This window comes from Myxocyprinus asiaticus, chromosome 28 (assembly GCF_019703515.2).
Source record: "Myxocyprinus asiaticus isolate MX2 ecotype Aquarium Trade chromosome 28, UBuf_Myxa_2, whole genome shotgun sequence".
Classification (NCBI taxonomy): Eukaryota; Metazoa; Chordata; class Actinopteri; order Cypriniformes; family Catostomidae; genus Myxocyprinus; species Myxocyprinus asiaticus.
This window is the reverse complement of record NC_059371.1, coordinates 15870293-15942381: the sequence shown is the minus strand read 5'-3', so window position 1 is coordinate 15942381 and position 72089 is coordinate 15870293. Positions and strand designations below refer to the sequence as shown.

The window sequence follows — 72089 nt, the reverse complement described above, 5'->3', positions numbered from 1 at the left end:
TGATCTCCCACGATCAAAATACATCAGCACTGCACTTTATTACTCTTACTCTTATATCTCACACCAGACTGTCATAAATTATATTATTATTATATTATATTCTCTCTTAACAACTGACTATCAACCGACAGCCTGAATGTCAATACAGTACAATACAACCTACTGTACATTCTATATATACTACTATATATACTTTTTTTTAATTATTGAATAATGTGTATCTATATTGTGTGTATTGTATACTGTACAGTGTATGTTATTATTTGTATATTGTTGTGTGTAATTATGTGTATATTAGACTTTAAATTGTGCTGTGTTAATTTGATGTTATTGTAAATTGGTATATGTCTCATCACTGTCACGACTGCTATGTTGATCGGAACTGCACCCAAGAATTTCACACACCATTGCACTTGTGTATATGGCTGTGTGACAATAAAAGTGATTTGATTTTTGATTTGATTTAATGTTATACCTAGAATGTGGAAATCGGCAATGGTTGTCCCTTTATTAAAGGGTGGAGATCCTTCTGATCCAAATAATTATCGTCCTATCTCCAAACTGCCTGTCTTAGCTAAAGTATTTGAATCTTTGGTAAATGATCAATTAAAACAATTCTGATAAAGATATCCTTAATGAGAGTCAGGCTGATCAGTCAGGCTAATACTGTAGGTCAGGCCATAGTACTATTACAGCAGCCATATTAGCCACAAATTATATTATAAATTATTTAGATAGTAAACAGCCTTGTTCAGCTTTATTTGTTGATCTTTCAAAAGCATTTGATTCTGTAGATCATAATTTATTATTACAGAGACTCAGGCATATAGGTCTTAGTGAAGTTGCTCTAAAATGGTTTGAAAACTATCTTTCAGAATGAACCCAATGTGTCTCAGTGGAAAATGATAGCTCATCTATTCTTAAAGTTAACAAAGGTGTTCCACAAGGATCTGTTTTAGCTCCTTTTTTATTCTCCATCTTTATTAATGATTTAGGTCTTGGAATAAATCTAGCTTAATATGTTTGTCTGCTGATGATACAATTATCTATACAGTGGCTCCCTCCTTAAATCAAGCCTTACAGCGATTGCAGAGTGCGTTTCAAAAAATGCAGCAGTCATTATAACATTTGAAACTGCTTTTAAATTTAAAAAAAAAGACTAAATATAAGATTTGTAATCATGTTCGCTCTAAAATAGCGGATTTGGCGATCTTGACATTATAAGGTATATCTATAGAAAGAGTTAGTTCTTATAAATATTTAGGTATATGGCTTGACGAAAGATTAGCTTTCAATGTACATATTGATAACTTGTTGAAAAAGCTTAGGCCAAAATTGGGATTCTTTTATCGTTTTAAAAAATGCTTCCCTTATGGGGCTAGAAAGAAAATAGTAGAGAGTACCTTTCTATCTGTAATGGACTATGGTGATCTATTATATACTGTGCATCAGGAAAGTATTCACAGTGCTTCACTTTTTCCACATTTTGTTATGTTACAGCCTTATTCCAAAATGGATTAAATTCATTATTTTCCTCAAAAATCTACAAACAATACCCCATAATGACATCATGAAAGACGTTTTTTTGAAATCTTTGCAAATTTATTAAAAATGAAAAAAAATAAAAATAATCACATGTACATAAGTATTCACAGCCTTTGCCATGACACTCAAAATTGAGCTCAGGTGCATCCTGTTTCCACTGATCATCCTTGAGATGTTTCTACAACTTGATTGGAGTCCACCTGTGGTACATTAAGTTGATTGGACATGATTTGGAAAGGCACACACCTGTCTATATAAGGTCCCACAGTTAACAGTGCATGTCAGAGCACAAACCAAGCCATGAAGTCCAAGGAATTGTCTGTAGTCCTCCGAGACAGGATTGTATTGAGGCACAGATCTGGGGAAGGGTACAGAAACATTTCTGCAGCATTGAAGGTCCCAATGAGCACAGTGGCCAACATCATCCTTAAATGGAAGAAGTTTGGAACCACCAGGACTCTTCCTAGAGCTGGCCGCCTGGCCAAACTGAGCGATCGGTGGAGAAGGGCCTTAGTCAGGGAGGTGACCAAGAACCCGATGGTCACTCTGACAGAGCTCCAGCATTTCTCTGTGGGGAGAGGAGAACCTTCCAGAAGAACAACCAATTCTGCAGCACTCCACCAATCAGGCCTGTATGGTAGAGTGGCCAGATGGAAGCCACTCCTTAGTAAAAGGCACATGACAGCCCGCCCGGAGTTTGCCAAAAGGCACCTGATGGACTCTCAGACCATGAAAAACAAAGATTGAACTCTTTGGCCTGAATGGCAAGCGACATGCCTGGAGGAAACCAGGCACCACTCATCACCTGGCCAATACCATCCCTACAGTGAAGCATGGTGGTGGCAGCATCATGCTGTGGGGATGTTTTTCAGCGGCAGGAACTGGGAGACTAGTCAGGATTGAGGGAAAGTTGAATGCAGCAATGTACAGAGACATCCTTAATGAAAACCTGCTCCAGAGCGCTCTGGACCTCAGACTGGGGTGAAGGTTCATCTTCCAACAGGACAGCGACCCTAAGCACACAGCCAAGATAATAAAGGAGTGGCTCCGGGACAACTCTATGAATGTCCTTGAGTGGCCCAGCCAGAGCCTAGACTTGAACCTGATTGAACATCTCTGGAGAGATCTGAAAATGGCTGTGCACCGATGCTCCCCATCCAACCTGATGGAGCTTGAGAGGTCCTGCAAAGAAGAATGGGAGAAACTGCCCAAAAATAGGTGTGCCAAGCTTGTAGCATCATACTCAAAAAGACTTGAGGCTGTAATTGGTGCCAAAGGTGCGTCAACAAAGTATTGAGCAAAGGCTGTGAATACTTATGTACATGTGTTTTTTCGTTTTTTATTTTTAATAAATTTGCAAAGATTTCAAACAAACTTCTTTCACATTGTCATTATGGGGTATTGTTTTTAGAATTGAGGAAAATAATGAATTTAATCCATTTTGGAATAAGGCTGTAACATAACAAAATGTGGAAAAAGTGAAGTGCTGTGAATACTTTCCGGATGCACTGTATGCATTCAGCTGCACCAGCTATACGTACGTTACAACTTAGCCTAGTTGTTGCGTAAATGGGCACTAAGTCACAATTTACGCACTACTAAATATTTGAGCATTGCACCATTAAATTTAGGTAAGACGTAAACCTACGTATGAACTAAATATTTACGGAAGCCTCCGACCAGGAGTAACTGATGGAATAAAAAAGCAGACTCATTTAATGACATCAGTGAGCTCATGTTTTGCGTGACAGGCTTCAGTCCTTTCGACATATATGATGATGTTGGCATTTACACTTGTTTATATATGTTTTTATAAAATGACTTTTAAGCGGCTCTTCAGCATGAAACCGATCTAACGGTGCAGTTTTCAGAGTGCGTCGCTCAGTGTCAGTTTCAACACATTCAAAATATATATATATAGGATATTAAAATGAATAAAAGGCTATTTTTCCAGCCTGTTGTATTAGTATTTATTTATCACCCCTTAATTATTTTAGATACAGTTCCTATTTATTGTTATTTACACAGGGCAAATATATTTATCAAATCTAATTTTATTACATAACGTATTTTAATGGGGATTTAATTTATTACAGCTGAAAGTTATGTGAGCAAACAAGGTTTAAACATCAACCGTAATGAGATAAAACTGAAATACACAGCTTTTTAATACTTCTGTGTACAAATTTGAAGGCTGCTTATTGGAGCAATACAGGTAAATGTCATAATATGCGCATTACTTTACGGAAAGCTTATGACCTACTAGTTAAGTCTTGCCTTAAGAACAGGTGGTGCAACCAAATTAAGCACTGACTTAGTTACAAACTAACTAGTAGTTACTAAGCCCTTAGTGTGAACTTTACGTCCTAACTTACGTGAGAACTTATGCACAACTGGTGCAACCCTGTCCTGGACTCTGTTTATCATGCTGCACTATGCTTTGTGGTGCAGAGTCATGTACTCATCATTGTATTTTGTATGAATCATTAGCTTGGTCATCCTTATATCACAGGAGAAAATTGCATATGTTTTTATTTATTGCCAAGGCACTTTTAGGTAAATTACCCTCTTATGTTTCTAATCTTTTAACCTATCATACAAATAGTTACTGCACGAGATCTACAACTCAAATTCAGCTGAAAGTCCCAAGGGTAAATTCTGAATTTGGTAAAACAAATATGCTTGAATGAATTGCAAAATGTAATCAATTTAGATATACTTACCCCATTGAGCACTTTTAAAGGTCTTTTGCAAACTGTTTTAAAGGAAACTTGTAATTGCTTTTATTGATCTGATTGTGTATATATATATATATATATATATATATATATATATATATATATATATATATATATATATATATATATGTGTGTGTGTGTGTGTGTGTGTGTGTGTGTGTGTGTGTGTGTATTTGTAGTATTTGTTATCTTTTGAATTTATTTGTGAAACTTATATGTGCTGCCGTCTAGACCAGGATTCCCTGGAAGAAGAGATTGTATTATCTTGATGGGACCTTCCTGGTTAAATAAAGGATATAAAATAAATAAATAAATTAAAAGATTGGGAGGAGCAAGTTCATTTATTCCGACCAATCACACTGCCAGAGTAAGCGTACATAAACAGCTGCTTACCTCTACGTGGCATCGAGCCTCCTGGCATTTGGCCCCACACATTTGCCCACGAACAGACCTGGGCGAGAGACTCGGATCATCGGATGCTACTTTGCTGCAAAGCATTCACCCTCATCAGAACATCTCTACCATCTAAATAGTCGTATTATTCAACAGAAGCTGCCACAGCAGCTCATTTGTGTTTCCATCATTGACCGCTACCATTTTTAGTGCTATTTTTATTCTTTCTTTCTTTCTAATTTCTATTCACTGAAGCAGATCATAGCGTGAAGCTGCTTCCGCAAACTGGCTGCTTCAGCAGTGTATCCATGTCAAACAACTCCCTACGACTGTTCATATGTTCTCTTATCTAAACTTTCCACCCAGAGTGGTCCGTCGCATGAGCCTGCCTCCGCGAATGGGTGCGGCTCTGGCTTCATGCTACTTGAACTCTATTACAGCTTTAATTGAACGTGAGGGAAACAAAAGATTAACTATTTAATTCAATCATCTTTCCAATGCTACCCAGTGATTCAATCCAGTTCTCCCACACAGGTGATTCCTGTCAGCCTGATTACCTCGCCGTGCAGCTTGTTTAGGGCATGTTCCATTCAGTGATTCTGTTTGAAGTCGTCTTCCAACATGACTATCACAATTGTTCTCCCTTCAAAGTGCCCTTTGGAGTGTGATTTATTCCATTTGGAACACAGGGGCAATTATGCAACGAACTACTTCCTTTCAAACGACCGCTACTCTAATTACAAACATCTTTCCAAATCAGCGCAGACATTTTAGCGCGAGATCGCCATCGCAGCAACATCCGCTCTGATCATGCTACAGCTCATAACAGCTATATACAGCTTCATGCTACAGCTCACAACAGCTATATACAGATGTATACAGACACATCACAACTTGTTCATGAATCATTCAGCAAATGTGTTTCGCCTCCTTGCAGCATTCGAGCTCGCCTCACAGCCCTGATAACCATGAAGCAAGCGCTTCTACAAACTTCTACTCATCTCTAGACTATAGCATGACTTTCTCTATTCCCGCCCAGGACAAGTTTCACGCAGGTAAAAGCCTATTTTTTTTCCATGCAACCTATTCTTTCTGCTAACATCCATCCCTCTATCCCTTCCTATCATGGGCCACTGGAGCGGATTCCCACGTGAGGCTGCCCCCGCTGGAGAACCCCGCTCCAGACCCATTCCCCTCTTCACTTTATCCCCCTCCTTTATACCATTCTAATCTCCCCTACTCCGGAACTGTTCCCTGCACAAGGCTGCCTCCACAAGCGAACCCGGTCCCGAATCCTTTCTCATTCTCACCTCCCGCACAGCCCTGATAACCTTGAAGCAAGCACTTCTACAAACTTCTATTCATCTCTAGACTATAACATGACTTTCTATCCTCCCGCTCAGGACAAACATTCACATTCAATAATAAAAAAATAAGCGGTTGAAAACTCCTTTGAGTGTCTGCATGCATGTATAATTTAGTTTAGACAGTTAGCTGGATTCTTTAGTGTCCGCAAATACTACAAGAGTGTGGCGAAATGGCGCTACCTGAAGCTGTGCAGCGCATTTGCCAGGCAGAGCAGAGTAAAAGCGGGACCGGTCTCACTAATCTGATGAACCTGCTCTGTGCTTGCGGCATGCTGTCCCGAGGTTAACACAGTGCGAGTCGCTTGCCACCCATTTCAATTTGACACAGAATTCTCTATTATAAACCCATCTGATATGAGACACTTTAAGGCTCTGTGCTTAAGCTAGTTGAAACAAGATTAAACAGCCTGTCATATTAAACTACAATGATGAGGTAAACAGGAAAACATTGTTCCATTCACAACGTTAATTACAGGCTTTTCATTCCACAAATCAGCACCCCTATAGAAATACCTGACGGTTTCTGTAGTAACATTAGCTGTAGAAGTAATTATGGTATTTTGCCAGAAATAGTGTATATATTTGTAATAAATGTTAATATTATTAGCCTACAAAAATATTAAATATTGTATATTAGGGCAATAAAAGTCACTTTTATGGAGGTTGTTTTTATTATTTCTACATGTGTTTAGGATATTGTTTTTCATTACAAATTCCATAGAATTTTTTTCTGTAAATCATAATTAAATCTAACCATGGTGATTTTTATTTCTTTATTTTTTTTACCCGTGATTATCGTGATCTTACTAATACCATAATTAAACTCTGGATACTATGCACGAACAATGTTAAATTGTCATAAAGGTAACTACAAAGCAGAATTTAACAAAAAAAAAAAAATCTTTAAAGCTTGGACACTCATGAATTAAGGATGAAGTTATGACTTTTTCTCCTTTGTAAATATGTTCAGTTCTAATGAACTTTAATTGAAAAAGGTGAGTTAAAGGTACACATGACTTGCTCATGTCATCTTGGACTTACAGTGACACCTAGTGTGGATGCAGCATCATTCAAAATCAACAGTTTTCAGTTACAGATACCACTGTAGAAATTCACTATTCACATTCATCCATGATTAATTTAATCCAAGAGTGAAAGTGTCCAAGAACAAGACGGTTACTGAATTTAAACGAGTAGTATTCAGCTGGTCATGTGATTCTAAAATGGCAGCCCCCATGAGGGTGCCCCTGCCCCATGTAGAATAAAACGGCTTTTATAAGGTCACTGATATGACTAGAGTCCTCATATCATGTGAGTGGTCATGATTTTATACATATGTTTCAAAATTATAATTAATTTCTTTAAGAGTAAAACTTTTTTAAAGAGGAAAAAATTACTGAGTGCACCTTTAAATAATTTAGAGTCTGGCAAAAGAAAAAGTTGATTATTTTGGTTAATATTAATATGCAACAGAGTTAACATAGCCCTAGATACATTAGTTGTTAATTACTTTTACTGATTTTTCTGTAGTTAATATGAGTAAATTTTGCTGCCCAACTCAAAATCAATGCTTTATTGTCAAATGTGCATTTGTATGTGACAAAAATTCTGTATTAATATTGTTAAATGCATTTGCAATTAAAAAATAATTTCAGTATTATTATTGGTTTCTGTCCTTTAATTTTTATATTTAATTTTTATGTATAGAATATGTTGCGTTTGTGGGTGTAATTTTGGTAAAAGTCTTGACACCTCACCATAGACCTCACTAATTATCAAAGACTGGTTACGGCCCTGATCACTCCATCATTTTAATTTTACAGTCAAGTCTTCTCTACTTCATTGGATTACAAACTCTTAACAAGCTCGACCATAGAACCTAATTGCTGCATGACTTTAAAAGTGTTCAACAATCTGTCATAATGTTCCGCTCCTCCCAAGTTCAAAGTAACTTGTTGAAATCGATGCCGGCTGATTCGACTTCACATTTTGCTTCATACTCACAATATTTCATGTTTCCAGTAGAATTTATTACAGGTTATCTTTATAAATAAGTAATCACTATTTACCACACTACTGCAAACAGCTCCATATAGTATCTATTAAATCCAATTCTCAGGCACAAACTCCAATGATTTTGTATGTCCTCGTCAAAACGAGTCACCCCGTGCCAATCATTCTGAGTTAATGTAATTACACGCATCACATTGGAAAACAATCTACACACTTCAAACCATACCTTAAGTTAAATAAATATCAGACTATGTGTTCATCTTGGTACTTAGTTTCAGGTGCCTTCTCATTTCATGACAAACCACAACTTTAAATGATGTTGTGCGTATGCACATGCAAGCATGTATCCTGACATTGCTTCACATTTGTTCCAGACATTTAATCTAGCAAACAATTAAGTTTATGGTGTCCGCAGGTGCTACGTTTACCATGTCTCCCATAACAAGCATTTGTACAAGCGTGGGGATCCCCTTTTACGATCCTGGCTTAACTATTCTTCTGTTACCCCCAGCGTCATTTAATGCTAGGCAAATGCTTGTTTTACGTAGTACTGTTTTCATTATCCATAAATGTTATATTATCCGTACACCCATCTCTCAAGGAAACAGCAAGTAGTGATAGCCCTGCTTCCATGATTCCAATGTACACCCACTATCATAGTGCTGGGCTAGGCCGTTATCTCAGCAGAATGCAGATGCCTGCCCAACCTTGAGCCGGTGCTAACCGCAATGATTAGCTGCGGACCAATGCGATCCATGTTCGACCGCTTCAGGCTCCTTCGGCCACATTCACTAATGGCTCTAATACCAACCCTCCGCAGCTTCAGCATTTTACAATGCTTCCGCAGAAGCCCCTTTCATCTGTGCCTCACCACTGTCGTAACAGGCACTGACTTTGCAACTGCAAGTCCCCTTCTCCTCTAACTCATATGTACCACCCGGTACCTCACCGCAAACCCTCTCCTCGGGCAGTGTGCTCAAGCTTGGCGACACCGCAACCTCGGCGCCTCTGTCATAGGCTCAATATATCCCTAAGCAGCACAAATGTGCTGTCCAGGTGCCGCAACTGCGTCGTCTTTTGAGCCATGCAACTAAACCTCCCACTACACTGCAAACAGTGCAAATACGCTGTCCAAGCACTGCAACTGTGGCCCTCTCCTACAGGGTTTGCTGTACGGGCCCATCCCATCAGACCAATTGAATCCGGAGGTGGCTAAATGTCGGGTCCAGGCGGCTTGGATTCATGCCTCCGCCCAGGGCGATCCTGCCCGACCGTGTGGGTGGCCCCGTGTTCAGGCGTAGCAGATCCCTCCAGAGTTCATTTCCATGTGGCCGTAACCGCCACTGTCCTTTCAGTGCTTCAGCCTATTTTCACTGTCCATTCTCTACTCATCCTGCACCTCCCAGTTATATACTCTGCAGCCTGCAGGTTGATAGGCAGATTAGATGAGCAAGCTCCTCCCGAACTTGAGTTTAAGAACTTTTCACAAGTTTGCCTGCCCATAAAATCTTTGAGTAGTAAAGGGTAAAGGTATGTGGCTTGCTGTCCACAAAGGAGGTGTTCGAAGGAAGAGGCTCTAAATTGACCCCCCAAAAAGATGCTTGAATTAAAGGACAGCAAGCACATGGAAAGATCATAAGTGCTCTGCCAGCTTGCGGAGGCGGACTCACGCAAGGGCCTGCTCCAGTTTGAAGTTTTAGACGAAGGACCTTTATGCAGCTACACACGTTGCCTCTCTCCCTGCTATAGAGGTGAAACATAAAGCCTAATTTACTGTATGTAGTTGCAGGCACAGGTATTTTAACAACAGTAGCGGAGACAATGCTACAAATACTTGCATCTTTTGCTTAAACACACTGAAGAAAACAAAAATGAAGCAAAGTGAAACTATCTTCATCTGTCTGATATGTGATTCAGATGGTTCAACTAAGACAGGTCTGTGTCAGGATAAGTTTACATGGCGCCTTTAGACAATAAAATTTCTTTATGTCTAAATTTAGCTTTATTAATCAGCATGTTACAAGCCTTTCATAATAAAGAAACAGATTTTTTTTCTAATTTTGTGAAAATTAATCAGATGTCATGGCATGGGTGGCAAGGAAAGCCTATTTATACTTAAATGAAGCAAACAGTATTTTAATGCTTCACTGTTGTTATGTAAATTGTTTGTTTGTTTGTTTGTTTGTTTGTTTGTTTGTTTGTAGATTCTCAATTTAGCGAAAATATAAAAATGGTCCATTCATCAGATATATATATAAAATTCAGAGTACACCCCTGAACTCCCATACAGTGTTTTTATCTGTCAAAAGGCCTATGTCCCATATATTTTGAATGTAAAAATATTTAAACACAAAAACTGGACTTCTGTCATTCAGCTTCAAAATGAACTGTTGATCTTATCTTTTAATGTTCATATCCAAGAGCCCTCTTCTGATGAAGTCTTGATGAAATATTTTAATCTTTTGGTAGAAGATCCCTCAGACCCCACTACTTTGGCTGTCTCTGGGCCCCGAATGTTCTCATCCCTGCCCAGTTTTGAAGAGACTATTTTGACTGTTTAGGAATTACTTTTTAGGAAAGTCTTTTGCTGCCAACGTGGCAAGTTATAAAAACTATTCAAAAATGTACACTATATGGCCGAAAGTTTGTGGACACCCCCTTCTAATTATCGAATTTGGTTACTCCATTAAATCCAGTAAAGAAAAATCTTAATGTTTCTTTATGTAATGGCTTGGGCTTTGTGTGCTTCCAGATTTGTGGCAACTGTTTGGGGATAGCCCTTTTCTGTTCCAGCATGACAATGCCCCTGTGAACAAAGTGAGGTCCATAAAGAAATGGTTTACTGTGTCTGGCGTGGAAGAAATTGACTGGCCTGCACAAAGCCCAGACCTGAACCCCACTGATCACTTTTGGGGTGAACTGGAACAGCAACTGTTAGTCAGGCCCCATCGACCAACATCAGCTCCTGACCTCACTGATAGCCTTGTGTCTGAATGAGAGCAAATCCCTGCAGCCATGTTATTACATACAGTATAGTGGAAATCCTTCCCAAAAGAGTGGAAGCTGTTATTACAGCAAAGGGGGAAATTGATGCCTAAGGTTTTGAAATCAAATGTTCATCAAGCACATATGGTGTCCACGAACGTTTGGCCATATAGTGTATATTATATAATCCCATAGCCATAAGACACTGTGTAAGCTACATATTATTATCCAGACCTTTGCTGGGAAGGAAATGTAGAGACCGCACCTCTTGGAACATTAATTGAGTACCCCTGTGCTACTAAGTGTTACTACCTGGACCACAAGCACATACTGAATGTAGTGAATGGGGCAAAATAACCAAATTGCATAGATAACTTAAAATAAAAGTGATGTTGTTAAACTAAACAGCATTAATGGGGAGCTTATGTTTTGACCAGTAGATGCAGACAATGAACTGTACGCAGAAACATGAGTAACGAAGCTTGAATTTCAAATGTGTTAAAGCGATGTAATATCGTTCTTCCCTGTCCATCTGTTATTAATGATAGTTTATTTTTGCAATTATGTTTTGTGAAACTAAAGGTGCAGAAATTACACACTTCACCTTTAAAGCAATAATTCACCCGAAAATGATAAATCTCTCATCATTTACTCACCCTCATGCCATTTATATATGACTTTATTTCTTCTGCAGCACACAAACAAAGATATTTTGAAGGATTTTTGATGTGTTTTGATCCAAACAATGTAAATCAGTGGGTGGAGTCCAAAAACTTTCAAGCTCCAAAAAGGACATAAAGATAAGCCATACGACTCGTGTGGTTTAATATCTTCTGAAACCATATGATCTCTTTGTGTGAGAAAGACCTAAATTTAAGTCCTTCTTCACTATAAATCTTGACATCCAGCCCGAAGACAGCATAGGCTTCAAAATGGTTATTCTTTGACGCTGCACTCGGTTGCATGGAATTCAATCCCAGTATCATTGTACATCAATAACATGTTGCATTTAAATTTTCTAGTGTTTACCATAAACCCTTTGGTGACTGTGGTACATTTATTTATTTTTCTCCCCAATTTGAAATGCACAATTCCCAATGCACTCAAAGTCCTCGTGGTGGCATAGTGACTCTTCTCAAAACGGTTGGCGGAGGATGAATCTCAGTTGCCTCCGCATCTGAGACATCAGTCCGCGCATTTTATCACGTGGCTTGTTGAGGGCATTTCCGCGGAGACATAGCACATGTGGAGGCCCACGCTATTCTCCTTGGCATCGACGCACAACTCACCACGCGCCCCACCGAGAGTGAGAACCACACATTATAGCGACCACGAGGAGGTTACCCCATGTGACTCTACCCTCCCTAGCAACCGGGCCAATTTGGTTGCTTAGGAGGCTTGGCTGGAGTCACTCAGCATGCCCTGGATTCGAACTCGTGACTCCAGGGGTGGTAGTCAGCGTCAATACTTGTTGAGCCACCCAGGCCCCACGTGGTACATTTTAAAAGTATATATATATTAAAAAAACTACCATTTTAACTCGTGTCTGCATTCTCAAAAATTGCCCAACTAGGCGTAAACACCGTGAACCTGGCAACACAGTGTCTGGTGTGTGCACAGTGCTGTGCACATGTGTCAAGTGCGAGGAAGTGTAAACAGGTTTCTCTCATGAACGCACCAAGGAGACTGCAGATGTAAATTTTTATAGTGAATAAGCAATAAGGTTTCTCATGCAAAGCAATTGTATCACTTTAGAAGATATGGATTTAACTACTAAAAATCGAATAGATTACTTCTGTGCTGCCTTTATTTCCTTTTTGGAGCTTGAACATTTTTGACCCTATTTGAACCAAGCTTTCATTGTGTGGACAAACACACACATCATTTATCCTTCAAAATCTCATTGTTTCTGTTCCGCAGATAACAGAAAGTCATACCAGTTTGAGATGGCTTGAGTGCGAGTAAATAAGAGAATTATTATGTTTGAGTAAACAATTCCTTTAACATAAAGTACATTTCAAGATGACACAAACAAAAATTTACTGAGTGCACCTTCAAATAAAAAAGTGTCTCTGAAATGATAAGAAAAAAAAAAAAACTTTTTTAAATTAAGAGAGATATCCTAATGCAAAATCATGATATAAATGTCCTGTCCACCCCAAGAGAGGCCTCTGTGACTGCAGAGACACTAAACTGCAGAGCAGCATTTTTTTTTCACCCTTGGATTGCCCTAATTATACAGTGCATTGATTTTACAATGTATCCATGGATTGATTAGCAATGCCTCTCTCTGTACGTACACCCTTCCACCTCTTACAGGAAGTATTGTGCATGCCGGCACTTTCTGATCTTGTGCAATATCTCCCAGGGGTGAGAGTCCTGCCCCTTCTTTCTACTGACCTCTATTCTTTTTCTGCCTCTTTCTCTCCCTCGTTGCCTCTCAGCTCCTGGTCTCTAGGAGTGTCCTCTCAGCAGTGGCAAATGTGGAAGAGAAAGGGAAGACGAAAGTGGCTGATAATGAAAAGGAGAGAAGAATTGTTCTTTATCAGACTCCTCTCTTTTATGAAGTGGAATAAAAGAGGGAGGCAGACAAGTGCGAGGAGATCAATTGCTTGGGGTTGGGAAACAGGAAAGGCAAATGAGATGAAGAATGCATTTAAAAATCAATTACACAGTAAATATGACACAAGTCAGCCATGACGGCCTCAGGGGAGGATGGGAAAATAAGGTTCTTGCCTGTACTCTAGTAAATTCGCTCTCTATGAATAAATTATTCTTTTGATGTGGAGGGCATTAAAAAGACAATACGCAGGGTGCCTGTGTTAACACAATGTAATTCCCTGTTGACACTGTGTTATTAATTTCTTCTATACGTTTTTGCTTACAGTCCTTCTTTGAAAGACTTAAGTACTAAAAATCTTTTAATACAACATATTACCCGAGAGAGTCATACACACACACACTCACAGAGAAAGGCTCAGGCCCTCCATAAAGCTATACCTCAGCTCTTAAATTTGCTTTTTTACACTAAAATATACATTAAATATACATTATACACTAAAATATACAAATACAAACATACATACGTCTGGAAAAGGAGAAAAGTTAAAATGCCTTGAAGAAAATTGTGAGGACTTTGTTGCTATAACAGTGTCATCATAAAAATGGCTGGAAAAATAAATGAATAGCTTTGCACTGTCTTGATATCTTTTTTAAAAGCCGTTTAATCACAAATAGCTTTGAGCTATACTGTATTTTAAGCATTTATTTTGAGAGGAACAGTGCACATGGTAATGAAGGGCATCGATCCTGGTTGCTTTATTAAGGGCACGAGCTTCTGAAGCACTAATAGGACGACGCTTATTCTGTGGAGGTTTAATTAGCCTAGCGCAGAAAATGTGCTTACGGCGCGCGCTGCCACTTGGCCGTCACCTTGCACCCCGCACACATGCTCATTTCACGGGCTGTTGGGACAGAGATCAAGACAGTGAGCCCCTTCTTTATTCAAGGAAACCATTCATTAAAGAGAAGGTGAGTTCGTCCCCTTGTGCCGTTGGCTATAGTCCCTCTATCAGTCCATTCACCCACAAACTAACACTGAAGATGCTTATTCTTCATTACTGCCCATATTGTGAACTGTCACAAGAAGTTGCTGTTTTCCAGTAACAGAAAGTCAAATGTTTTTTTGTTAATTAATGAATTAACTCTTTAGTATATTTTCATATCTTGCTTCATGTCAGCAAGCTTTTGTATTGACCTATTTATATTTCAGAGGCTTTATCTATGTATGTGTCCAGACACTGCTACAGGTTAATGCAAAAATTCGTCCTCATTATTACTAGTGTGACAAATGTCTGATATAATTATAGGAATAAGTAGTTCTTCATCATCAAAATTAGAGAAGATATCTTACAGTTTATTTGGTACGCACACATCTATTAAGCTAGTGTGTTGGTTTCAACCCTCTTCTTGCGCACCGTTTTATTTAGTTGCCCTAACTTTTCTGAAGAATTAAATGCAAATAACATAAATAAATAACATTTACATGTACATTTACTATTAAAGTAAAGACTTGCCAACTCAAATAATTTTGTAAATATTGAAAACTAAAACTATAAATGGCCCTATTTAAAAAGCACCATGCCTTACAGGGATAGTTCACCCAAAAATTCTTTCATCATTTACTCAGTCCCAGATGTGGATGACTTTCTTTATTAAGCAGAACACAGATTATGATTTTTAGAAGATTATTTGTGGTCCATCCAATGTAAGTGAATGGGTGCCAAAATTTTTACACTCCAAAAAGCACATGAAGGCATCATAAAAGTAATCCATATGGCTCCAGTGTTTGAATCCCTATTTTCTGAAGTGATATGATAGGTGCGTGTGAGAAAAAGACCAATATTTAAGCCATTTTTTGCTTGAAATTCTTTTCCCTGCCCTGTAGGGGGTGGTATGCATGATGAATGTGAATCATCAAAAACACTAGAAGAAGTGAAACATGACCTGTTTCTCACCCACACCAATCATATCGCTTCTGAAGATATTCATTTAACCACTGGAGCCTTATGGATTACTTTTATGCTGATTTATGTGATTTCTGTAGCTTAAAAATGTTGGCACTCATTCACTTGCATTTTATGGACCAAAACATTGTATGAAAATTAATCTAAAAATCTTACTTTTTGTTCAGCAGATGAAAGAAAGTCATACACATCTGGGATGGTATAAGGGTGAGTAAATGATGAGAGAATTTTCATTTTTGGGTGAACTATCCCTTTAAGCACAGCGCTATGCAATACATCATACATGCAGAGTCAATGGGCATGGCCATGAAGTTAGGTGCAAAGTGCTAATGGGCTGGGTTAAGGGCAATTTAATTCTGAGGTTCTTCTCCAGTTATTGCACCGCCTGCGTCCTATTATATATTTAATTTCCTGTAATGCAACATCGATTAAAATGGAGACAGTCTGATGTCATTTACACTACCATTAATTTGGCTGTGTAAATGGGCTGTTTGCAATGCATCCGCTGCACTGTTTTTCACCTGCGCTGCTCTGGACTGTGATGGATGTGTTGTATATTGTCTCTAATGTTCATCATGTAGTCCATGAAGAGATTCCTCTTTTAAGCTCTGTGGTAAGAGCAGTTGACTGATTTGGCCCTGTCTATTATAAAAAACTAACGATATAATACTCCTTCTTCCTCCACCAATTTCTCCCATTATCGCAAGAGCTCCAAGGTTCTACCATCCTCCCCAGCCGTCTCTACTGTATTTGGTTTAAGCTGCAGCCTCCAATACAAAAGAAACCTAGCAATTGTCAAATCTACCTGCTATTGGGCGCCCAAGCCTTACTTGCAAAAACAGGGAAGCTACGTATACGTGGTAGTCTGCTCATGAACTATCACTATATGGCCCTCCTCTCGGGTCCGATTGAATAAGCTTCCATTAGATACAGGGTTAGTCGATTAGTGAATCTGTTGTGAAAGAGCATCTGCAGCCGCATTTTAGTGCCCTGGTTTATAATGAATGTCAAAAACATACGCATTATGTCATCTTTTTTCCTAACAATCACCAAGGGTAAGAGTAAGGACTACAACTCTCACTAGTAATCCCCTGCTCTAAATGCTGTTCAATATGAGGGAGATGACGATAACGCTGGTGAACCGGAACATCAACCGTAACTGGCATCTCATGTTGTATAACTGCAGTACACCCTAAATCATTTTCACTAAAAGCAAACACATCAACATAATCATTTAGCATTTTCTTGACTTGAGCTACCTGTTGACTAGACAAAAAAGGACAATCAATCTGGAAATCATGGGGAAGAACAGGGGTCCAACACCTGGCTTAAATTCAGAGCCTCCTGTGAGCATAATGAAATTTGAGATTGACTTAGAATCCCCTGCCACCACCTCAGCTATGTAAGCATGTCAACTGTATGTGTGGGGCCAAACTAATGTCTGAAGTGCCAGCATTTGCAATGGGGACTGCTAAATGACCACCCTGAACTTTAAGAAGGGCTGGAGACACAATAAGACCCTGTTTACACCTGGTATTAAGATGCGTTTTGATGATCCGATCACATGTGGTCAGCACTAAATAAAGGTCTTAATGGGGTTTAAAATGTTTTGTGTTCAGATCACAAACACCACTGTAGGAATGTGGTCAAAAACGCATGTGAACGCATCACATTTTAGGTGTAAGCACTAATCCGTCCTGAATGCGTCCCGGCAGCAGCGAAGTGTCACCCTTACCTGTCAATCAACCGCTGTGCTAAAACAAGAGTTTAAACTTTGCCTCTTATGAGCGATTTAAAAGGAAATATCTGAAAATAAAAAAGCAGATATATACACAAGCATGAGAACTTCACGGATCTTCTTCGGTGTGTTTGATACCAACATGCAGGGACACTTCTGAGAAACACTAACATCTGCAGCTCAGGTTAATACAGGTAAATCCATTTAAATAACGGAACAATTCTGCTCAAAATGTTGCGTTTGTGCTTAGATTAAATTTCAGCTGCATCTGGGAGAAATAGCTTCTGCATCTGGGAGTGCCATTTTTCTGCACTTTCTTTGTCTTTTCTGACATTTTTGTGCTTTAATGTCACGAGATTCATGTATGTTGTCATGAAACAGAGACCCTCCCCTCCAAATTTGATCACAAGTGGCCACAGGAGATGCTTTCTAAACAGTGATGTGTCTCACCTGACCACATATGATTGGATCACCTGAGATACAAGGTGTAAACAGGGTCTAAGGCATCCAGGTAAAACCCCTTCATCCACTTCTAAACCCTCTGCAAAGGCAACATAATTAGAACAGTGAGAGCTCTGAAAATCAGCAGCAGGTGCTAAACTCATAGATCTTGCAGGTACCAGGCCATTACTTTTGCAAAGCCCTAATACCCTAAGCACATTGGCCAGGTGGCGTTACATCAATATGACTATAGTTCACTGCAATCTTTTAGAATATTCATGCCAACCAGGCCTTGGACATTTCAGTTTTGTTACAGGATCAGTTCAGTTTTTAACTACCAAAACACCATGCTGTGGAAGTACAGTATGTTATCCATAATTTGACAAGTTGTAAATAGCCCAAGTATGGTATAGAGAGACCATTTGTTGCCTTTAAAGTCAACCATACATATTCCTTTTAGACAGCATCCCCTTGACATTCAAAATGTTCTTGAAAAAAAATGATCTTTTATGATAGTGACCACAGAGCCTGCATCTAACATAGAAGGAACACATACTTCCCTCATGTGCGCATAAATAACTGGAGTCAACCCCGTTAGTGCACCAAAAGAATCCTGTGAGCTTAACTGTTCCAATCCCATAGTCTGGCTCTTAACTACAGAGGGAGTCAGTTTCCCAGCTGCGCATTGGCAGTAGCAGAAGTCCCCCTGATTGTTTCGGACAAAGATACTTGGTGGGCTTCATCACAATCACTGTTTAACCCCGAACAAAATCTGGCAATATGGCCCATGCCCTGACATTTAAAACAAACAAGTCTAACAGATGGATCGTACCTGGATTCCTGTCTTGACCTATAGTATCCACTAGCCTCCCTTCAGAAGTTTGCAGTTGTGCTACCTGCTGAGCATGTCCTTCTAATCTCTCCTCCTGTTTCCTCATAGCATCCCTAACTCAAGAAGAAGACAGTCAGGGTTGCCAGAACATTCAGCTAAAGCACCTTCTGGTGTTAAACTGCAAGCAGCCCTATCAGGCAGATAATCTTCTTCCCAAAACAAAATAGTTTCCCTCCGCAGTGCTGATCTAGATCTTGTCTAATTAATCCTTGTAATTCTCTTCGAAGTGAAGAATCTCTTACATTTTCTGCAGACTTATTCCTTAATGTCTGTTCTCCACACAAATCTTCACACCCATTACTGTGGTTTACTGTATGTCTCCAGCCATAGATAGCAATGAATGGGAGAATTCTCACAGATCCTCACCTGCCCTTTGTTTCCTATTCAAGAAAATGCTCCTGTGAAGCAGTCAAAGAGTAAAGGTGGCCTTAAGCCTCTTTTGAGGCTTCTAAAATAAGTGCAGGATTTCTGCATATCTCAGGTGTATAATATCTTATCTCTTGTTTAGCTTCCCCCTCCAAGTGTGTAAGAGTAAAAGCTGCCTGTTCTCTTTCTTTGTAATGCCTAAAGTTCACAAAATTCTGCACTTCATCTCTCCAGTCATAATAGGAAATGGTACCTGAATCCCCCGAAAAAATTGTAATGTTGTAATGTTGTAAAAGTTGTAATGTTACTTGTGGTAGACAGCCCAGAGAAGCCGGGCTTACATCTGTAGAAGGTTGTGGAGTTTCCAAAGGAACTGGTGTTGCCTGTTGCAATTGAGCAGATAAAGCTTCAGTCTGTTTTAGTTCATCCATTGCAGCTTTTTCCTTGACCAACCTTTCCCACAATGCAACAAGTTCCTGCTCCATCCTTGGTAATCATTTGTAATAAGTTATTCAACATCAGTTTTTGTACCCCCATTTGTACTGCTACTGTCCTTCGTCTGGTCCCCCGTGGATATCCACCTCTTCGGCCTATTGCATTGTTTAAATCTCACTGGCTTTACCCTAACATACTTTGTACCAGTCTGCCACCATTCAAGAATCCTTTTCTTGATGCCAAACTGTAAAGCCTTTTTAGGCTATACCCCATAAATACCTGAGTCTTCTCTCCTTTATATCACAATTTAATATCAAACAAATAAAGCACCAAAATATAGCACTAAAATATATAGGTCTACATAGCAGCAGATTTGTACTTGAGGGTTCACAACATGCAAATCATGTGCAAATGAGCAATACTTAAAGGTAGAAGACTCTGTCATTCCTGCGGGGCATTAGTTATCACTACCATCTTCAGCTTAAAAGACTGCAGCCGACTATCTGGCATTGTCTATACAGCGCGCGCCACCATTACTCTAGTAACATGTCATGCCATTCATAAAGGCAGAGTAGGATGGGTATATACCGTTATCCCTCTACAAAATACCGTACACATCTGTCAAACCAAAGCTATCACAATACATATTGCCTAAGTTACATGTTAAAAACAAGACCATAAACTGTATAGAAAAGAACATGTTACACAAACAAGATTGGGCCATGGAGCTTTGTGATCTCTTGCCACCAGTAGCATAAAAGTCCCAAAACTGTTTCCATCTTTTTGTGATGTGGAGCAGAGAGCACCAGTTCTGCAGTATCCTTGCAACTCTATTATTATTATTATTATTATTATTATTATTATTATTATTGTCATCCTTTGTCTCACAGTCCATATACTTCCTGAGTAAATAAGTGAAACATGCATTGTTTTACAGAGTTAACATAATTATTTCTTGTGAGTAACATTGGACTGGTCTGCCACAATACTAAGTGCTAAAAATATAAATCCTTTGAAATATTACTTCAAAAAAAATATTTAATACATTAACATAATGAGAAACCAAATTAATGCCATATCAGATCGTGTACACTGTGTAATATAGGGTATTAATTTATGGTTTGTGCTCATCTAATATGATTCATGTTTTATAAAGACTATCTGTACTACTGATTTTTGTAGTGTCTGGTAGTGTGTCTGTTTGGATCTGCCATGTAACATTAAGGGGGCTTTCACACTGGGCACGTTTGCTGCGGTCCGATTCCGAGTGCGATTGTTCTCGGTGCCCCCCGCAGCTTTGGTCTGGTTTCACACTCACTTGATTCTATCGAACCCTGGTCCTTTTTCATTCATCTTACTTCATCACAAACACGCATGGAGAACATAACGCGACTCATCATACTTTTTTGTTTTTTTGGTGCCATTATGCACAGCAGAGTGAACGACAACTGCGTATATGTGCACTTCATGGTGTAACTCATCAGATGTCCAGGGGAAGGCAGCTTGCTGCTGCTCGCAAACAGCGTTTTTTGAGGAGACAGCTGATTGCAAGGAATTCATTTGCATCTTTGTTTACATTGCACGCTTACGCTCATGTCCAAGGTCATCTCCTATTATACCCTATATTTATAACCTATAATAGTATTTATATATAGTATTTATAAGGTGTAAAGATAGATAGATAGATGTCGTCATCGGCTAAAATGCATTCGCAGGTTACTTTACTTCCTGAACGAGTGTGCACCCGAGTCCGAGTTGCTTTCACATTCACGCGAATCGCGCTACAGTTCCATTGCAACCGAACTCAGACAACCTCCTACAGGTAGTCTCGGGTTCGGTACCACGGTGCGCTCCCTGGTCCGCATAACAGCTTCCACATTACCAATTTTTCATGTGAACCGTGCTGTGTTTCGAACTAAACTGCCAGTGTGAAAGCACCGTAAGAGTAAAGGTTTTGACAACACATCAGTCAAGAAACTTGGTTGAATTTAAAATAGCAGACTCATACAGTCAGCCAGGTTAGCTATAAAGCTAATGATCAGGACACTCTACAAATGGGCAATTTTCAGCTGTCGACATTTAACAAGACACTACATATGTTTATAACCGAGAGAAAATGATACAAACCATCACAGTATTCCTCTGATGGTGTCCATTTCTTCAAAAGTTTGCGGCCTTGGAGCTTATATGTATGTGCTTGATTCCATGCTCATGAGAGCTCTGTGACTCTGGTCCTGATAGTAAAAGGAAGCATGATTGTTTGAAGATAGAATGTGCTACGATTGGTCTGAGTAATGTGGCCATTATCTGATTGGCTTGAGTAGGCGATGGGTGGAGTCCAACTATTTGTAGATTTGTGTGCACATCTTGATGCTAGATTGGTTTCAAAATCGACAAATACGTGTAGCAATCTGCAAATGCACAGGACATGATCCACAAATAAATGCACGTGATTCACAAATGAATGCTGGACAGTGTTGTGTTTGTGAGTTAAAAAATATATTTGTAAATAATTTTTTTATTTGCAAATCTCATTTTATTTATTTGTGAATTCATTTCATTTTTGTGAAACTCCTTACATTTATTTGTGGATCTAATTCAATTTATTTGGAACCAACTTTTTATTTGTAAATCTCTTTCCATTTGTAAGTTAATATGAAACAAAAATAACTCCATATTTTCACCACTTCAGTAACATTCAATGCACCCACAGTTTGCATGCCTGCACCCACAGATAGTTCAAACACTTCCACCCACGCTCACTTGCACTATGCGCTGGCACGAACATCGCGCGTTCGTTGCGCTTATCTCTGCACATGGTCACAAAAATAGGGCCCAAATGTGATTCCACGTGTTAGAGGTTCTTATACCTTGCTGTCGGATACATTTACCGCAATACCAAATTTTCAGTTGTCATACCAATACCAGCGAATTGTCTCAGTTCTCTATACCAATTTCTATACCACATCAAAAACTAATATTAACTAATTCGTTAATTAAGTAAACATTGTTCCACATTCTCAAGTCATTATTAAAGATACTGTAAATAAACAGTCAGTAATAAAAATAAAAAATAAACAGATTACAAGTAATACAAGTTTTCAGATAACAAGTCCTAATGCTCAGATCTGATGTTTTGATTATTTATTTATTTATTTTTTGTACCGTTACCTATGTTCACTTTAGACTTAACTGACTGTTTACATTAATATCTCGCCAAGATGGGTATTTTGAATGCCCAGGTATTTTGAATTTGTAGGCATTACCGTATAGCACTCACAGAGCACACATGCTAATAAGCATGTACATAGAAAGAAGCTTTCTGTCAGTCAGAAAGCAACCGGGTACCTGAGTCTACTCAGTACTAACTGATACTGCAGAAAGTTTAGTATTATTACACCTTTTAAATTTTAGTATGCACCATTACTTTTGAAACAGTTACATCTGGGCACCCTAATTATTACATGGCTCTCTGGAATATTTGATCCTGATTCAGTTTTTCCCTAGGATTTTTTTCCAGCAGCGATGCTGTTGTTCTCGCATCCACAAGCACAATGCTGGACCAGTATTTACCTGCTTAGGTGAATGAATAGCTTAAAATTAATTATAGATAATTACCTTAGAATAATTATCGATGGGTTATTCATGTTCGCCTTGTCATGTGTTTGTGTTTATTATTTACTGGGAGCTTTTGATACTTGAAGGGCGCTGAAAAAGTCTAAAAAAAACCTGTTAACTCAATGTTTTTTTAACAAGCACACTAACATTCACACTTTCGAATAAGGGAAAACATCTATTGAAACTGATGAAATCAACTGCATCCAGTTTGAACTTGAAAGCATCATAATCTTTAACCCCTACAAACATGTACCATGGCAACAATAGTTCTGCCAAAATACCACAGTGACTACAATTATTGTTAATAAAATAAAAAAGAAATATATACAGTATACAAAAAAAAAAAAAAACAAGTGGCAACATATTAGTCAAGACATGATAGAAAGATTCCAAAGGCTTTTAACACAGGTGATACCATATGATTTTTAGGTTTTCCAGTTGGCATAGAAACAATAGTTGTACCTATGATATTTTGGCAGAAACTGTGGTTAACATGATAAAAGTTTCATACATTTGTGAGTAATAGTTTCATTAGAACAGATAAGATCAATAAATAAGGGTCACACTGACCATTATTTGTCATACTGATGTCTTTCTATTTATACTGAACTATGAAATATTAACTGCATGACACACAACAGTATGGAGCATTTGTTTGTAAGCAACTTGCTTATCCCACTTTCATAGTCAATACTTGCATATTTTTGCTTATCTTAATAGTTAAATAAATTCTTAGCTATATTTCAGACTTTCTTGAAGAACACCTTTTTGTCATGTTCTCGAACTGGGGGTAAAAGAGACTCATTACACATTGAACTTGCCCACATAACGCATTGTGGGCACTTGTCGCACTTTCTGATACTTAGAATATGGTCTATTCAAAACTGACAAACAAATTAATCAAGGAATTTGTTATCTTTCTGTTTGGCAAGTGTACATGGAAACCGCGGTGTCATGAGGTCAAGTGACTGCGCATCCGCCTCGTTTGATCCCGCGAAGAGAGGGTGTGCCTAACAAATGAAAGATAGTCCTGGCCAGCATAACAATGTGGAACAGTGGACTGAAGAGAACAAGTTTGCTCTTAACAACTTAATTTACTCTTATTCAGGAAATTATTGCAACTTTTTTTAAATACTTCACAACCATACGTATGGCTGAGTGACCCAATTTGCAAGCATTGCGTTGCATCAAGAATATTGATGAATATTAATGATTCATGTGAAATTTAGCAGTGCCGCTCATATTTCAGCAGCGGTGGTGCACCGGGGAAACACTGCTGATTGGTAAATGATGTCTTTCTAAACTAAAGTGTATAATTGATTGTTCTCTAGCTAAAAATATCCTACCCATAAAAATGTTATACCCAGACACCTTGAATTTATGTTATGATCCTGTTTGCATGTCCTGTTTGCATGTCATGTTGCTACATTCAACTGCTGTCTTAACATGTGGACACTGTGCCTTTTATTACTTAGATCAAATGCACACATTGATTATTTGATGACTTCTACCAGGAAATGCCCTGTCCACTCCTGTCTGACTGCAAACAGCTATGTGCTACTTTTGGCTTTTTAGTGACTTCTGAAGCAGCTGATAAGACTGTGACAATAGAATCTGTGTAGCAGTGGATATTTATTTACAAATGAAAAGTCTTTGTGTCATTGTGTGTATGTTGTTCCATCAGTGAGCCTTAGTTTTTTCTTTTAGTTCAACATGTGGGCAGATGTCATCAAACTCATGTTTTGGCTATTTTTCTTTGTCTTAGTCATAATGCCAGTGAGGTCATGTGTTACTGACCCCTTACTGACCTGAAGAAGGAGGTGGAGTTCCTCAATGACAAACTGACCCTGTCTGCAGGTTGTTCTTCCATGTTTTCTCATAGTAGACGATTGTTTATCAATGCGCTTAGTCCAGAATGGATGAAACAGTGGAAACCCTTACTTAAACATGGTTTGCAGTTTTAGTATAAGTTAAAAAGAAACGTGTTTCCCCGAGTTTAGTGATGAATGCACTCAGTGAGAAGTATGTGTCTGTTTGGTGGTGCGAGAGAGAGAGACAGTGCTTGTGTGATGTGTTTCTGCAGACTCCATTGTGCTTACTAAGGTGTAGTCCCAAAATAGACCAGGAGAGAGAGAGAACTCCCTCAACCGACACACATGGTCTGATAAAGACCACCGGGATTTCTGACAAACTGCATACATATATCTTTTTCCCCTCTGGAGACTCCTTCAGCTTGCTTTTGACACAGCTCCCTCATAAACAACTGCATATCAACTTTAAATTGTGTCACCATGGCAACACAGAAACATTGTGGTATGTTTGTGTATAGCAAAACAACAAGCTGAATCACAAATAAATGTATTTACAAACCAGTAAGAGACATTTTAAGCACCTTTTGAAAATAGTCATTTGTTTCAATTCTGATTTCATGTCAGTCTCAGTTTGTCAAATCATTTTTGCTGTTTAATTATATGATTACTTGATCCATAACTACAGTTCTGGTCATACGTTTACCTTCGCCATCTGCAATCTGCAAAGTGTTTATAAATGTTTTTTTTTTGTTTTTTTTTTTATTAGCACTGCCCTGTTGAAGTGATTTGACCAATATTTACATACATATTTCATAAGGAAAAATAATAACAAACTACTCAAATTATCTTGTTCGAAAGTTTACACACCCTTTGTTCTTAAAGGAATGGTTCACCCAAAAAATGTAGTCACCCTCATGACATTCCAAAACTTTCTTCTGTAGAACACATCTTCCACTGACAGAATTCGATACCGTGGCTGTGGCAGTTCATAGTGACTCACTTGCTTAAGCACCAAAATATGTCATAAAAGTAGTCCATGTGATTTTATGCATCATTTTCCAAATCTTCTGAAGGCATAAGATCACTCTGTTTGATGAATAGACCGTAATTTAAGTTATTCACTCTCAAAAAAAGTCTTATAAATGTGTAATCATTCTTATTTATAATAATTAACATCTTACAGGGGGCAAGGTATATGTACAGTTAGCAAAGGGATATATTAAAAAAATTCAGAGCAGAACTGTGTTTGAAAGGTGACTACTCTTTCAAAGGGTATTTGTGTATGTACATGTGTATTTGTATGTGTATGTGTATGTGTGTGTTTGGCTTAGAGGTATATGTTCTAGGTTGCTGGGAATCGATCCATAACTCTAATCCTTCCCTTTCTCCCTCCTTTCTTGAGTTTGATGAGGTTTCTAAGGCCCATTATGGGTTAGTGGTGATTTGCTCCCTCTTCTTTATTTGGTGAAGTGCTAGCTAATATGATTACGGAGCATTCGCTAAGCACCCTGTTTGCCTGTCTCAGCTCTTCATGCACACAACCATTCAATCAGTCTCATGTGACCAGTAAAAGAGAGAGAAGGATGGATGGATGGATGGATGGATGGTTGCACTGAAGGCCTACGACTTTGACACATCTTAGAGTTTGCCTTTTTGTCTTGGCCAAAGAGTGGAGGGCAATAATGAAAGAAAATTACTATTTGTTGATATTAGATGACATCTGTAAACTAAACTTTCTAAAGCCTATGAACCAGGGGGTTTCAAACTTTTTAATACCATTGACCCCCCAAAAAGGATCCGCTTGTGAGGAACCCCCTTCCTAAAATATATAAATAGCTATACTGTATATTTTCATGTTTAAAGACCCTTTTACATTGTGTGAGAAAAATAAGCATATCATAATAAAGACAACATTTTGTTTGTAAAATTAAATAACTGGCTTTTGTTAAAGCTAAAATAAATTATTAAAATATATCTGTATTTAATTTTTACTTTGTATTAAGTTGACTGTGTATCTGTTTTCTACCCACTGTTACAGTAGTACTTCATTTATTGCAACAGTTACAACCCTCAGTGAACAAGCTAAAAGAGACAGTGACAAAGAAAATCCCTAGGCCGATGCAACTCAAAAACAAACTATTCTTGAAAGTATGTGTGCTGTGCCAAGAAGGAGAGATGAACACTTAGAAATAAATCATTTCTGAAACAAGTATCTGATACTAAGTACAAATTTGTTTTAATTTCTTACTGTTAAAAAATATGGCTGTCAATAGAATAAAATAATAATGAATAAAATATTCATGTCAAAGTCAGAAAACGTGCACTTTTTCTCTTTTTTAATTTATTTATATACATATATATTTACTTTTTTTCTCTGAAATTTTCGGCAGACCCCCAGGCACTCCTTTACGGCCCCCTGGGGGACCGCAGTTTGAAAACCCCTGGCCTACCACAGAATCACTGTACTGAACATCAACAAGTTTCACATCCACAGTGTAAAACATGTTGTTCAATCTCCAAACTCTTATGCGTATTGAAACTGCTTTACAGTGTTGCCTTTTTTACTGCATTCATGTTTAAAACTGTTATGTATAGGCTGTAGTCAGTTAGTTAAGTTTGTTGTTAATTTCTTGCTTCAACATAATGTTACTGCTAAATCCTTTGGTGTCCATACAGTATCAATGCTTGCTATGTCACTCCTGTTGTGTAGAGTGAAGGGTAGTTTGTGCACTGGTGCTGTAAATACTATGAAAGTGCGCCACCTAGTGGTCCATGAAGGAAATCAGCTGCTTGATAGCCTACGGACTGAACTACGAAAATAGCTGCTAAACGTAGTTTGGAATAATTTTAATCAGCCATTAATCTCATCGGATATTTCATTCTCTCTCACCCTCATCGATTATAAAGTAAAAAGTTAGGAATAACTTTCTATCGCAATGAGAAAAGGCCTATACAAAATGTATTGCAAAATTATTATAAGGCTATTATTATTCTTGAAGTTATTGTAGAACATAGGCTATTAATGTGAAGTGAAACGATGTAAAGACAGTATTTTATTATTTGTTGATATTTCAAATAACGTTTAGGCCTAACCATTAGTAACCAGACCTTTGTCTGTCAAATCAATAATTTACAATAATTTCTGTTTAAATACCACATTAAATAATTAATTAAATAATAATTAGGTCCTTTAAACGATGCGTGACATAAACGATTAAACAATTATTTAATACACTAGCTTATTTCACGAGAGTTTAATAGAGAGATGCGTTCGTGTTTTTAATTATATATATATATATATATAGCATTCTCTAATATTTCGTCGGACCGCCTTTAGCTTTGATTACGGCGAGCATTCGTCTTGGCATTGTTGCTACGACCTTATGCAACGTCACAACATTTATTTCCGTCCAGATCTGCATTAATTTTTGGCCGAGGTCTTGTATTGACGACGGGAGAGTCGAACAACTCCGTGAAGTCTTCTGGGCCTCGTTTCCCAAAAGCATCTTAATCCTAAATACATCGTAGAATCCATTTTAAGATTCACAGTTTTGCGGCCCGTTTCCCAAAAGCATCGTAATTTAAGTAGTACTTGAAAATGCTCATAGATTAACGAGTGCTCTGGAGTATGCTACTCGTACAGCGCTAAACCCATCGTAAGTACAGATAGCTACTTATGCAGACACCTGCAGGACAATCATGAAATTACACTTGATACAATTTAAATACTTATATATACAGGTGCTGGTCATATAATTAGAATATCATCAAAAAGTTGATTTATTTCACTAATTCCATTCAAAAAGTGAAACTTGTATATTATATTCATTCATTACACACAGACTGATATATTTCAAATGTTTATTTCTTTTAATTTTGATGATTATAACTGACAACTAAGGAAAATCCCAAATTCAGTATCTCAGAAAATTAGAATATTACTTAAGACCAATACAAAGAAAGGATTTTTAGAAATCTTGGCCAACTGAAAAGTATGAACATGAAAAGTATGAGCATGTACAGCACTCAATACTTAGTTGGGGCTCCTTTTGCCTGAATTACTGCAGCAATGCGGCGTGGCATGGAGTCGATCAGTCTGTGGCACTGCTCAGGTGTTATGAGAGCCCAGGTTGCTCTGATAGTGGCCTTCAGCTCTTCTGCATTGTTGGGTCTGGCATATCGCATCTTCCTCTTCACAATACCCCATAGATTTTCTATGGGGTTATGGTCAGGCGAGTTTGCTGGCCAATTAAGAACAGGGATACCATGGTCCTTAAACCAGATACTGGTTGCTTTGGCACTGTGTGCAGGTGCCAAGTCCTGTTGGAAAATGAAATCTGCATCTCCATAAAGTTGGTCAGCAGCAGGAAGCATGAAGTGCTCTAAAACTTCCTGGTATACGGCTGCATTGACCTTGGACCTCAGAAAACACAGTGGACCAACACCAGCAGATGACATGGCACCCCAAACCATCACTGACTGTGGAAACTTTACACTGGACCTCAAGCAACGTGGATTGTGTGCCTCTCCTTTCTTCCTCCAGACTCTGGGACCCTGATTTCCAAAGGAAATGCAAAATTTACTTTCATCAGAGAACATAACTTTGGACCACTCAGCAGCAGTCCAGTCCTTTTGTCTTTAGCTCAGGCGAGACGCTTCAGACGCTGTCTGTTGTTCAAGAGTGGCTTGACACAAGGAATGCGACAGCTGAAACCCATGTCTTGCATACGTCTGTGCGTAGTGGTTCTCCCCCACATTTTTGAATGGGTTTTGTTTCACAATCCTCTCCAGGGTGCGGTTATCCCTATTGCTTGTACACTTTTTCTACCACATCTTTTCCTTCCCTTCGCCTCTTTATTAATGTGCTTGGACACAGAGCTCTTTGAGCAGCCAGACTCTTTTGCAATGACCTTTTGTGTCTTGCCCTCCTTGTGCAACGTGTCAATGGTCGTCTTTTGGACAACTGTCAAGTCAGCAGTCTTCCCCGTGATTGTGTAGCATACAGAACTAGACTGAGAGACCATTTAAAGGCCTTTGCAGGTGTTTTGAGTTAATTAGCTGATTAGAGTGTGGCACCAGGTGTCTTCAATATTGAACCTTTTCACAATATTCTAATTTTCTGAGATACTGAATTTGGGATTTTCCTTAGTTGTCAGTTATAATCATCAAAATTAAAAGAAATAAACATTTGAAATATATCAGTCTGTGTGTAATGAATGAATATAATATACAAGTTTCACTTTTTGAATGGAATTAGTGAAATAAATCAACTTTTTGATGATATTCTAATTATATGACCAGCACCTGTATACACTTTATACTAAAACATAAATATCAGGATACCTAGGCTATGTTTTTTTTTTTTTTTTTTTTTTTTTATTAGTCTAATAATAATAATAATAATAATAATAATAATAATAATAATAACGAAACGCATAAAATACATAGTCTGTATCAATGGATGAATAGATTAATTAGCAAACAAATAAACAAAGTTATTTGTGTGGTGTAGTTGGTTAAACTCGGAGAGAGAAGAAAAAAGTCAATAACTGCATGAAAGTCGTCAGTATATTGGCTTATCATCCTTGTCTCCTCTTCCTATCTGACACCCAAAAGCGCTCTCGCCAGCACTACAAATTACTGTCACTGTTATCAATTTTGGGAGTAAAAAGCATACCTCCCCGTCATTGGTGAATGTCCCTAAAGCGCATCTTCTAAACGTCTCCTTATTTTACCCTCCGTGATAACATAGTGAACATCGTAATATTCAATGAATGCTTGTAATTAGCAGTATCACACACAGGGCCTCCGCTGTCTTCACTAATCCTGGAAGCTTTCACATTGAGGGAAATTTGTGAAAACGAAATATTACACATGCACACCTGATTATGGAAGCAGATTGTGTAAAAGAAATGGATGTTTCTGCACAAAATTATTGTAAAACAATATTTAAATATGTAGTTAATTAGGTCGAATATTTCAGTTTTTTTTTTTTTTATTTTATTTTTTTTTAGCGAGGTAAATTACAAATTATTGTAAAGTTTCGCACAAATATAATAAAGTTACAATGAGGAGCAGCACTATGGTCACATTTCAGCACTGTCACACGGACAGCGACTCTCTTAAGTAGCACTTAAAGCGCGTCCTCGCTCGTTCATGTTAAATGCAGTTTTGGGAAACGCACGTAAAAAATAACGAGCATTCGTAGATTCGCTCGTAGAAAACATTCTTAACCGCTAAGATTAATATTGGGAAACGAGGCCTTGACCAACTGAAGCAACATGAGATCATAACACTGCCTTAAATCCAAACGGCGACTTTTTTTTTTTTTTTTTTTTTTTTTGCCCAGACAGTGTATAAAGAACTTAAACATTACATTTAAGTTTTTGAAAGCGAAAAGCAGACTTGCAGTTTGGTGTGTTTGTTTGAAAAGAGATGAACCAGAAGATGACCTACCCGGGAACACTTATGAGGCATTTATGAAATCTGTGAAATTAAACTTACTTTATATTTTCTTAAAGCGGTGCAATGCACGTTAGTTTCTGCGTTTATTTGAAATACTGTTGGCCGTTCACTCTAAATTATTTACATAATAATAATAATAATAATAATAATACAATTGTAATAATGGTAAATATGTAGTCTAGTCTAGTTGTTAGCCTATTATTATTAAACTAAAATAGCATATAAATTCGATAGACTACGAAAAAAAAAATAGAGAGAGAGAGAGAGAGAGAGAGAGAGAGAGAGAGAGAGAGAGAGAGAGAGAGAGAGAAAATAGAATAGATCTTTCTTAAATTCACGGATAATTCAGGATTATTGGGACACAACCGATTTATCTGCGCTGCAGATTTGTGTTTGTGAAGCACGAGTATGTACTATTTTACGGTGGTAATTTTGCAGTCATGGGCAGAATTGTATGTGTTTCACGTAGCCGAATTATCATTTGAAATGGCTAGTTGTTTGGAAGCTGCTATTCAAGTATTTTGTAGGTCTGTTCTCGAAAACACTGCTCGCTGTTCTTATTTATTTTTTTATTTTTTTTTTATTTTTTTCTGTACTGTAGCTAATCTAAAGGATTTATTAAATTAAATTCATTAAATTAATATTTAGTTTTCAGTACAACTTTTAACTCAAACTATTATGCTGATACTATAATTTGTAGCTAAAATAATTGTACTGAATTAGAAAAAAAAATAAACATATTTTCTGTCATTATCATGAAAATAAAATCTAACTGCCAAAAAAAGATACATTTAAAGGTGTTTCGATAATTTCTCTGCCTCATGAATGATATATGGGTGTGCAGGGTCCAAATCTTAACAAATATTACACAAGTATGGACGTGCATTTTTACAACTTTAGCATAATTTTCCAGGGAAGTGTGTGCATGTGTGCTTGATAAGGAATGTCAACCCTCAGCAGAATTACTAAGGTGAGCAGCCAAGCCAAGGGGTCAGTGACACTTGCGTAACTCCTCTGCTCCTGACTGAAGACTCAACAAACCAAACAAACTCCACCTCTGCCTCGCTCACACCCTCTGTGAAAGCACAGTAACACCACACAGTATGAACTAGTAATGTGGAGATCCTTAAAGTGTAAATCGTAACTGATATACAATATAATGTATCTATAATAAATATACAGTATGCAAACCTACCCTCTCTCTCTCTCTCTCTCTCTCTCTCTCTCTCTCTCTCTCTCTCTCTCTCTCTCTCTCTTTCTATGTCTCTTTTCTCTCTTTTTCTTTCTTAGGTGCATGGATGGGAAATTAAACAGATGGGGGGATATTTAAAGTACTAGTGGGGAAGGAAAACACTCTAATTCCATTCAATGCCAATTTACTTCTCCCTCTGTCAATGAGTTACTATTGTCACTTAAATTCAAGGATGTAGATTTGGCTTGAATATTGGGGGGGTTGCAGGCATTTTGGTCAAGTTGAGTATTCTCCTTATTCAAAACCTTTTTCATTTACAGTATCATGCCAGTGCAATTCCTGATTTCCTTTCTTTGGGAATCTACATCTAAACCATGTTAATTTAGTAATATTTAGTAATACTATATCATCATTTTTAATGCATCTGATAAAGCTAAAGACTTGATCAGAGTCATTATCAGAAGTGTAATGTGTCTAGTCAGTCAGCTGTTACAGAGTTAGTAATGACATCAATCACTGAGAGAGACAGTGAAGAGTAAAGTTGTCCATTACTGAGAGGAGAGTCTAATGTGAAAAGAACAGATCTGGGCATATTTGTTTTTTGTAGACCCTGGAATTGTGCATAAGATTATATCTTTTTCCAGATGAATGCATTTACATTGCTCTCTCTCTCTCTCTCTCTCTCTCTCTCTCTCTCTCGCTCGCTCTCTCTCGCTCTCTCTCTCTCTCTCACACACACACACACACACACACACAAACACACACACAGAGAGAGAGAAAGAAAGAGAGAGAGCAATGTAAATGCATTCATCTGGGAAAAACCTGGCCATGATCTATAGCAACAATATATCACTTACATCAAAGAACATTTTACAGTCATAACTGTTACAACTCCTATAATGACATTTTATTAAAGTTTCAAATTATCTTTAAATATTAGAAGACTGAACTGCCCCCTTTGTTTGTTTGTTTTTGTTTGTTTGTTTGTTTTTTCTCACCCTATCCTATCCTTGGGAGCTCTACAGGTTATGCAAGTTCATGGGTCTTTGGTTCTTGGCTTCCCTATATCACATAACATTTGTTTGCATCCAATGTGTGTTATTTTGCAGTATTAATTCAGGATATTTTTGTCTTCTGACCTAGGCAATACCCTCCATTTGCTAAACAGCTTCAACACTGCCAGTAATCATTTATAGGAATATTCTGAGATTATCACACCAACATAAGTGGTTTCATTCTTCTGGTAATTTTCTCAGGACATCCCTTAGGTAATTTGTTTACAAAGCGTAGCTGCACTGGGATCTCATTTCAAGTCACCATCGGTTAAGTGGGGTTAAGGTCAGGGTTAGTCTTTCACACCCATCTCGATGAAATAGTTCTTTATGGACCTCACTTTGTGCAGAGCACCAATGCCATGCTGAAACAAAGACCTACCGAGATGACACTGAACCATAGAAAATCAATATATTTGCTGTTGTACTCAGTTTTCCTTTGGTGGAACTTAAGAGACTAAAATGAAACAAAAACAGATAGATCATACTTCTAAAACAATCTTTGCAGTTAGCACTAAACAGCAGCACTCCCTGGCATGTTCCAAACCCATATTTGTCTGTCAGGCTGCCAGATGATGAACCTTTTGGATATATTGGCATGGGTAATTTTTGTGCAAGTTTTGTCTATGGATATTTATACACCTGTTAGCAATGCAGATGTCCACACACATACACTGTCTTTATTATTTTTTGTTTTCCCCAACCCCTGAGTAAGCAGTTTGCCTGTGATAGCTAGTCCTTTGACAGCTGGTTATAGACTGCGTGAGTGGGGGGTGGTTGGGTTAAATGGTGTGCATAAGTTGTTTTTTTTTTATGGTGCCGCAGATGGGGAGATATTTCACACCCTACATGATTTAACTGTTCATTACAGCAGGTCACTACGCAGAATTATTATTATTTTTTTATTTTTTTTCCATCTTTGGACAAATATGGAGTAAAATGATGACGGCAGAGAGCTTTAAAACTGAAGAGCATAATACAAAACAAAGAAGGTTCTTGAAACTACTTTTATTACTGGATAAATGAGCATAACAGTTTACCCTACTCGAGAGTTAACTTCATAAATGTCTACCTGTGTATACCGAAACACATCTGTTCTTTGTATGTAACACTATCTCACAAGAAACTGTGGCACAAGACTTTGATTTGATTTGCATAGTGAATCATAACACTGCATGCCTCTGTGTGGTGGTGTGTATTTTGGTATGCTAAAGAGCAAAAGCTGTCCAGCCCTGCAGAGCAACACTGGTGACCTCATAGTCAAAAGCTATTATTGTTGACCTCATTGTTAAAAGCCCTCTTACCTCACTGCTAGAAGACTCAATCTTTCCTCTTAAGATGTCTTGCTTTCTCGAGTCTGTTTTCCTTCTTGTCATTCAGTTGCATGAGATAACTTCAGCTATCTTGTGCACGCTCAGAGAACGGAAACCTCAGTGGGTTCTCACAGCATTTAAGCAATGTTAAACACTTTCTCGGTTGCTAAGTATCTCTCATCTAAAATGCTGTTTTGTTGTCACTACATTATACGTTTTAGAACTTATAATGGTAGGGATGCCAAATCATTTTGGTGAAGATAATAATTTTGAAATCTCATTGCTGAGATTGTAATAATCCTTTATAGACATATCAAACACAGATATTAGAATAATAAAAAAATTACTTCTTGTAATTCATTTCAATAAAATGGCATTCCTTAATGGCATTTAGCAGACACTCTCATCAAGTGCGACTAACAAATAATAATAATAAAAATAAAAATTGGTTACAGTATTGCACTTACAATGGAAGTGAATGGGGCCGATCCATAAACATGAAAATACACATTGTTTCAAAAGTAAAGCCAAAATATGTAAACAGTATGTGTGAACATGATTTTATTGTGATAAAATGACATATCAACCTTATAAATATTAAGTTATATCCAATATTACAACTTCATTGCCATGATGATGAAACAGCAGTAACCCTGTAAGCAATTTTATCACACTAAAATCATTTAGACCAGAGATTTTATCACACTAATGTCAGTTTAACATGTACATGTAAGTATAGCGTTTACGTCTTGTGGCTGTACATTTGAAACAGTGTATATTTGAATGTTTATGGACTGGCCCCATTCACTTCCACTGTAAGTGCCTTACTGTAACTGTGATTTATTTATTTCTTTTTTAATAAACAAGGGATGTCAAAAATATTTTTTTGTTGTAATGAACATTGTGCTACAAATGCTGTCAATTGAGCTTAACGTGTATTGAACACAGAACATTTCTTATTAAGTTTCTCATGTTCAAAAATTTTCTTGGCAGAAATGATTTTTCAGCAACATTTCACAGTATATTTGGACACAGTCACAATTGCAAAACATCTGGGCATTCACAGAATAGATGACAAACCTGTGGTACATTATTTTACATACACTCCTATATTTGCTTTCATTAAATGCAGTATGCAATATTTAACCTACAAAAACTAGACTACATTTGTTTAAATTCCCTTACTTGCGAGTCATAGACAACAACCTTGTCTGGTGCAGTGGTGAATGGTTGATGGTTGTGGTTGGCTATACAGAGTATTTTAGTAGGTCAGGCATATTTAAGAGAGGCCACAAACTTCATATCCATTCAGAATCATATTCACCCCTACGTCCGGTACACACTGGCTTATCTCCTTCAAGTGATTCTGGCTGATTGCATTGAGAAAAATGAAGAAAGAACTGAATTGAAATGAAGGTGTGTGTGTGTGTGTGTGTGTGTGCTTGCGTGCGTGCGTGCGTGTACAGGTTTAGACCAAATGTCCCCACAAGGATAGTAAAACCTGAGATCACCTACCTTGTACACGAGGGAAATGGCTTATTAAACATACCAAACTGTTTTTTTTTTGTTTTTTTTTTTTTTTGAAAATGTAAAAATGCAAAAAGGTTTCTGTGAGGGTTAGGTTTAGGGGTTAGAAATTATCGTTAGATCTGTATAAAATCCATAAAATGCATGGAAGTCTATGGAGAGTCCCCACAATGATATAAAAACAAGTGTGTGTGTTTGTGTGTGTGTGTGCGTGTGCGCGTGTATGTGTATGTTTTTATAGACAAGCAGACCAGGTGAAACAAGGAGCCGTGTTAAATTTCTGTTGAATGAATGTCATATTTGACTCTTCCACACGTATCTTTTTATTAAAAAGTAACTGCCGAAATAACAGTACAATAACGGGCCACAATACCATGCATTTTCAAATATTCAAAACAACAATATTTATACAACGCCCAATACAGATCATTGCAGCGCTCAACATCATATGCACTCAAAGACAGACACTTAAAAGTGGCATTCTTTAGCTTGGCATGTGCCTGCCTACCTGACCTATATCCCAGTGACTTCTGTGCCACCTCTTTGACATAGTGTGTGCATGAGTGCCAGTGACTCACCCAGTCACATTTGCCATACCTGTCTTACACATGATCACCCACAAATGACCTCGTTTCTACCCAGTCCCGCAAACACCAACCCACATTCACAACACTCCTTGCTATCTCGCACTCAGTCTGTGTGCTAGTCAGTTACACATTTCTGATTGTTTAGAAAGGGAGAGGAACTTCCTCTATACATAGACTACACAGTACTGCATTCCTTAATCCTACTGAGCCCTTGAATGAAGCAGCCTTGATGTCGTGCCAAAACACTAACGCATAAACCACCCATTAACACATGAGACTCCTTGATTTCAATTGAAAAACACTGTTTTGTATTCAGTAGTTGACATATTGCTGTTTTATTGATTTTATCAAGCAGTTTCCTAATAAAGTAGAAGTTTTAGTGGAATCAGTAGGCTTGTAAAGATCTCAGTTTGGCAGACGGACAGAAGAAACGGCAGGTTGTTGAGTGGTCTTTTCATTATGACAGGCAGGTAAGTATGGTGCACATATTTGACATTATTTACTACGATAACTTTTACTAAGTTGGTCTGATGATATTGACAGGGGATCCTCTTAATATTGTCTCTTTCAATCTATAGGGTAAATTCAAGTACATTGAGCCACTTTTTTGACATTTATTAAGATGACAGTCCTCAGTCCACTTCTCAGTGGATTTCCAATAGACATGGGAGGTGCTGTTTTCAATACAGTAATTGGAGTGCAATTAGCCTACAGTTCTGCTTGTTTGTGTATTGGGCTTTTTAATGAGGATCAACTTTTCAATCCATATACAAATATTACGGAGCATGTTTAAGGCATTTTGAATATGTGTAAGCAGGTTATATGATTGAGTATGTTTTTTTGTTTGTTTTTCTGGAGGTACCGATGATGTAAGACTTATATATGTATGTTTCATGCTCTCTCCATACATTTTGTATAGCAGAGATGATTTGGATTTGTTTATATGTGCACACACTGGCAGTCCCTGGCCCTGTGGAGGCCAGTTAGAATCCCATTCTGTGCCCCAGCGCTGCAGAAGAGATAGGGAGTGAGGGTGTGAACTGAGACACACAGATAGGGCAATGGCAGACAGGCAGACAGGAGCCAGCCTCTCCGCTCAAACAGATTAGCCTGACTCCAGCTCCACATTCCCCAGCTTGCCTGCACCGTACCAAACCACACACCAGCAATGCCAATGCACCAGCCAAACACACACGTAAGCCCTGAGAGCTCCACATTCGATCACACAGAGACACACACATAGAGGACGATAAAGAGAGAGACTAGTGAGACCAAACTTTAATAATTGTTTCAAATTATAAAAAATAATGAAACATTTTATCAGCTGCCAAATCAGAACATTCGATTTCAGATTAGCTGTTCAATCTAATCACAATGCACAAATTAATGTCACACAATATCTTTACATTTGTGTCAAGGTAAAACACACTAAAGAGAGTCTACGATTTGCCAGACAATCTTAAAGACAAAAAACAAAAGGTCAAACTGAAACCAGTGTGATTTTATAATCTCAAATACAAAGCATGATACTAGTCCAAAAGCCTCAAAATATCTGTGGCTAAACCACTTTATCATGCACAACACCATAACAGTGACACACTACATCATAAACCATGATTAGTGGCTGTATTGTCTTACATTATGATCTGCACTAACCACAGAAAACACAATAAGATAACCACAATTTCATTCTGATCAAGGCCAATATTTCTTTTTATCCACGAATTGTTGGATAAATATGAAATGCATAAACGCCAAAACTAAGAACTTAATTGACGTCAAATATGATAACAGCATTTATTGCATTGATTACAACACCACAATTTAAGATTAAAGGAAAGACAAACAAAAAAGAATGTCAAATATTTAAATAATGCTTTAAAATTGTGCATTGTTTATTTTTCAATGCATAATAAATATATCAAATATAAAAAATAAATAAATAAATAACAAGAATTGTAGCCCATAGTTTTTGTCCCTATTGATGGATTGAGTTTTAAAGAATTAAAGCTATTCCGACAATTTGCGGTTTAAAGACAATCACAGTGTGACACTCATACGCAGAGTAAATTCCTCCACAAACACACAATGTAATACGTCCCAGTGGTGGTGAAATTAAGTAGTCGAGAAGTTCCATATATAGACAATAAATGCCTCAGGGCATTCTTGAGTCATCTCTGCAGACGGTTTCCAAAATGCAAGACTTGCAAGAACGCTCGCCATACAGAAATTATGAAGAACAATAGAACTATGATTTCAAATGCACGCTACAAAATCCCAGTGTAAATAAACCAGATCAAAGCGGCTGTAGCAGTTAATTATGAGCATATGTAGTTTAAAAAATCGTCAGGAGCACCTTATCAAATTTTAAAATCCATGGTAAACAAGTTGCCGCCAAAATACCAAAATTACTTAAGTTACTGTAGGCTACCACAAAACAGCAAAACTGTGGCAATAGCCACCATTAAAAACTGAATTAGAGAGGATGACAGAGTCTGAAAGCTTCTTGCACAAGAGATTACATATTTATTTATTTTTTGTAAACTATAGTATTTTTACTGAAACTATATGGTTGCCATGGTAGATTTTTGAGAGGGTTATTTACATAACCAGAGACTGACCGGAGGGAAGCGCGCGCTGGCATGGAGAGGCTTGATGGACAGCTAATGAGGCTCGCGCGGAGAGGGCCTCACTAGGCACCTCATTCATAAGCGTGCTGTTTCGGCCGTCCCCACGTGAGAGACAAGCATTAAACCGAGCCTTAAGCCCCAGAGTTTGGTAGCCGCTGAAACACTGAGGTTAAGACAAGTCTCGCACTCAGGATGAACCTATTCCAAATCATGAAATGATCAACAGGATATTAATAATAATGCTCGAAGCGTCTCAACAAACGTGCATAAGAGTCGCCCTTCGCAATTAATCTCTCCTCAGACAGGCTACAGTTTATTCGTACAGTTATGTCGTCATTTTATTATTAAACCTCATTGTGATTGTGATGATGGTCCTTCTGCATCAACACTGCAAATCTTGATATTCCATAGTCTCGGTTTAGCATGAATGTAGAGAGTGTCACAGTTAAATTAGTGACCATATAGCGTAATTAAATAATGATATGGTTTAGCATTAATTAAAAATTACCATATTATATAGATGTCATTTTTCAAAATACATTAAGTAATAAAAATGTCTATTTCATACAATATTTTTGAGCTAAATGACGTTATCAAAAGCTTAAGGTTAATGCAAAGGTGACGTGAAAGGTATGAAATGTTAGGTCAATTAGGCCAGTAGTCAATCGGCAATTAATAAAAATAAGTAATTAGTCTGTGGTCGATTCATAACTCAAGTTCCCCCTCCTCCAGTGGTTTCTCGTCTCTAATTGTCAACAGTCCTCCTATGTTTTGACGTCATTCAGTGTCGCATTTTATTGCTAATTCAACTTTATCTCAAAATACTAGCAAACGGATTATTAGTTACAAACGGGTTTGTAAACTTAGACAGTTGTTTATTCAGTTTAAACTGGAAGGCTTTTTTTTCTTTCTTTAAAAAAAAAAAAAATTTAAATGTAGGCTATTTATGTGCTCGATTAAATTCAAGTCATAAATTATCCTTTTTACACTTTGCCATGAGCCACAATTTATTATAGACTCTTATTGATTAATGTTAACATGCTACACGTTTATGACGGGTTATTCTACGTTTTCCCTCACATCTTCTAATTTATAGCTGCGTATGAAACTTTAATACGCACATAAAATAATTATAGCCCTTCATAGCTTATTAAAAGAAAATAGATATAGGCTAAATGGGCCTATAAAATGTTAGCAGGCCATTCAGTGGCAGGGCTTGTTTATCTTTCAAAAGATAGGCTAATTATTTCAGATAACAGTGATCTATTTGACAAAACTATAGAGATTCCTTCCAATTCCAAAGTGTTGTCAGAGGTCTTTTCTCTAAGAGTTTTCTCGCCACCAATAACACACAGACAAACATTACGCACACCTGAAATTCTCGACATTGCAGGTGGCTGTTCATGCAGAACAGAATTTACAGTTCTTCTCTGCATCATTAAGTCCTAACTCTGGTTGTCTGATTAGGGGGGCTCTGTGTGGCAATCTGAGGATGTCTTTCAGAATCCTGTTTAGTGAAACCCAACTAGGATTGGTGCAATTTGATAAATAGATTCTAAAGAAGAAGAAAGAAAGTCATTTTTATTTTATTTTGTATATAGCCTAAATGAGAACAATATAGGCCTATTAATAACCAAATTATAATACTAAATAAGATGGGCTAGATTTAGGTAGCCTACCACACACTTTTTGGCCATTTTTATTTTTTTATTTTGTCTGTGTTGATGTGTCAAACTTTGGATCACATTGATTTTAACTCTATTGAAAAAAAAACATCACTAAACGTTTTCCCAACTCGTCAGTTTCGAGAAGTTTGACCTCTCCGTGGCGATTTACTCTTAGGCAAATTAAGGTTTTGATTAAAAGAAAAGTCTTTTAACCCGTGTATCCATGCTGTGATCAAACAGTCGTGGGCTCTCTCAGTGTAGACATACACTGCAATGAGTTGACAGGTCGCAACATCACTTATTAATCTCATTATCAGCGGCCTGTAGAGCAGATCGATTGGCGACCACCTTTCTGAAATGTAACTGAATCGGACAGTATATGAACTGTCAATATAATTTCTTGGAGCTGGTCAGATTTAGCGGCAAATAGGCCTACCAGAAAAGTGGAACTCATATTCAATAGCCTAAATTATGACATTTAGACTAAGTCGTCTTAATTTTGCATGAGCATCTATTATTGTTATTTTATTGTTTGCCATTGCTAATTTCGCTATTGCGATCTCTATATTAGTTCTTCCAATTAGTTGATTTAAAACGTTAGTTAATAGCTGTTTTTATCCGAAAATAGGAGGGGTGATGATAACTCAAACAATACCGCTAAGATAACAATATTTCCAACTGAGTATAATGAGTGTGATTATTGTTGTATCATCATGCTAAGCTGTGCTCGTATCTCTTATCTCTCTATAGCTTTTATAGAGAACACATCCAGATTTATCGGGCCATAAAATTGAGCTTTACGTTCTCGCACAGACACAGAGATGATTTTACTGCAACATTCTTATTTTACAAGAAAGCACAATCAGAATTCAAGCCATTATTAACACAAACCCGTGTGTTTAGTAGGCTACTGCAGTTCTGTGATTGTATCTGGAAATTATTTTGTGGAATTTTTCATTCGGATTTTCGTTTTTTACAGCATTGGAACAAGACATGCCTTTTCTATTGCATATACACAGAATAACAAAATAAAAAATAAATTTAAAAAAAGTTCAAACCAAGTTTCTTAAAAGATAACTTTCATCTTTAAATAACTAAACTAAATAAATTAATTAAAAATCGTTTAAAATACAGTGGACTCAGCAAATATAGATCTTACAGGTAGAAGCACACCCCTCCTCCGCAAGCCACACACACACGACCTGACTTATCCCTCTCATTCTTCTCCTCCTCCATGGGTCCTACCTTTGGAGTGCGTCACGTGGTTCTGCTCTTACAAATAACTCGCAGTAAAGTAGAGAACAAATCAGAGACCAGTTATATTAGGCATTATCTGCCGCAGCAGCTATCTTCAGATACAGACAAGGCACAGTGACAAATCCCAACGCAGAGAGGACAACTACAACTTTTTGCGTGTAAGACTTGTACATGTTTGAATCCTCACAGATTGCATTCGTTGGGATACAATCAAGAAGAAAGAAGGGAGAGAGGGACCTTCAACGGTGATATTCAATCAACTCTCTTGGAAAAGAACTTTCCTGACTTTATCACTGACCTTATCTGGTGAGATAATACAACGAGAGCTCTCGGGTGAATTGTATAAGCCCTTTGCTAGCAGCTATCAACGTTTTTATGTGGTCTGCGTTTTCAATGATAAAAAAATAGATGTTACAGAGATTACAGTGCGGCTATCTATTGTGTTTCTTGATTTGATCCCCAGCTATGATTTAATGGCTCGGTAGAGCGTTTTCACAGGATATCTGAGGCTACTGTTGATAATTATTTATATCTCCAGGCAAAGATATGAAAAGTCATTATTATCATTTTAGTCTATTAAACGACAATCCGAAGTTACAGAGAGCTGAAAAATCATGGCAATTAGAACAGTTTGTTCATCTTGCCTGTAGCCTATTATTATTATTTTTAATTATGATTAATTTACACTGTTATTATTTAGAGTTTGATTATCCACGATGGCACATGTATACACGTTCAGATGATTATTAGGCTACATTTCTTATAAACTGAGAATGAATGCAAATATTTACATATGTTTTTGAAAATATAGGTGATGTCGTAATCTGTATAGAATCACTGTATTTGGGCATTTCGATATTTCATGAATATGAATTCGGAATAATAATGATTTGACCTTGGTTACTACTCCACGAATATATTCTAACACTAAGAACAATTTTTTTTTTTTTTTTTTTTTTTTTTTTTTGCTTTGTCTTCAGGAGTGAATTCCCTTTTGGAGGCCGCAGCTCAAGAAATTATTGGATTGGAAATTTCGGACGCACGACTTTTACTGCAAGTTGTTCAAACTCTGGGCTTTTCGTTATTGTGTATTTTTTCATTCAATAAATAAAAATCTAAAAGGATAGCTTAGTCATTGGATAGGCTTACATTATGTATTCGAGCCTGGCTTTATCATCCAACCCGTCCCACTACGCACACGATTCCGGGAATTACATCCACCCATCCGCCAGCTCACCTGTATATGTGCCCACCACCCGTGTACCTGCCATGCTCCAAACCTTGCCCTACCTACAAACATGTGAGTCAACCCATCAGTCCCAAGGACTCGGCAGTCACCACGCCTGGCCGCAGAGTGGCACGGAGAACTCCACTTTCAACCCGGGCAGCCCTCATCCTCCTCTCGGGTTCTCTTACTCACACAGCCCGCCGGTAAGCAGCAGCACCGGCAGGGATGCAGCCTACCAGAATCCGCTGGTGCTGAGTAATAGCGGGCGGGCAGATCAATATGGAAGTGCCCTGGTGCGCTCCGTCGGTGGCTCCTATTCTAGCCCCTACGCGGCGTACATGACTCCGGAGATGGCAACCTCATGGACGCCAGGGCCCTTCGATGGCGGCATGATCAGTCTTCAGGGACGGCAGGGAACTCTGCCAGGAAGGAGGTCTAGTTTAGGTAAGCGCATAGGAATCTGTGCCACCTAAGATAAGCACCTCAAAAAGTTAGGCTATTAAAAAATGGTTGGTCACAATAAGTTCTCTCTGGTCGGACATGTAAATCAGTGTACATTAAAAGACAGTTCAGCAATAAATTAAAATTCGAAAACCATTTTTACTGTTAAACATATAATTGTTGATATATCATAGCCTACCTATTAGTTTAAGTATCCTATTGCACACATGCCGTATGTAAAGGTACTGTATTACATTCGTGTCGTTAGTTTGGCATTGGTTTAAAATCCATCTTTAAGTCAACAGGCAAAAATGGTTGGAATGGAGGGGGTTTCGTTTGATGCTGTGATCTCACCATTTATAGCAGGGGTGTTGAATGTTATTTATTGCTGACTTGGTGTTTATGTTAGACCCCTATCGTTGTTAAAAGGCACTAAAATACCAATCTAGTCCACACAGGCTTTCGCAATTGACAAAACTTAACATTAAAAACTAAACTAAACTAAAGCAGCTGAGTTACTCCACTACACATCCATTAATGGACATTGCTGTTGAATCACTTTAATTTAAATGTTAATTTAATTCCCATCTATTGTCTGTGCACATGTGGATTGATGAAAGGGTCTCATGCACACCTCAGTCACCTTGATCAAACTTTTCTACACAAACCATTACGGTCTGATACACATTTAGCGCCTGCAACCTTTGAGGCAGTCCTTAAGGCGGACACCCATTTCTTTGGTAGTCAGCAGCCAGGTGTTCTTCTCCAATTAAATATGTCACCTTTCTAAAACTGGTTCGGGCGCTTTGATAGGCCTATCGTGCATTTACATGTTTTGATGTTTCGTTCAAACCCGTCTTAGAAACTTGTATAATGTTGTAATTTCTGCAGTCCTTTGGAAAATTTTGACAAGACGACATTTCCGTCTGATTATTTGATCTAAAACAACACAACACACTGACAAAAATGGAAAGCAGCTCTACTGAAAATACTAAACCTGTACACTTAAAATCAACTTAATACATTTATGTTTGAGATGAGAACGTAATTATATTTTGTAAAATCCAAGGAAAATTAATGTGCATTTTAATTTAAGGAAACTTAATTTCATTGTGTGGAACCGATGCCCATAATTACATTACGTAAAATCAACAACAAAAAAATTAAATAATAATTTCAGTGCATAATAATATGATTAATAAAAATGCGCACGTCTTATTTGGAATAAATTGTTGGAGGGTGTCATATGTCAGTATTGTGATTGATTGGTGACCCCTGGATCTTTAACACTGATAAGAGCCCCATTGACATTCCGCGCGCCTGAGGCCCTCGTGCCTCGTCAGGCGCCCTAATAAACACCCCGGTGACCCTGAATATGGTCGTATTCATTCATTCTTCATTCCATCACTCCATCGAGTTTTGTCACATTCCATACCGTTGATGCTCAACCCATGACTTCACCTATGGGTAAAAACACGTTTTTCATTTTAATATATATATATATATCAATTGTTTTTTTGTTTTTTTTTTTTTTTTTTTTTGACGCTTAAGCCTATAGCGGATTTCTCACCACCCAAATTAAACGATACATTTTTGACATTCAGGCGGGGATTTTCACTCAGTTTAACATGTTATCTTCAGTTAAGGTTAAGTTTTTTATAGAGAGAAAAAAGGACGTAATCGTGAGAAATTACGATAGTTAGCTACACATCGAAAACATCTAATCAAACGATCGCGCGCTTCAATTGAACTTTAACTGTTATTCAGTTTTGCGCTGGTTTTATTATTTGGAGCATTTTTATGATTTCAACGATCACTGACCTTTCATAAATCAGTGTGAACGTTGAGGAAAAACCTTGGCGAAATAATAAAAATAAAAAAAACTAACTGGGAGTGTAATATGTTTGTCGTTTCTTTCAGACATGCTGGAAGAGTTCCCGTGCGAAGGGCGTGAATGTGTCAACTGCGGCTCTATCTCAACCCCGCTGTGGAGGAGAGACGGGACGGGACATTACCTGTGCAACGCGTGCGGCCTCTACCACAAGATGAACGGAATCAATCGGCCTCTTATCAAACCACAGAAGCGCTTGGTAATTGTCAATTTCTCACGTTGCTTTCTTCTTATTTGTATGATTATTTTTTATGTTTTCACGTATTATGTAGGCCATATTTTGTATTCAAATTTCTCATGGCAAATAATAGTCAATAATAAAAAGTGAACTGGTAGCTGTGTGTTATGCTGGACAAAATAGGCTATATTTAAGATTTTGTTATTTACAAGCTTAGAATTGTCAAAAATAAATAAATAAATAAATAATAATAGTAATAAAAAAAAAAAAAAAAAATCCTCCAGACAAGACCGACAGCTTTTCTTTTCCTTTTTCTTTTTTTTTTTTTTTTTTTTTTTTTTTGCAGGGTTTTCTTGAATGGTTTTGCTGATAATTTTATAAAACAATATCACACTGAAAAAAGCATCCATGCAGAAAAACGGGTATTAGCCAACAATAAACAATAAAACTATATATATATAGGAGAGAAGGTTGATGTCATGGTTAGCACTGGGGAAGGTCACTAACAGGGAAAAACTGAATAAAGCCTATCACGCTCTCTCTCTCTCTCTCTCTCTCTCTCTCTCTCTCTCTCTCTCTCTCTCTCTCTCTCTCTCTCTCTCTCTCACACACACACACACACACACACACACACACACACACACACACACACACACACAGCTATCCTTATGAGGACTCTCCATAGACATAATGATTTTTATACTGTACGAACTATAGATTCTATCCCCTAATCTTACATTTAAACCTAACCCTCACAAAAAACTTTCTGCATTTTTACATAAAAAAAAAAAATAATAATTTTTTGAGTTTTGATTTGAGTTATGGGGACACTAGAAATGTCCTCATAAACCACATTTTTAGCATAATACCCTTGTAATTACCAGTTTGTAATCTAAAAAAAATCCTCGTAAACCACTTAAACCTGCCCACACACACACACACACACGCACACACACACTCATGCTCTCTTACTCTTCTCTACCTCTCTGTTTTCATTCTGCATGCTTTCGTGGCCTTGTCCTTGAGTCTGTCTGTTTTTAGCCCAAGCAGCGCAAAACTCAAAACAACAACAAACATTATGGTGCATTTGAGCTGAAAAGTTTCATCCTTACTTTGGAAGATTATTTATGATCCTCAACCCTTCCCTTTGCAGTTTTAAAAAGCCCACCTTTGAATTTATAGAATGATGTTTTACACAGTCATACTCTTCACAGTAATCAGAGGCCTTGTCTGTATCCTCTGTTCTATAATAACCATGTCACACTTAAAATAAATGGTGTATATCACAATATAGCACATGGCCCTGCTATATTAAGGACCTATATCATGTTTACAGTTCACAGACATTTTAGAAATACTGCGCCACTCTTGCCGATGCACTGAAAAAAAAGGAATTGTTGAGCAAGGTCAATGCAACATGATGCAATGTGATTCTTGAGTTTTATCAACAACAGTCTGAATAATTATCCTCAGTAACATTGCTTTGTTTAGTGAATTTAAATTTGTTCACTAAATGCAAAAAGTCTTGTTGAGAGACCTACTTATTTCTTGTTCAGCGAACTATCAATTCACAATATGAGAACTTTCATTTTGTCACCATTTCAATGTTAAATATGGTTTTAAATTCCTTTTACATGAAGTTAACTGTACATTTTGCCTCTGAAGAAAGGTATGTCTTGCAAGTCAAGGCAGTACATACAATTGTTTGATATGGACACACAATAGACCTCAACCCTGAACACACAAACTTCAATAACGGTGACAATCAACAAAGCTCATTAAGTTAAAAGATGAGCTCACAACATCACTACATAACAGTTAACTAACTCTGGCAACAAAAAACAACAATAACAGCATAAATAAAGTCAGCAAACTGTTATAAGCCTATTACACTAACCTAATCGTATAAATTATTAATGTTGCAATGCATGCCAGGAACTAGCAAATCAACAACATTTTTCAATATGAAATTGATTGTTCAGACAACTCTGTTAGACTCGTTGCAACAAGACTTGGGTGAATATTGTTGGTCTAACATGTGTTTTAAGGAAATGCAAAGTAATTCACATTCTGTAGTATCTGTGACAGTTCAGTCATTTAAATTAATGATTATGACAACCTTAAGAGTGCCAGATTAATCAGCCTCCATCCTTCTCTCCCTGTTCGTCTTTGTAGCAAAGCACGTCTCGACGAGCAGGTCTGTGTTGCACTAACTGTCATACCAGTACAACCACGCTGTGGAGGAGAAATGCAGAGGGAGAGCCTGTCTGTAATGCCTGCGGACTGTACATGAAGCTGCATGGGGTGAGTACGTGACACAATCTGCAGCTTGATGTATCATTGTTCAGAGTGTTACTAACCAGAGCTCGTTTTAGGAGGTTGCAGCTTGCGTGTACATGGAGGTGCGGGTGCGCATGTGTGCATGTGCACGTTAGCGTGCCTGTGCCAGTGTGTATCAATGTGTTAGTCTGCTTGAGGTCAGAGATGTGTGTTATCAGAAAGGCATGAGAAGGAAGACAGGAAGGGGAGTCGCTTAAATAAGCTTCATTCTGTAAACTCATTTCTTCAACATTCTCACCACTGACCAAACTGACTCTCTGAAACTGTCAGAAAACACAGAGATCAGCAAGTTACAAGCTGTTTTTATTGAAACAAATGATCTATCATAATTAGTGAATACAAAATTCATATTTGTTTGAATTTGAAAGTATTGACTGCATTATGAATAATCAATTATTTTTCTTTTATTATCTCAAATAGAACACCTAAATCAGAACAAAAATGCCTCAAGTATGACTTGTTTTACTTTGTTTACATATTAGGTACCAAGGCCATTAGCAATGAAGAAAGAAAGCATTCAAACCAGGAAACGCAAACCAAAAATGCCCAAAACAAAAGCATCCTCAGGTAAGAGTGAAAAGGAGACATTTTTAAGTTACTTTTTAGAAGAAAGTGGAGATTAGTTATTTGGATGAAAGTGTGGGAGTGGGTGAGTCAGAGAATGTGTGGAGAGAAATATGGGGTGAGTAAGAGAGTGGAGGGAGGGGAGAGGGAGTAAAACCGAGAGAGAACGCTGTAAAATAAAACAAAATTCTGCTTTCAATGGATGTGTGGTGCAACTGCTGCACCAACACAGACATGAACGGATGATGAACACCATAAATTGTCATTTGCAATAAGCAGAATGTCCAGTTTGCTGTTCCTTTATTCTGGCTGTCATAATTTGTCAACCAATATTTTGTTTGTCTTCAGGGTCAACACTGTCTGGCGCTACATCTCCCCCTTCATTGCCCATGTCGGAAAACGCCTCTACAATAAAGAGTGAACCTAACATCGCAGCTTCTCCATATGCTGGCCAAACTGTTGTCTCAGTCACACAGGTAGCATCTAATAAATCTAATAAGTGATGTAAAATACATGTCTTGTATTGTGTAATTAAAAAATATCTTATGTCTGACAGTGTTGTCCATTGATTTTTTCTGTGCTTGAAAAGAAAGGGAGCTGTTTATGAAACTAAAAGTTTTGTCAGATGGCTTAAGTCTGGCCTTGGACTTAAACCTGACAAAGGCTGAAATGTATTATTGTGGCTACACGGATCCCTTGGGACTGTATTTTCTTTGTGGATGTTACTACGAAACACAATGACTAAATATGTGGTGGCTGAATAATAGAAGTTCAATTGATTCAAGGATCTTCCACCTACTGCAAAGTTTGATTTGGTTACTGACTGTGTGATAACGAATGTCCCTGTTACTGTTTGTTCTTTATAAGGCATCAACACAGTTGGACAGCGCCAGCTCAGGACAAATGGACATCAAATATGAGGACTACACATACACCCCTACGTCAATTGCTCCACAGAACTCCTGGTGTGCGCTGTCTCAAGCGTGACCTGAGACCTACTCCCTCCCCAAAACCTCTCCAGTGCATTCTGGAGGAAAATACTTTTGACAAGATCTACCTATTAGAAGTCACTTTTACACACATATGGACATTGGGAATGTAAGAGGTTATATATTGACTATAATTCGGGCTACTTTGCCTTGTTGATTTATCATGGCGGATCTCTCTGTGATGTCACGGCCAATTCATGAAATTCTGCCAAAATGCAGCAGGCGATGAGCAACAAGCAGTTCTCGAGTTCCTCAAGCAACGATCAGAAGGACAAAAAACATGCTTTTATGGCTTCTGAACATGTTTCATGGCTTAGATGTTAATGATTAACTTTTAAGATACATTATTTATGTTAAGATAAGAATGGTAGAGGCACACAGGTCTCACTCATAATTCTCCTTATCCTTCAGGGAATGCGTCTTTATGGTCATTATGACTTTAGATTGCATACTTTCCCTGGACGAGGTTTTAAAAGTCTCCTTGTTGTCTTTGCTGATTCCAGACTCTGTAAATGCTGTATTGTATTCCTCCGATGATCTGAAGTGCAATGACCCTCACTTTTCTGCAAATTTTGAAAAGGGGCACGTATATTTTAATTGTTTAAAATTTTGTGTCTTGTTTTGTCAGAATATGTTAACCTAAATTTATTTTGTTGATATATATTGGAATTATATCGTTTTATTGCATATAAAATTGCCAAAAATCTGCTTTGTGTTTGCTTTGTAATTCTCCCTGAAATTTGTCTAGATTACGAAAATCCTATTTTCTTAAAATCACTTTTTTTAAATTGTAATTAATGGAACTATGTTACAAAACAATACAGTAAACACACAACAAATTGTAAGAAAATAATCTTCTACCATGTCATATTTTGACATCAGGTCAATAGGTTTCCATCATAATGACGGGCTGTGGGGTGACTCCATGGATCTTTATATTTAGAGACACTTTCAGTGTCCACACAAAGCTCGGACATACATATTATCTTGACATATTATAATTTCTTAATATTCTGAAGTTTGCATGGTTGTACTTCATTCCCACCTTAAAACAAAGTTTCGAGCAAAAGCCCCAAATCTTTCAGCATGACTTATTTGTTTTTCAAAGGTTTTGAGTAGTAGTTTGTTAAAGTTTACTACGTCTTGACTTTACAATGCCTAGACTTTTTTAGGCCATATGAATTTTATATGAATCCTTTAATGTTTATGGCTTTATAAAGTACTTTTGTGTAACCTGTATCCTCATAGGTGTTGCCCAGTGTTTGTGTGAATGACTCTCCGTACCTGAGCGTACCTCTCTCTGCAGAGTGTTGGCGATCAAAGGTTACCTTCCAGCTTGGCTTTATGGTGCTAAGGTTTTGGGTTGGGCTAGAACATGTTGGCTCTAGGCGGGCACGTAAGCATGCAGCCCACCCGCTTTACAGCCCCATGGCGACAGAGCGGCACCGCCATCCACCTTTATTGCTATTGGCCAAATTAGCCTGTGTTAGTGTCGTAGTTTTTGTTGCCCAGGTGATGAGGTGCTGGGCCAGGTTCATGACCTCAGCCTCATGGGTAATGCCTTACAAGTAGGATTCCATGCTGTTATATTCAAATGCTTCATTCATTGTTGTATGCCCATTAAAGCATAATCCTACAAACAGATGGGTAAACCAATATGAAAAATGTATGTAACGAGAGGCACTCACTGAGTCCACTGTGCATGAGAACTGAAATTATTGGCTGCTTGTGGTAAACATTTAATTTCTTTGACTTTAATCACATTTATCATCAATTATCTGAAAGTCAAAAAAATGCTCTCGATTGTCAGTGGAATGTAGCTATTGCACGCATTATACAAGACTACAAAAACATCACTGGGAAAATTTTTAAAACCCATCTAGCTCTCCTTTACTAGCTTGAGCATTTTTTTAAACCCTTTTATTGCATTTTTTTTCATGTAAAGCAAAAACATGTACATTAACTCTACAAAAAAACAGTATAGGACATATAGGTGATATATACAGTACTGTGCAAAAGTCTTAGGCAGATTATATTTTTCACAAAAACATTTGTTTTAAAACGTTTATTTTACATATTCTACTTTTAGTTTATCAGTTGGAAATATCAATTTAAGATTTCAACATTCCCTTTGCAAACAGAATTGAATAGAAGAAGAACAATGGGAACTATACAACAAATGGTATGGCCCCCAGAGAGACCGGATCAAAGGCAAAAGTTGTGACAGCAAGAATTGATTTAACTTTTTTTTATGTTTACAAGATTTGCATGACATTAATTGACAAATGCAAACTATTTATTTCATTATTTTTGAAGACATTCTCACCATGCAACATTTTTCACAAGTGCCTTAAACTTTTGTAATGTACAATATATACAGTATATATATATATATATACACTACCGGTCAAAAGTTTTGAAACACTTACTCATTCTTTATTATATTTTTTTTTTCTTCACATTTTAGAATAATAGTAAAGTCATCAAAACTATGGAATAACATAAATGGAACTATGAGAATTATGTTGAGACTAAACAAAATCCAAAATAAATCAAAACTGTGTTATATTTTAGCATCTTCAATGTAGTCACCCTTTGCCTAAAATTTGCAGGCATGTACTCTTGACATTTTCTCAACCAACTTCTTGAGGTATCACCCTGGGATGCTTTTTAAACAGTATTGAAGGAGTTCCCATCAATATGTTGGGCACTTATTGCCTGCTTTTCTTTAATATTTGGGCCAAGTCATCAATTTCAAAAACTTTTTTTTTTAATTAAATCTTTGATTTATAATTAAATAAATTAATATGGTGGCACAATTATATTTTTGTCTACAAAACTAATTTCAAACATTTAAGCATACGCCTTCAGATCAAAAGATTTTTAAGATCATGAGAAACATTTCGGTCAAGTGTTTCAAAACTTTTGACCGGTAGTATATATATATACATGTTTTATATATGGAGATATCTCTAAAGCTTTCTATTACTTTCTGTTCTTTCTTTCTTTCTTTCCATCATTCATTTAGACAGATATGTCATTTACCCCCTTTCCCTCCTTTTATCTCTTTTTCTGTTGAACCTATAGGCAGAGACAGATTTTTCCCAGGGTCACCCTCCTTCGTTCATTTTCTCTGTATCCTGTGATAAAAACAGGATATTCTACAGCAGTGACCATGAGGTAAGTTATGGAAATGGGGACAATTTATCCTTCTGTGTAACAGTGTGAGTATGTGAGTGTATATGAGTCTTAAACATTTTTGTTGTTGTTGTTGTTGTTGTGATTTGTGATTGTTTGCCTTTAACTTCGAACATTCTGTAGAAATTAACAAAATCCTAACTGGGGCATCCTGGGATGACTCAATAGATTCATGGGGATGAAAAAGTGTGGCCTAAAAATGGTAGATACACCCGAACTTTATTGCTAACTCCTTTACTGTGCAGCCAACCCTGTGTGAGAATCCACGTGCACACTCACACCATTATTATGCAAGATAGTATTAACTGGTTACAATGTTACCAATCATAAATCTCAGTGGTAGCCTATATTAAGGCAATAATTTTACAATTACAACTGCCTTGTGTATCATTTCAAATGACTGCATGAATTGATAACAAAATTTAGAACTAGACATTTTCCACAAAAAAAAAAAAAAAAAATTATAGGATACAACTCCACACAACTTGAACAACTACTTTCATTTTATTTACCTGTGAGTGTGTGTTTGTGTATTTTTCAGGGCTGGTTGTGATGGGTATTTCCTCAGAAGGAGTAGTCAGAAAGTGGAAGGTTGCCAGTGCCTGAAAGTACTAACACTGCAGTTTGTTTTTATAACCCACTATTATTAGGCCTGGGCCAGAAAGCAAGCCAGGAGTGGGACAGAGATACTGAGGCTTGAAAAACAAGGAGAAAATCAACAATAATGCAAGAACAATAATGAGTCTTGCTCTAAAGGACCTTCCTTGTTTAACTGACTCATTTAATTTGGATCTATCTTAGACTTGCTTTCCTTTTGTAAACTAGAAGAGAAAAGGTGAACGAGAAGAATCAAGCGACAGCATTCACCTTTCTTACCTTTTAGTTGCGTCATTTCTGCCAGTCTGCAGTTCTCAAAAGAACACCAAGGCCACTCGCTTTCAGAACACATTATCAGCTAAATGACCTCAGAGGTGCCCAGTGTACTTTTAGCAATAGCATTTGTGAACTATTCCCTCCGAGGCTTAAAGAGGCAGAGACTTAGTAATGCATAAGTGTACAGACTCTGTTTAACCAAGATATCACACTAGAATTAAAAGCCCCTTTCACAGGTTAGTCAGTTCATTACAAACATGATTACAGCAACACTAATTTCTTTAAATGGACATACACTTTATTTCCAGTTAGGGGATATTTTAATGAAGTAGAATGAATGTGAATTTGTATTAAGTTCCACTTTTATAAGTTAGTAAGAAATTATTTAGGCCTTTCCAAATAAGTGTAAACATTTCTTTGCTGTACTTCAAAAACGTAAATTTCTTTCTTTCTTTACACTGTTTTATTCTTTACACCGGTAGGCTGATTGCCTTATTGGCCCCCTGTAACTAAGAAAAACACAGTCACATTCTATAAGACACACAAACTCTCACTTGCACTAGTGTGTTTGTGTTAGTAGCTCTTGGGGGTTCCCTTCAGGACTCCTATTATATTGTAATTGAGTACTCTGTTCTTACCCCTACCTTTAACATTCTGAAGAACACAGAGTAACAGGGACAAATGGTGCAATTAAGAAAAGTTATATGAATTTATTCTTCATAAGGCAACATTCTTAATGGCTTTACAGCATGATCGATTTATGCCATAACAATAAAATATTTACAAGCCCCAATATATTTAAAAACATTCAAATTACATTGTTATCAATTAGCAGCAGACACTGCGAGGTTTTAGCTAGGAGGGTCACAGAGTAAGATTGCATATCCATTATTCACTTTTGTTTCTTTTCTTTTTCTTTTTCTTTTTTTTTTTTACAAATCTTTCCTTCTTGTGTTTGTCTGTTTAATGGGCTTTCTGTCCAGTCCTTTTGGATGCATCCTAAATGACAGGGTGATTAAAGGAGAGTGCCCCTCTCCCCTCATACACTCACAAAAACAAAAACAACATAGTGACCCCGCCTATCCATAGGTCAAGGTGTGCACAGGCCAAAGGTTGTGTTGCAACCGAAGCCCCATAAAACAAAGTGCATCTATGCACATAATTATCACATCAAAATGGCACATGCACACACAATCCCACAAGGGCGCACGCACATAAATCATGCAGACGTGCAGGCGCACAGGCTCATGATATGTGTACTGCAGCTACACGACACATGCACAAAAAAAAATGCACACATATAGTAAGACAGGTGTTCGGTGTCGGTGTTTGCACACATGCTTTTCCAGGACACACACCTGGCCAATAATCAGCATCATTAGACACATACCCACTGATCACAGTCAACAGTGTGTTGCTCATGAACATGTTTAAAACATCAACCCACAATGTATTTATGATTTATTAAAGAAAATATGTGATATACGTTGTTATAATAATATAATTATAACCTTGCATCTTTCAGCAATGCAGCACAAAGTGCTTCACAAAATTTAGTAAAACACACTTAGTAAAATGCAAGGTAAAAACAAAAATGTACAAAGTAGTAAAAGCAAGTTTATACAAATGAGTTCTTAAACGAGACTTAAAAACAGACACAGATTCAGCAGATCTAATATCCCAGGGCAGGCTGTTCCATAATCATGGGAACTTCACTATGAAAGCTCTATCACCTTTAGTTTTGTATCTGGATCTTGGAACCGCCAACAGTTCATGACAACAAGATCTAAGAGGTCTAACTGTTTTAAAGGTCTTAAAAGTTATGTTAAATAGTCAGGTGCCAAACCATATAATGCTTATATGTAATTAATAAAATCTTAAAATCAACCCTAAAATGAATTGGTAACCAATGCAAGGAAGCTAAAACTGGAGTACTATGATTAAAGACCTTTTCATGTCAAATTTCTAGCTAAAGTGCATTGATTTAGAGTTAAAACTGAAGCCAGAGGGCACTTTTAGCATCAATCTTTGATGCTTTGGGAGTGAGAACATGATGATTAAGTGCTGACTCAATCTGACTTTATTTTTAAACCATGACCAATTATAAAAACCTGTTTTATTAGAATTTAACTGCAGAAAATGACATGCCATCCAATTTTTTATTTCAGCTATACACTCTTGAAGAACATTTAAATAAGACAGATCGTTGGGATTCAATGAAAAGTATAACTGTTGGTCATCTGCGTAACAATTCAATTTATGTAATATTTTCGAATCACAGAACCAAGAGGTAACATATATAGAGGAAACAATATTGGCCCAAACAGGGGTCCTTGCGGAACACCAACATTTATTGTTGAAGAGTAGGACATCTAAAATCCAACAGATACAACACATTTCCTGTTCGACAAATAGGAACAAACCAGTCTAAAGCCACCCCAGATATTCCCACCCATCTCTTCAATGAGTCAATTAAAACTAAATGATCAACTGTATCAAACGCTGCGGTTAAATCAACCAACACTCAAACGGAACACTCTCCAGCATCCTCCACCATCAGTAAGTCATTTGGAACCCTAAGAAGGGCAGTATCTATGTTGTGATTTTCTCTAAGACCTGACTGAAATTTCTCAGAGATATTGTTATACTTCACCACCTCCAACAGTTGCTTAGCTACTGCTTTCTCTATTATCTTTGAGATAAAATGTCATTTAGAGATTGGTCTTTAGTTATTAGCAACCAAAGGATCTAACAAGGGCTTCTTCAGAAGTGGTTGAACTATCGCCTGGGATGTTTGCAAATGGTGCATGTAATTTTAGCACATAGTCTTATTACTGAACAAGATCTCCCAGCTTTCCTCCATGTCTGTTTTTAATAGACAAGTTAAAATGTCCAGAAGCGTTATGTTAAAGCATCATCACATAGCCTATACAAATCTGTTAATTCTACCATTCACATCACCTTGTTCTGCAATGCTGCAGCCATAACCCCTGTGTCCACAAGTATAAGTAAATGTTTCACCACCTTTGACAACCAATTGTCTTGAGTGTGTGTGCGCGCAGAGGCGCGCGCGTTCTTCCTGCTGTGGGAATTAATGCCATTTCACATGGGTATTATTAGAGGTGGGCATGATGACTAAACTTAGCTTCATTCTTTAAATTATTCATTCAGTGTGGACAAAATAGAAATGGCAACAAATAACCAGACCGACGCAGAAAATGCCAAAATAAGAAGGAAAATAGCATTGTAAACGACGAGACGGAGACGTTTGAGAGCGATGGCTTCCGTTGCCGGGAGCGAGATTGTTTCCTTGCTGTGGAAAAAGAGCCGGACATGGGGGGAAAAAATTGTTGAGGGTTAAAGAGAAAGAAATAAAGTCTACATGTCTACAATCAATGCACCCCTCCTCCCCCATGTCGCCGCAGTCTCTCTGGCTGTAATTTACGACCCCTCGCTTTGGCACACACCTCACGGCAAAGGCCCGTTAAACAACGGGATCTTGGCGGCAGCTCGTTTTGCGCAGTACATATAAGATGTGAATTTATTGTGTTTCACTGAAAATTGGCGCGGGAAATGGTGACGTTGAGCACATGATAGAGATTCATGCCTTAAAGTCTTCTTTCGATCTGAGGTGAACTACAGTTGAAGAATCTCTGTCATATTTACATTTCTGATTATTTTATTTTATTGTATTTATTTTGACGCGAATGGCTTCGTTGCTGTTCTTAGTGGCCTCTCCTTCCCCTTCAAATTTGAATCCTGATAAGTTATTGATTGAAGCTCTGTGTCATTGTTGAATCTGCTTATTACAAGCCAGAAACACCAGAAATTGCAGTGTGTGTGTGTGTGTGTGTGTGTGTGGGCGGGTTTGGGTGGTTTACCAGGACATTTTTTTAGGTTACAAACTGGTAATTACAAGGATATTATGCTATAAATGTGGTTTATGAGGACATTCCTAGTGTCCCATAATTCAAGTCACTTAAAAAACATACTAAACAAAGTTTTTTTTGAAAATGTAAAAATGCAGGAAGTTTCTTTTTTTTTTTTTTTTTTTTTTGAGGGTTAGGTTTAGGGGTAGGATTAGGGTTAGGGGATAGAATCTATAGTTCATACAGTATAAAAATCATTATGTCTATGGAGAGTCCTCAAAAGGATAGCTGCTTCAACGTGTGTGTGTGTGTGTGTGTGTGTGTGTGTGTGTGTGTGTGTATTCATCTGTCATCAGGGAGGCCAGAACTTTGGGGTCAAGTCCAGGTTTTTCCAACCCCCAGTATCCCTCCCGCTCTCCTCCGCTCCAGAGAGATGGACGGAATCAGGGAGAGGCGTGAAGGGATGGGGAGGAGAGGACATGAGCCTGGAGTGATAGATTGACGCAGAAGACAAGGAACAGTGGGAATGGATATTATGGACAAAAACAGTTTACTTTTACATTTTACGGCCAAATGTGTTCGGAAAAGGTAGATTTCTCTGTTGAAGTTTGATTTGTCAGTCTTAAGGGTAAAGATTATGTATTCTATGGCTAAATATCCTTTTTTCCACTCAGTCATTATAGGGAATCTTATCAAATATACAATTAACATATCACTACATTTGGGGGCATGGGGACCTCTTTAAGTTCCTTAAAGAAGTAGTAGGCCTTCTCCAAAAAATCAGTATGACATTCTTTCTTCTGTGGAACACAAATGTAAATTTTTCAAAAGTCTTCGCAGAAATGTATTTGCATTACTGTGAATAAATGAATAACTCAAAAAAGGACAAAAAAGCACCTTAAAACATGCAGTATATTCCAAGTCTTCTGAAGTGATGCAACCACGTTGTTTGATGAACTGAACAAAATTAAAGATGTTGTTCAATCTCCAATCATATCATATCATCAATAAAGTGCACAAATCAAATATGGCTGATACGTTGATAACATCAAACCTAATTTGTTCTCATCGCGTCTCATGACCAAACGTTCAATGTTTAATCACAAGAGAGTGAGTAAATACTGAATTGTTTTGTTTTTTTTTTTTGTTTTTTTTTTTACTATTCCTTTAACGTGTGCCTCCATTTTTCAAATATTTCAAATATTTCCATGCATATTATACAGTGGCAATAGACTGATCATTTGGCTTTTGTGTCTCTATTAACTTGACTGATGTAAGTTAAGATGTTATGCCACCATGTGACCTTATTGTACTGTAACTAATGTTCATCATGGCACCCTGTTTTTGTCTGTCCCTCTTTTTCTGTTTCTCTCCTCTGGTGAAGTGTGGAGTGACGTGGACCAGGACTGCTCTCTTTCTCGCTCTGTCATCTCCAGAGTGCCAGGCGGTTCAGGCAGGGTGAGAGACGTTGCTGGGCTGTGTGTTATTCTTAATGTCGACCTCCTGCGGGGAGCAGCAGTCAGCACAGCTAGTTATATGCACAGCATCATGGGCTTGTCAATCAATTCATGTCAGCTAATCACACGCCCTTTTTGTCTCAAACACATGCTCTCACATGCACACACTAGAACACACACACACACATAGAAATACATATACATTTCAAAGAAGTATTTGGACACTTGGAAGTGAATATTAGATATTGGAGATGACTAAACTAGAGCTGTTTCATTCCTGAGTCATTATTTTACAGCAATAATCCATGTGCAGATAATAACCATTAGGGCAATGCCAAAGGATACCACACACACTCATGCAAACCCTTTGAAAAATGTATTATCCCAAGCAACCTGTCTATATGGCTTGTTAAAGCAATAAGCCACAAGAGGCTTCTTACTTTATCTCTGCTCAGCATTGTGCCTATAAGAACACATGCTAAAATCACTGTAACACACCGACTGGAGTGACTTATTGCTTTTATAAATTGGCTGCAACAGCAAAATGATAAAAGACCAATGTTCAAGTCTAGTCAAGTCATTTTTATTTGTATACAGTAGTGCTTTTCACAATACACATCGTTTCAAAGCAGCTTTATAAAAGATCATGCTGTAATGCCTTAAATGTCTTAAGAGTCCCCATTGATCAGCTACATTCAAAAACTTCATTGAAAATCATGCCTTATTGTTTTTGTCTTAAAGGAATAGTTCATATAATAATAATTTACTCACCCTCATTCCATTCCAGATATGTGATTTTCTTTCTTCTGCAGAACACAAATGAAGATTTTTAGAAGAAAATCTCAGCTCTGTAGGTCCATACAATACAAGTGAATGGCGACCAAAATTTTGAAGCTCCAAAAAGCTTTTCTTTCTTTTTTTTTTTTTTTTTTTTTTGGCATGGTGACATTCCATTAGGAACTTTTTCATGAGTGGAATGAACTTTGACCCTGCCCTGGTCAGCTGAACTTTAGCCCACTCATTAATTTATAGACTCTGTGCCATCTGATTGGTACTGCACTGATGATGTCACCCCTTAAACAGCAGCACTAAATTATAATCATAGCCGTCGTAAAGACAAGGGCCTGCTGCACATGTGGAATTCTTTTCTCTCTTTTTTTGCCTTCTCTTCTCTTATTATCTCTCCCCCTCTCCCCTCTTCATCGTCTCTATGCAGGATTTCCTTATGTTCCTGTCTCTGTCTGTCTGTCTATTTCTTTTCTCTTTGTCTGTTATTCATGTTCTTTCATTCAGTTAATCTCTTATCCCTCCTCATTCTGTTGTTTTTTGTCTCTCTTTTTCTCTGCTTCTGAACATGCACTTTGGATAACCCTGTTCATAGACCCACCACTGCACTTTGCAGATAGATGCATCCTATTTATTTTACTGTAAGAACACAGCAGATGCAGGGAGCAAGAGAGAGAGAGAGAGAGAGAGAGAGAGAGAGAGAGAGAGAGAGAAAAAGACAAATTCTGGTGGGTTAAATCCAAAAGAAGTAGGCTGAAAGTGAGTGTTGTACAGTGTGTGTGTGTATGCATGTGTCTTACGACTGCATCTTCAAGAGAGCCTTCCTGATTTATAGAAGTGACTCTGAACCTTAAAATATTTTTAACCATGATTTGTTTGATTATGTGGGGGAGTAGAGAGAGAGAGCTGGAAGTACTTTAATACCACATTCTCTATCCTGTTGTCTCTCGCTATGCCTTCACATACCCCTTGCTTTAACTCACAGACCCTACATCACTGCCTTTCCTACCCATTTAAGCTTGTATATTAAAGCGCTACTTCACAGAAACCACTGAATATTCGGTATCTCTGATCCAATCAGATTATTGATTAGTCTGAGGGTATGATGCCTTCTAGTCCTACTGGGAAGTTCCTCCTTGTGAATTCGGAAATTGTAATTATGAAGTGATTTTAGTCTAAATAAAGTGATCGTGCTGGGGAACTTTCTCTCTTTTTCACAATTTGCTGAATAATGAATAAGCCTCACACACAGTCAGTATTTTATTACACTGTTTTGGTTATGCCTCTTTCATCAGGCATTTAGAATGCTTTCATCTAAATGCCTGACAAAGGTTGAAAGAGCAAAGTGCTGCAATAATATACTAACTGTTTTGCAAGCTAATTGGTAGTGTGCAGGATTTTTATTTTCTCTTTAAATATCTCACAAATTAAGAAAGATTATTTTGCTAATGTAGCAAAATTAAGACAATACATGTCTTTATAAGTGATATAATATGTGTGGGTGAAAAATAAATCAATATTTAAGTATTTTTTTTACTATGAATCTACATTTTCACTTTCAGAATGTGAGATAATGTGGATTCAGAATTTGTAAAATTTAGCCTTCGTGTTGTACTATGGACTCATTTAAAAAAGCACAAAGTTAGCATAAAAGTAATCCACATGACTCCGTATGAAAGGAAAAGAATCAATAAATCATATTTGCACAACAGCCCAGTAGGTGGCGATATGCATGAAGAATACAAATCTGCAAAAATCAGATGAAGAAGAACTCTCTCGAACGTGCACAGGAGGGGAGGTTGAAGTGGAGATTTATAGTCAAAAAGGACTTCAAAATTGATCTGTTTCTCACCCACACCTATCATATCACTTCTAAATACATGGATTTAACCACTGTAGTCATACTGATTAATTTTATGCTGTCTTTATGTGCTTATTGGAGCTTCAAAGTTTTGGTCACAATTCACTTACAGATCTACAAAACCTGTAGATTTACGTCATCTCTGGCGACTAAGGCTTACGGTGCCGCTGGACAGGCTGCCTCCACACTGCATGTCATGGCTCTCCTGCAGGTGCACCAAGCCAAGGCGCTAAGAGAACCGCACAAGGGTAGTTCTGACCCAGGATTGATGCAGGAGCTGTGCTTGGTCACGGCGTGGTCTCTTGGGCAGGCAATATCCACCCTGGTGGTCCAGGAGCGCCACCTATGGCTCAACTTGGTCGGGATGAGCGAGGCTGACAAGGTACAGTTCCTTAACACCCCCGTCTCCCAGGTAGGCCTATTCGGCGACACCGTCGAGGATTTTGCCCAGCAGTTCTCGGCAGTTAATAAGCAGACGGAGGCTATTCAGCATATCCTGCCCCTGCGCGGATCAAGATCCTGCACGCCATATGCTCATTGCCAGGGGTGTCTCCCTGTGGCAACGACACTGGCTCCGCCGCAGCCCAGGCCAGCGGCCCGGCCCCGGCACAGAGCCACCCGCAGGAAGCAGACGCCCCCCGCCTCATGGCCTGCCCCTGAGATGGGCGACCCAGGCATGTGGAGACCTGCTGCAGGCCTAGAGATGGTAAGCAGACCACTCCATCCCCCGGAGGAGGGCCGGGAGGAGAGTCCTTTGTTGCCTTTTCTTTGATTCACCGCATGCCCGAAAGACTGCGCAAACCACATGTTCAGAAAAGGAGCGGTTTCCTCATTTCCTGGGTCACACACCCGGTGTTTACAGCCGTCGTTATTGCGATTGCAAGACACCACACATTTATGGCAGGCACGACGCTGCGGAGGCGGACCCCCACCCCAGCGTGCCCAGCTGCGGCACAACACACCCACCCGTGCGGTTGTGACGGATTACGAGGACGGTTCCCTCCTCCCCCATCGCTGACCAGTCCTATGGTGGGTACCCAGAGCCAGGTAAGTGCTTCAATGTCCCCAGACTCAGCATGGCCACGAGTTTGAGGTCCGAGCCACCTCAATGTGGCACCTCTGGCTACGCCCCGCCACGAGGCCCCACCCGCCGGTACATTTAACGCGATTGTCTCCTTGGTCCCCCTCGTCTGGAGCTTGGGGGCGTGGCATGCTGTAGAGCCTGTCCCTACAGCCGAGATGAAGAAGGGGTTCTACAGCCCCTACTTCATCATACCAAGGAAAGGCGGTGGGTTGCGGCCAATCCCGGACCTGCGAGTTCTGAACTGGGCCTTTCACAGACTCCCATTCAAGATGCTGATGTGGTAACGCATTTTAGCGAACGTCCAGCATCAGGATTGGTTCACGGTGGTAGATCTGAAGGACACGTATTTCAACGTCTCAGTTTCTCCTTGGCACAGGCCCTTTTTTCGGTTTGCCTTCGAGGGCTGGGCGCACCAGTACAAGGTCCTCCCCTTCGGTCGGTCCCTGTCGCCTCACATCTTCACGGAAGTCACAGAGGCAGCCCTTGCCCCAGCCTGGCTCTAGCTCACTCTCGAGACTTGTTGTGTGCACACAGGGACCTGGTGGACCTTCGGCCATTGATCCAGGGCAAGCACGTGTTGGTCCGGACAGACAACATGGCAATGGTAGCGTACAGTAGCCGCCAAAGTGGCTTGCACTCGCGTTGCATGTCGTTACGAGCCACTCACATCCCTCGTGATCTCGACAGCGCGGCAGATGCATTGTTGTGACAGGTCACGCTCAGAGGAGAGTGGAGACTCCACCCCCAGGTGGTCCAGCTGGATTGGAGTCGATTCAGTCAAGTGCAGGTAAGCCTGTTTGCTTCCTGGGAATCCTCCCACTGCCTGCTCTGGTACGCCCTGACCGAGGCTTCCCTTGGCACAGATACGCTGGCACACAGCTGGCCCCGGGGGCCGTGCTAGTATGCGTTCCCCCCAGTGAGCCTACTTGCACAGACCCTGTGCAAGGTCAGGAAGGACGAGGAGCAGGTCATCCTAGTGGCACCCTACTGGCCCACCCAGACTTGGGTCTCAGACCTCACACTCCTCGCGACAGCCCCTCCCTGGCGAATTCCCCAGAGGAGGGTTCTCCTCTCTCGGGGACGGGGCACCATCTGGCACCCATGACCAGACCTCTGGAATGTTCATGTCTGGCCCTTGGATGGGACACGGAAGACCTAAGTGGCCTACCATCCGCAGTGGTAGACACGATCACTCAGGCTAGGGCTCCCTCTATGAGGTGCCTGTATGCCTTGCAGTGGCGTCTGTTTGCTAAGTGGTGTTCTTCCCGACGCAAAGACCCCCAGAAATGCGCAGTCTGGTCAGTGCTTTCCTTCGTGCAGAAGAGGCTGGTGGGGTGGCTGTCCCCACCACCTTGAGGGTGTACGTGGACACTATGGCAGTGCACCACAATGCAGTTGATGGTAAGTACTTAGGGAAGCATGACCTGATCATCAGGTTCCTTAGAGGTGCGTGGAGGTTGAATCCTCCCAGACCATGCCTCATTCCCTCATGGGGTCTCTCCGTGGTCCTGTGGGGGAGCCCTGTTTGAGCCCTGGAGTCAGTTGAGCTAAAGGCAGTCTCTTGAGGACTGCCCTCCTAACTGAACTCACATCCATCAAGAGGGTAGGGGACCTGCAGGCATTCTCTGTCAGTGACGCGTGCCTGGAGTTCAGTCCGGAATTCTCTCATGTGGTCCTGAGGCCCCAACCGAGCTATATGCCCAAGGTTCCCACGAACCCGTTTAGGGATCAGGTGGTGAACCTGCAAGCAAAGCTGCCCCAGGAAGAGGCAGACTCAGCCTTTTCGTTGCTGTGTCCGGTGCGTGCTTTGCACATCTACTTGGATCACACGCAGAGTTTTAGAGGCTCTGAGCAGCTCTTTGTCTGCTTTGGAGGACAGAGGAATGGAAGCGCTGCCTCAAAACCCACTGGGTCATTGACGCCATTGCTTTGGCATACCACGCCCAGGACATACCGCCCCCCTTTGGGCTTCAGGCACACTCCTGGGCCCCGACCAATGGCGCCTCTTTGGCAGACATTGGTAGAGCAGCGGGCTGGGCAACACCCAATACCTTCGTGAGGTTCCTCAATCTCCGGGTTGATCTGGTTCGTTTCGTGTGTTGTCAGGTACGAACAGGTAAGTTGGCAGGACAACTGGCCAGGTGTACCGCTTGCATATAGTGCCTTTCCCCTCCTGGAGGGGGAGCCGTGCACTTGTTACCCCTCAGCCGAGGTCGTGGACCCTGGATGTCCATCCTCCTTAGCCCTGTGGCAGGCGAGTTTGCGGAGAAACTTGATGCCGGCCTAGTACGTGTGCTATTAGGCCCTTTACTGGGGTAGGTGCTCCACATACACTGGTTGCCTGTTTCTAACCCTGTGTGATGTATCTTCCACGAGATGGTTTCCCTGTTGGTAAACCCACATCTTCCTTGGGCAGAGTTTCCCTCTGCCACCGGTTGCTGTGTTTGTAGAGCTCCGTCCCCTCTGGGTAGGACCTACCACCGGGACTTCTACACATGCGACACTGCCGGCAAGACTCGGTAAGTCCATGTGACGTATTTTCATACAATTGCCTCCCCTTCGGGCAGGATGTGGTCTCCACGGTGTCTTCCCCTTGGGAATGGATACCCCCGACGTGGACATTTATGGCCCCCAGCTGAACGATTTAAAAAAATTTTGGAGAGAAAAAAAAGAAGAGAAGAGGCCATGGCTGGGGTGGCCTGTCCCCATTTTGGGCAGTCGACTTGTCCCTGAGGTGCGGGGGACCGTACAACGCTCATAGGAGCATTGGGGGAGGTTACGTGACGGCCAGGTGTGCTGGCTACGAGGCACGCAATGGTTTGCCCATCTCGCACCGCCAGTCCACGTAACACAGTTCAGCTAGTTGTGGCGTTTCGATAGCATTGCATTTTACTCTGTTGTTGTGTTTGAGTTTCCCAATAAGTAATTATGTTTTATTTGTGCTGTTGTAGGGCTTTACTGGTTGTTTAGATCAGTATTACTATCAGAAATAATTAATAATTATTTCTTTAGTTATTAATTAATATTTAAATTAATTAATTGAATCTAACTCATTAAAACCTCATATGGGGCTCCAGTAAATGTAGTGTGCTATGTTTAGGAGCGGGTTTGGTTATTAGCAATAATTAATAATTATCAAAGATAATTATGAATTATTAAAATCAATAGAACATTGATGAGAATCAATGTTAACTTTTTTTAATCCTTTAAATCAGCAACTATAAAAGATAATCACTAATCATTAACATCGATGAAACATTAATTAAAATTAACACTAGCTTACTGATCATTCAAATTCAACAATCATCAAAGATAATTATCAATTATCAAAAATCAATAGAATATTAATAAGGATTAATATTGACGGGGCACCACCCTGGAATCAGGGACTAATAACCAGATAGTATAACAGTCTCAATATTAGATTGTTTTCTTAGGAAAATCAACATCCGAAGAATATCAATTTTCGGGAAAAAAAACAATGAATGAAGGCTTGAATCCGAGCACTGACATCCTGTCAGCATGTGACACAGGTGTATGCAAAACAAACCAAAACACTTCTCTTTGAAATATAACAAAGTTTATTTATGCAGTAATATCAATTAATAATTAATACAATGCAGTCAATAAACTTCCGACTTACAACTACAAACTAAACAGTGATATAATTAAATATGGAAATCAAAATAATCATATAACACATGAGGGTGTGTGTGTGAGAGAGAGAGAGTGTGTGTGCATGTGTGTAAGGAGGGACGTGCACAAAATGGCGGACGTGACTCTCGTGGAGTGTATGTCATGCGAGACTTCCGGCCAGAGAATATGGCCGCGAATGTGGGCGGAGAGAAAACAGTCAATGGCGTCTACCAGTTACCGCGTGTATCCGCTTGTACGCCATTGCTTTGGGACAAAGCAGAGCTTTATCACGAAGCTATCTACTAGCCAAAAATGTGTGTGAGAATGTTTGTGAGGGGTCGCATGTGTGTGTGGTTAGTACGAGAGAGAGAGAGAATTAAGTGACAGCCCCAAAGCCGGTTTCGTGATCGTGGGAGAGAAAGCAGCTGTTAGTTTATCACTCAGAGACGCGGTGGACGGCTCGTAAACCATCCAGCGGTCTTTGATTCTTTAATTGATAAACTCAGTGTGCCGGTCTCACCCGCGATGGCGGAAATGCACAACAGTCCAATGTGGTTGGACTACAATACAGCAAATCTCATTCGTGATAATTAAATACCTTGAGTATTAGCCGCAATGAGCGGACTCGGTGGTCCGTAAACTGTACAAGCAATAACCCTGATACACAAGAATAACACACTATAATATTCTATCTCTGCCCAGATGTAAACCTCTTACTTCGTATGAGGACATAGAATGTGTGTTCATCTGTCCTTTAACTCCGAATCGGTTCCTCGAGGCTCGGGTGATGACGGGAGGCCGTTTCCTCGCTCTGTCGGCGGGCGGTACGGCTGCTGATTCTCAGCGGGCTGGCGGAGAAATCAGCTTCGTCGAGTTGATTGAAGATGGAAGAGAAATCTTTAATCTCTTCACTTCTGCAGGCAAATGGATGAAGATGTGGATTGCTCAGCAGTCTCCTTCGGATCCGTTAGAGTGTTTGGTGGAACGCAGAGTAATCTCAACTCGTCCAGCAAGATGGAGATTGTATGGCCACAGTTTCAAGTCGTACGTTACTTCCTTGTGCCACGAGGCTACACCTGAGAGCAGCGATGAGTTGCGTCTATGCACGGTGAGCAAAGTTGCTGGAAGCAAATCCCGGAAGCATTTCAGAGGTATTTCTATTCCTTATGATGTCATGGTTGAGGTGCGTTCTGTCGTGTGCCTCATCCAATAGGAGTTGAGAGTTCGATTCTTTAGTGAGCAAGGCTTCATGGGATTTGTAGTCTGTTTTGGACTCCCTTTGTTTGATTTTGGCGTGGTTTTTATCAGTAAGATTTATTACTTGGTATGTGGGCCTGAGTTAGGTTTCACGACTGTGTTAGGCCTGCCTTTGTTTTCTATCTGAATACATGAGGCCCAACACTGTAATTGTGCTGTAAAAATCTAATTAGTTTAGCAGTATTGTTCTGGTCCAGGTCTCCAGTGTGATGATGGTTATTAGATGTTGGTGAAGCATCAGGACTAAAGCTCCGGACCAACTGAGAGAGGGGATTGGCTTCTTTGCTGATCTCTTGGTATTGTAGGGCTTTATAATGGAATGAGTGGGGGTCACTGAGTTTTAGATGTTTCCAGAATTTGATTGCACGTTTTTGTATTTTTATAATTAGTGGATATTTGCCTAATTCTGCCCTGCATGCATCATTTGTTATGTGCCGGTGTACTTGTAGAATGTTTTTACAGAATTCTGTATGCTGGGTCTCAATTGGATGTTCTTCCCATTTGGTGAATTCTTGATTTGGATTTGTCAGTGGACCCCACACCTCACTGTCATACAGGGCAATCGGCTTAATCGGGGTATCTCTATAGGACATTGTCTTTGTATGGCATAGAAGGCACTGCAAGCTTTATCTCTCAGTTCATTCACTGCAGGGTGAAGGTTTCCAGTGGAAGTGATTTTAAGTCCTTGATGATTGTAGTGTGATGAGAGTATTATTTGGTTATTTCCTAATGTGAATATTTGTTGTGTTCCCTGGGATCTGGATCTTTTCTGGAAGGTGATGATTTTAGTTTTATTTAGGTTTATCTTTGATTGCCATCTCTAGTACTTCCAGTTGTTTAGTTATTTGATTTTGCTTACCATTTGTGCCAGTTTCTACTTTATTAAATAATGTTTGGAAATGTGTTTCCCATATTTCTCCATTTGGATTGGCAGTTCTTCCTGGTCATTTTTTTTTTATTTATTTATTTATTTTTTGTTGTTGTTGTATTGAGTGAATTCTCGATTATTGTCAGTTGCTTTTGGGTGTATTGTGCTTTTTTGGTTCTAAGTGTATGTTTGTATTGTTTTATATTGTTTCTCTCTCTCTCTCTCTCTCTCTCTCTCTCTCTCTCTCTCTCTCTCTCTCTCTCTCTCTCTCTGTCACTTACTGTAATGGCATTTCTTGAGTTTGATAAGCTCATCTCTGCTGGCCTTATGATGTTGATGCACAGACAAAGGGCAACTGCAGCATTCTTCTGAAGCAGAAGTTTAACACAAGCTCAGATAACAGAGGTATTTACAACACACCTCTTTGTTACCTCAAAGAAAATGTCCAGAATCTTACAGAGCATATAAACTAATACTACATAACACAACATGGTAGAGAGCATTTACGCAACAACCAATTAAGCTTATTGTATCGAAATAATTTGGATAAAATTGTTGATTCGTAAAGTGTTAAAAGTTAAAGGAAATGAAAGCAGAGGACAAAGCAAGATTTATAAAATGGATACAACAACAGATTTCAATTTATTTTTTATTTTTATTTTTATTTTTATTTTTTTGTTATATAAAGATATTAAAACTGACTTAACTGACCATAACAGACCATAACTTCATAAATTCATTTTTGGTAATTTTCAAATGCCTTTTATATACAGTTGTTTTTCAGCCTTTTCCAAAACCCAGACTTTTAATATGGAATGTTCAAATCCTCTGTACTGTAATACAGTAATATAAATTACTACATTTAAACATCATAGTTACTTGCGTAACCTCCATTCCCTTATGGAAGGAACGAGACGTTGTGTCGATGTAGTGACACTAGGGGTCACTCTTGGGAGCCCGAGACACCTCTGGTCTTTGATAAAAGGCCATTGAAAATTGGCGAGTGGTATTTGCATGCCACTCCCCCGGACATACGGGTATAAAAGGAGCTGGCATGCAACCACTCATTCAGGTTTTATGCTGAGGAGCTGAGACAAGGTCCGGCCATTTCAGCGGGTAGTCAGCATTGTGGCAGGAGGGACACAACATCTCGTTCCCTCCATCAGGGAATGGAGGTTACGCAAGTAACCATGACATTCCCTATCTGTCACTCACTCGACGTTGTGTCGATGTAGTGACACTATGGTTCCCTATACAAAACGCCGCAATTGGCCGAAATGTGTTACGTGAACTGGCGGTGTGTGACAGGAAGACAACTGTGTGCCTCGTAGCCAGCGCACCAGGCCGACACGTAACCTCCCCCAACATAGTTATGAGTGTCGAACGGCCCTTTGGGGACAAGTCGACTACCCAAAAGATAGAGACAGGCTAGCCCAGTCGTGGCCTCTTTTCCCCTTCTTTTTTTCCACTCCCTAAAAAAAGGGGGAATATCTGACTGGGCTGACCAGGTCTAGTCGAGGGGTGTCCCTCCCAAGGGGAGGACACTGCGGAGACCACACCTCGCCCAGAGAGAGGGGGGGATATTTAAGTGGAAAATACGTCACATGGTCTTGCCAAACTATGTCGGAAGTATGTCATATGGAGAAGTCTCATGGTAGATCCTACCCAACAGGGGAGGAGTTACTACAAACACAGAGACTGTGGCAGAGGGGGCTCTGCCCAAGGAAGACGCAGTTTGCCAACAGAGAAACGAATTAGCGGAAGATATACATCGCATGGGGTTACCTTACAGGGAACCGCCACATGTGGAGCACCTACCCCAGAACAGGGCTCTTAGTTAGCACGTGTACTGGGCCGGCAGTGAGTCTCTCCGGAAACTCGACTGCCACAGGGCTCGGAGGAAGTCAACCAGGGAAAATAGTTTGTGAACATTACTGGGAATTAATGGTGCACGTCTTCAGCTCAGAGGAGGTGAAAGGCACTATGTGCAAGCAATACACCCGGCCAGCTATCCTGGGATTATCCGCTTTTTTTGCGTGCCACTACCCGGGACGAAACCGGTTCCACCCAGAGGTTGTAGAACCTCGCAAAGGTGTTGCCCAGCCCGCTGCTCTGCAAATGTCTGTTAGAGAGGCACCCCTGGCCAGGGCCCAGGAGGCCGCTACACCCCTGGTAGAATGGGCTCATAGCCCTATCGGGGGCGGCACGTCCTGGGCGTAATATGCCATAGCTATGGCGTCAGTGAGCCAGTGGGTGATCCTCTGCTTGGAGACAGCACTTCCTTTCCGCTGTGCACCAAAGCAGACAAAGAACTGCTTAGAGATCCTAAAGCTCTGCGTGCAATCCAAACAGATGCGTAAAGCGCGCACCGGACACAGCAACGACAGGGCTGGGTCTGCCTCCTCCTGGGGCAGCACTCGCAGGTTCACCAACTGGTCCCTAAAAGGGGTCATGGGAACCTTGGGCACATAGCCTGGTCGGGGTCTCAAGATCATGTGAGAGTAGCCCGGACTGAACTCCAGACACGTTTCGCTGACAGAGAATGCTTGCAGGTCTCCTACCCTCTTGATGGAAGTGAGCTCAGTCAGGAGGGCAGTCTTCAAGGAAAGTTCCTTAAGCTCAGCTGACTTCAAAGGCTCAAAGAGGGCTCTCTGTAGACCCTTAAAAACTACAGAGAGGTCCCATGTGGGAACGAGGCGTGGTCTGGAGGGGTTCAGCCTCCTGGCACCTCTCAGGAATCTGATGATCAGGTCATGCTTCCCTAAGGACTTACCATCCACTGTGTCATGGTGTGCTGCTATAGCAGCAATGTACACCTTCAAGGTGGAAGGGGACAGCCGCCCTTCCAACCTCTCCTGCAGGAAGGAAAGCACCGATCCGACTGCGCATCTCTGGGGTCTTCCCTTCGGGAAGAACACCACTTAGCGAACAGATGCCACTTAAAGGCATACAGGCACCTCGTAGAGGGGGCCCTAGTCTGAGTGATCGTGTCTACCACTGCGGGTGGTAGA

At 39.1% G+C, this 72089-nt stretch overlaps 1 protein-coding gene across 1 annotated transcript; it reads left to right on the top strand.

Annotated features, from left to right (window-relative positions):
- The first annotated feature begins 42578 nt into the window (after positions 1-42578).
- LOC127419461 (transcription factor GATA-5-like) lies at positions 42579-50897 on the top strand. The gene is made up of 7 exons (XM_051660852.1): positions 42579-42864; positions 43539-44230; positions 46148-46317; positions 48472-48600; positions 49119-49203; positions 49549-49676; positions 50068-50897. The coding sequence occupies exons 2-7, from the start codon at positions 43711-43713 to the stop codon at positions 50185-50187; spliced, it is 1152 nt and encodes a 383-aa protein (XP_051516812.1). The 5' UTR covers positions 42579-42864; positions 43539-43710; the 3' UTR covers positions 50188-50897.
- The last annotated feature ends 21192 nt before the right edge of the window (positions 50898-72089 follow it).

Bases quoted from the DNA above. Each gene is read 5' to 3' on its own strand.
- LOC127419461 (XM_051660852.1), top strand. From the start codon at position 43,711: ATGTATTCGAGCCTGGCTTTATCATCCAACCCGTCCCACTACGCACAC. The intron at 44,231-46,147 runs GTAAGCGCATAG...CGTTTCTTTCAG, and splicing joins AGGAAGGAGGTCTAGTTTAG to ACATGCTGGAAGAGTTCCCG. The intron at 46,318-48,471 runs GTAATTGTCAAT...TCGTCTTTGTAG, and splicing joins TCAAACCACAGAAGCGCTTG to CAAAGCACGTCTCGACGAGC.